Here is a 72,089-nt window from a genome sequence, read left to right as displayed (position 1 = left end):
GTATCTACCCTCTGATCAGGGAGGCCTTGCCGCGCCTTGTTTTGAACACCACTATTTAGCTGCAAAACTGCAGTGGATAGCCCGCTGGCTCACAGCCAGAGGTCACGAAGACACTGCGACCACACTACCCCACCATTCTCTGGATCATATCACAAAACTTTTTCACCCAGCTACTAAAACTGCTACACCGGCACCGCTCCTCTTGGCGGTGGCATATAAGTGCTACCGTCGCTGCCTGTATCTCACCAGAACGCTAGTCCCCTATGCACCGGCCATACTACTGGAGGGTTCCCCTAGTGGACCTGGGGTGCTTACGCCTCTTGAACTTACGGAATGGCGCGAAGCTGATATACAGACTCTGGGAGTTCTGTATTGGGAAGGCACACTCATACCATATGAATCCCTGGTCGAGGAGGTGGGACTACCACCGGGGCAATTCCTGAGGCACCGTTCGCTGATCAGGACGCTAACCTCTAGATGGGGGGACATGAACGTGGAAACGAGTCAACACCTCACCATACAGTACCTTCACGTCATGGGGCGTGGCAGACACTTGATTCGCTGGTTTGCCGCGTCCCTCCGTACACATACGGTGATAAATCTGGATCCACTCTGCCATAAATGGGAAACAGACCTAGAGCGACAACTGGAGGACAGGGAATGGGACAAGATAATAGAGAGACCAGTACGTATACCTAGAAACATGAGGTTCAGACAAATACAACTGTTCGTCATTCACAGATCATACCTTACACCTGAAACGATTAATAGGTACTTCCACCGCACAGATGCGGTGTGTCCTCGCTGCACCGAAATAGGCGCTGAATTGGTACACATGTTGTGGGGCTGCTGCAAATTACATACATATTAGCGGGCGGTTGGTGGGCTACTACGCACATGTACAGGCCGCGACATACCCTTTGAATGGCCTGTTTACTTGTTACACCAATTCCGCAGAACCCCAGCCATGAAAGTTTAATCTCGGTTTCTTGATCTGGGAATGGTTAGCTTCTAACTAAGAGGTGGAAGGTGCAGGACCCGCCGCATATACAGGTATGGAGGTACTCGCTCCTAGCATGGGCCGAAGCAGAGGGAATTGCCATCCTGTGGGAGGAAATGTTGGGGCTGCGGAAGGAACCCATAGCGTCTCAATGGGAAGGAGTACTCCGGGCCTTAAAGCAAATAGAGGGAGGTGGCCCTGAGGGACAACCCGAGATTGAGGGAGACGCGCCTGCAACACGCAATGAGTAACCCACTAGTAGAGATTTGGTATGCCGTACACATACACATACAAATTCTGCCTCCTGGTGTGGACGTCGCTACAGCTAGTGAGTGGTGTTGGCTGCCTAGATGCTGTTGGGGGGTGGGCGATGGGAATGGGGGAAAGGGAGGCTAAGGTGTGGGATGATTACACAAACGTCGGTTTATGCTGCTGTTACCGGTCTTTGATAACTGCTGGTTCTTGCTTATAGCATCTATTCAATTGCCCAAGTCAAATGTTCTGAAAGGACTCTGTACAACATACTAATGGGACCGCATCACTATTGTACGGTGACTTTTACCTTTGACGGAATGGACTACTGTTGTGACTCAACTTACTTCTGAGCTAAAAATACCATTGCCATGCATGTTATGTTTAATATATGTTCAGTTGAAATGTCCTCCTGATATTGATGGATGGTTCGGTAATATGGTCAGTCTGATGCAATGTAATTTGTCTTTCATAAAGATGTAAAATGAAAATTAATAACAAACAATGTGTGTGGTGCTTCAGAATTTCTCTAGGTTGAAGAGTATGCTTACAGTACAAACCCCACCTCTGCACCATGGGTCACAGGTTGTGAGTGGCACTAAGCAGTCTCTTGGTGTGGCAGGGCAGGCAATGGCAGCAGCAAGACTTTTTTAATTATATATGACTCTATGCTGTTTTCTTCTCCTTGCGCAATGCAGGGAAGCACATTTGGTTTCTCTACTGCAGTAGTTCTTTTGTTGGATGTGGACCCCATGTAATCATTGCTGGATGATGGGGACCCAACTGAATCATTATTGGAATCTGGGGACCCCCACTTAGTCATTACTGACAGCCAAGGTCCCCGTGTTAAATGGTAGCGGCAGTTTCAGTCGATAACCTTTCAAGTATTTGCCCGGCGGTAATCGCCTCTCATACCACTCGATGATTTTACCAATAAAAGAGGCAGGCGCCGGAGACTGGAAGGCAGGAAACAAAGTTTTATTCCGTCGGAGCAGAACACATCAGATCAGACAGCAAGGTATCGTCACGAGGTGCTCTAACTGCATCTCTGAGACCTGGTCTCTTATACACTGGTTTATTGCTTTATTATACATAGTACATTCTTGAGATTCCCTTGATGTGCGGGGAAATATCCCCTGAAGCCCCGGCTCAGATCCGATCCCACACATGGTTACAGTAGAGGTTCCCACCCTACCCGCAGTGGGAGATGGCTATCGCGCAGCAGGGAATTCCGCTAATTCCCGGGGGTGTGTGCAACCGGCCGGGTCTCAGGGGGTAGGGGCTTTGATTCTACTGTAATCCCTTTGATGTGGGGTGTTTCCCTTACAGTAGGGGCAATAAACTGCATCCGCAGGGCTAGGTGATGGCCTGGGACCAGTTCAGACAATGGGGCGCAGAGGAAGGGGGTTATCAAAGGAGAGGCATGACCATGTATGGGTTGTCGGTCGGAAGTGGTTCCGTAGCAGGGTCGCGCAGAAGGAGAGGGTTTATGGCCTGTATGAGAGAGCGGGGGTGGCCGGCGCGCGGGGGATGCTCGCAGCGCCGGGGGAAAGCGCTGGCGATCGAGAGTGAGCGGGGAGAGAGAGTGGGGTGCCTAAAATGGCGGCCGTGCATTTGCTATGCGTGGCGCTGGGGAGAGGCAAGATGGCGCAGATAATGTTCAGTTTGCACGCTAAATTTCCACAGTCCTCCCTTTTAACATGTCTCGCCAGCTTGCCTAGTTTGGATCTATCCCCATAATACTCCGTACCTCCACCTCATTCAGAGCTTTCATCCGCTCAGTTTCAAAGTCCAAAGTCTTAGGGCAGATGCAGTTCATAAAAAGCGAACATAAAGGTGGCAGACACTGAATCCCCAAGCAACATCCACATAGTATCATGATTGGTATGAGGATAAATGAAAACAGCCTCCATCCCCAACCTTTAATAGCGTCCCAAAACCAACTCCCCAGTGACCATTCTTCTTGTTCTTGATGGACCTCTGTGGACAGTCTGTGGAGGTGTTCAATTGCTTTGTAGACTGAGGGTGAGTTATCCGGTACGTAGGTACAACAGCTGGACCCAATGATGCGGCATGCTCCTCCGCGGTCAGCCAGAACCACATCTAGAACAAGGCGGTTCTGGAGAGCCACCAGGCGGACGGCCTGAAGCTCAGCGGTGTTGTTGGCGAGGGCGCCAGCTGTAATGTTCATTGCTGTTTCGACTGCCTGGGTTAAGTGGCGGATGGCACGGCTGTTTGCCATCGGACCCCAGAGCGGAACAAGACCCTTTACTGCGTCCATGAACTGTGCTCTGGTGGAGTCGGTTTGTACAATGTCTTTGGCACGTTTCTGTCGGTGATGGTTTGCTGGAGCCACATACGTCGGAGGAAGCACAAAGGCGATGTAGCAGGTGCCTCCCCAACCTTTCGGGAGCCAGGTGTAGGCCTTAGTACCACAGACGAAGTACATATTCGGGGAGGCAACAAAGGAAGGTGGGTCAACTGAGTCCAATGTTCGGGTGATGAGGCAGGAGCTGTGGCCCACCAGCTGTGCCCCCAGGCCTTCGAGGCATACAGATCCAGTGATGTTGATGACGGACAGGGCCACTGTTAGGGTGGCGGCTGTCCGTTTTCGGAGGTAAGAGAAGGTGGGTCTGGCTGGATTGTTGAACACTTGCATTTCAATTCGTTCTTTGGCGGGGATGTCCATGTGAAAGGAAGTGTTCGATCTCAGAGGGCAGAAGAGGGCGGAGGTTCTACCAGTTTTGTTCAGCCAGAACCCATGGTAGAAGTGTGACATGGTTCTGCCGGAAGTGGCATTGTCCTTGTAGCTCTCCTGCAGGAGGATCAGCCAGGCGAGGCAGGAACCATGGACGGAAAAAGGTGAAGGGATGAAGGGGATTGAGTGCCCAGTGGCATGGGGCAGCAATCCACAGATCCAGCAGTTAGTGGCGTTGGTGGCAAGATTGTGTTGGTGGAGTAACTGCACAAAAGAGTTATTCCAGAACTCCTTACGCCTTTCTCGGAGTTGGGGTGAAAGTGAGATCAGATGGTGTTCTTTCGTGGTGGTAGGTTGAACGGTAGTCAGCAATGTCTTATGAGCGGGTGTGCTCTCCTCCATGATCCAGAAGGTGACCACGAGGAGAAAGCAAAAGAGAAGGGAAATGAAAAGTGCTATTGTCTTAAAGCTGTGCATTCGGTCAGTCTTTGGGTTTTTGAAGTGGATCTTCGGACGTCCGGTTGCTTCCATCATCTTCATGTCGGGCGCTTCCATCACCTTCAAGAGACTCGGTAGCGGGCAGAACCACAGACTTTGTTTTAGTTTCTCTCCTGGTGGCCTTTGAGGTGACTAGGCTACCGTTCTGAGATTTCCACTTAGCCTGTGGTCTGCTTAGCCGAAGTTCTCTCCTTTCGTCGCAAGTTATACCCTTCTTTGGATGGCACAGTGGGATCGGGATATTCAATCAACTCAAGTGTCTCTGTATCCGGGCAGCGGCTCAGGGATGGTCGGTCTTTGTCCAGAAGTTCCTCTTGGGCGGTGATGTTGTCCGTGGTTGTCAGGGTCGGTGATACCTTCTTGCAGTGGTGTGCATGCAGCCAATTGCGTTTCCCCTCCACTCGAAGAGCTGTTCGGGTGGTGATCAGGACTTGCAGGGGGCCCGTCCACCGGGGCTCCAGACTCTTGGTGCGCTGGAAGTTACGCACTAAGACGAAGTCACCGGGTTGGATGTCGTGTCCCGGGCCCCTGGAAACATCGGGAATGGCGTGCAGCACCTGCTGATGGATAACAGACAACGTCTTAGTTAGGTTATACAAATAGTCAGACATGAGGACGTCCGGGACGTCGTGGATGGATGATGGTTTTGGTGCAGTCCAAAGGTTCATGGGCCGCCCAAAGACGACCTCGTAGGGGGTTAAGTGGTGTTTGGTGGGGGTGGAACGCATTGATAGCAATGCTAGTGGGAGAGCGTCTGGCCATCTTAGTCCTGTGGTGGCGACTATTTTTGCTATCTTAAGCTTCAATGTGGCATTGTGTCGCTCAACCAGGCCTGCAGATTGGGGATGGAAGACCGCATGGAACTTCTGTTTTACACCCAACCCTTTTAAGATGAGTTGGATAACTTCGGCTACGAAGTGGGGGCCATTGTCGCTCCACAAAATTCGACAAAGGCCGTATCGGGGGAAGAATTCCGTCAGCAGTACTTTTGCAGTAGTCATAGCGGTGTTGTCATGGGTCGGGTAGGCTTCCACCCACTTGCTGAAGGCACACACAACGACAAGCACATACTTTAAACCTTGGCACCTTTCTAGCTGGACATAGTCCATTTGTAGGACTTCAAAGGGGTGATTGGGGACCCCAAACCCTCCCCGGGGTACAGCAGTTCCTTTCCCAGGGTTGTGTTGGAGGCATACTAGGCATTGTTGGACCAGACGTTTGGCTGAGTCTGGTATTCTGTCGTTGTGCCAGACTTTGGAGATGAGTTCGATCATGGGGGCAGACCCTATGTGTGCGGGGGAGTGTGCCATGGTCAGCATGGGGATCAAGTATGAGTCGGGTAGCAACCATTTGTTCGAGTCTTTAGTTCGCCAACAACCGTCATCGTCCTTCAATCCCACCCGGGCCCATTCAGTTAATTCGTGTGGTGTGCTGGCTAGTTGGATATCCCTAATCGTTTCCCTAGCATCCTTCCATTTCTCAGTTTGTGACCTGGTCACGTACATGCGGGTCATGGACCTATTCTCGGCTGTGGTTCGGGCAGTAATGTCAGCTAGTGCATTTCCCTGACCTATAATGTCTGTCACCTTCTTGTGTGCCTGGCATTTGATCACAGCTATCCGTGTGGGGAGGAGGACTGCTTCGGTCAGGGCAGAGACTAGATCTCCATGCAGGATGGGTGTGCCATGAGAAGTCAAGAATCCCCTCTCTTTCCATAAGAGCCCGAAGTGGTGAACTACCCCAAAGGCATACTGACTGTCTGTGTAAATGTTTGCGGTTGTCCCTGCTGCCAGGATGCAGGCTCATGTGAGGGCAATTAGTTCAGCCGCCTGTGCGGATCGCTGTGTGATGCGGGCTGTCTCAACAACTGTTCGAGCTGTGGTGACTGCATAGGCAGCTGAGGTGGTGCCATCAGGGAGCTTGATGCATGAGCCATCCACCCACAGTTCTCCGTCAGGGTCCGGGAAGGCAGTATCCCGGAGGTCAACCCTACTCTTGGTTTGTTCGTCGGTGAGGGTCACGCAATCATGTATAGGGGATGCATTGGGGTCAGCGTCAGGGAGAGGTAGTAGAGTAGCTGGATTCAGAGTGGTGCATCGTTTCAATGTGATATGGGGTGCAAGCAGAGTCAGTTCATACCCAGTCAGTCGTGCGCTAGTCAGGTGTTGAGTCTTGGTTTGGTTCAGGAGGGTATCAACAGCATGGGGTACCAATACTGTGAGGGGGTTCGAGAGCACGATCCCCTCACTTTGCCGGATAGAGACAGCAGCGGCGGCTACTGCTCGAAGGCAGGCGGGCAAAGCTCTGGCTACGGGGTCAAGAGTGGCAGAGAAGTAGGCACAAGGGCGTTGCTTAGGGCCTATGGACTGGGTTAGGACAGACAACGCACATCCCTCCCTTTCGTGGGTGTAGAGGGAGAAAGGTTTAGTGTAGTCTGGGGTTCCTAGGACTGGGGCCGAGCAGAGGGCGTCTCGTAATTCTTTGAAGGAGGATTGGCATTCGGGTGTCCAGGGGAGGGGGAAGGGGGTATCTTTAGCCAGCAGGGAAAGCAGAGGTTTTACGATAAGACTGAAATTTGGCAACCACTGTCGACAAAAGGAGGTGAGGCCCACTAGGGACCGCACTTGCTTCTGAGTTTTGGGAACAGGGGTTTCTAGAATGGTTTGAATTCGGTCAGGGGTAAGTTTCCTCCCGTCTTTGGATACTAGGTGGCCTAGATACGTTACTTGGGGCAGGCAGAATTGCAATTTCTTTCTGGAGACCTTGTGACCGTTCTCCGCAAGGAAGCGGAGGAGGTGAATGGTGGCTGTGACGGCAAGAGGAGTGGTGTCGGCCGCCAAAAGAATGTCATCAACGTACTGTATCAACACCACTCCATCGGGTAGTTGGACTGCATCCAGTTGCCTCTTGAGGGCTTGGCTGTAAATACTGGGACTCTCAGTGTAGCCTTGGGGTGCCCTGCAGAATCTGTACGAACGGGCTTTTAAAGTGAAGCCGAACAGGTAGCGGATGTCTGGGTGGATGGGAATGGAAAAGAATGCGTTCTTGAGGTCAATAACAGTAAAGATGGTGGCAGTGGATGGAATCAGGGTAAGGATGGTGGTGATGTCTGAGACTACGGGGTACTGGGGTATGACTACTTTGTTAACCTCTCGCAAGTCAACAATGAAACGGTAGGCTTTCTCATCCCCCTCGCCTTGCTTCTTTACAATGGGTAGGATAGGGCTGTTGCAAACATTACTGACTACTTCTTCTACCACTCCTGCCTCGACCAGGGACTCGATGATTTCCACCAATGCCTTCTCGCCTTCGGGTGATATCCGATACTGCGGAAGCTTTGGGAGCACTGCGTCCGGTCGGACGGTTATGTGTACCGGGTCGATCACCATGCGCCCTACATCTGAGTCGGTTTTAGCCCATAGATGTGAAGGTAATGTGTCGAGTAGGGACATATCAGCATCGGTTATAGAGAGCATACACCGTGTGTGACAGGGTCTGGACAGATCTGGGTTATCGTGTAGGATGACTCGAACTCCGTCTGGGGAGCATCTGATGGTAGCTCGAAAATGTTTTAGCAAATCAAGTCCCATAATAGCATCGGGGGTGTTGGAGGAGAGCAGAAAGGTCGTGTCAGTGGTGTTATCTTCTAAGTCAAAGGAGATTGGTGCTGATAAGGGGTTAGTGGAGGGCGTTCCATCGAAGCCTATTGAGGTTACATGTGAGCCAGACAAGGGTGCCCTAGGGATCAGTCGTTTGGATAACGCACTACGTGTCGCCCCAGTGTCTACCAGGAATGGGGATTTTGTGCCCAAGACCTTAGCAGTGACGTAAGGGCCTTGCTGGTCAACACGGAGTTCGACTGGATCCCTCCCTTGCCCCTGGCGGTCCTATGCGAAGTCATGGGTGCTTTCATAGTCGGACTGCTGACACTGGTTTTGTCGGGGGCGATCAAAGGTGTTTGGTCTGCCTGGCCTGTCGTTGATGGTGTTGTTCGTGTGCCCTCGTCCCTGTCCTCTATTTCTGGGGTCATATGCTGTGTCTCTGGGGTCCCTATTCTTGTTCATTTCCAGAAGGACCGGGCACTGGGATTTCTAGTGTCCGAACCCTCTACAGAACGCGCATTGATTCCCATCCAAGTCTCTCCGTCCGTTGTAGGGTGCAGGTGTATGGTCTCTAGGGGGTAGCTTTCTAGGGGCGGTTGGTTGGTAATTCTCTTTCGGGGGTTCCCTTCCTATGGTCACCCCTTGCAACTGTGCTATCATTACTCTCTCCTTCAGTTCCTTTTTCTTCTTCTCTGATGCCCTATCGTTCTCGTTTTTCTGATTTTCGTAGTATTGGGCCATCTGGAGAATCGCTGCGGGTTTGGAGGCTGCCCAACTACTCTTGCTGGTCTGTAGCTTCTGGGAAACTTCCTGTGACAGACCCTTTACATAATTCTGGACAAAGAGGTGGTGTCCGGTTGCGGTGGTCATGTCTTGGCCACTGTAATCGGAAAACACAGTCTCGAATCGGGAGAAGTATTCAGACACATCTTCCTGGGGTTTCTGACGGCAAGCCGTCACTATCGACCAGTCTACCTTTCTTTCTGGGATTAGAGTCTTCAGCTTTTGTACAATCTTGTCTGGGAGCTCTAAGATGGCTTTCGGGGGTTTCTGTCCTGGCTCTCGCTGTTTATCTATGGTATCGAGTTGTACCCAGGTATATCCGAACGGCTCAGCGTGGTCAACTTTCCGGATTTGTTTCCACACATCAGCCGGCAGACATAGCCCAAAGAACAAGTCGATATCTGCTAACGTCATTATCGTTGAGCCTAAGGCTGTACCCAATTCCGTGTAGAAGGCAGTCGGGTTCTTTCTTAAGTCGGGTAGAGTCTTTCTAAAAGTCAAAATATCTTGCCGGTCCCACGGCTGATAGACCCAGTTATATACAACCCTTCCCTTCGCATCTGGGTTGTTGATGTCGTCGTGTGTTCCCTGACCCCGTGGGGGGACCCAGTAGGGGGCAGCTTCTTTAATGGGCATCATGGCATCGGCCCTTCCTCCCTGGGGATTAGTTGCTATGGGGGTTTCTGTTTTGGTGGTCTGTCCATGTTCTTTAAGGTGTCGGTAGACCTCGAGTGTACGAGTGAAGAGGTTCGTTACATCGCCCTCTCTTTCTTCCCCAATGTCTACCTTCCTATATAGGGCCGCTAAGCCTTCGGGACCTTTATCGTGGTACCTATCCTCATATGCATTCAGGGCGTGATAACAGAGCCGTACGACGAAGTGTCGTCTGCGGCTGTCGGCATACGAGTTATACACGTCTGTTATATACTCCTCACTTTCTTTTCGTTCCACCAGCGTCCCTACTATCTTGTCAATTCCTGCTCGTTCATCCTTAGTTAGTCGATTCATTCTGGTGGACTCTTTCTTTCCTATCTCATGGTCGACTGGCGTTGTGGTTGACGTTGGGTTCGGCACAAGAGGCTCAGCCGGCGCGGAGGCCGTGAGGGCCGAGGCCCTTGTACTGCTTTCGCTCGTGTTCGGGGGTTGTGGGTGTTGCACTATTGATTGGGAGGGTGCATATGGAGGGGGCATGTAAATGATCGGAGGACCTAACAGTAACTCGTCATTCGTTCGCTGCTTGGAGGACAACTCAGGGTAGAGCAAAGAAGGGGTCCTAACAGCGTACTGGCCTGAGGTTTCGGGTTCCTGTCTTAGTTTAGTTTCCCTTCTCTCCTTTATGTCCTCTTCTAACTTTCTAGCGGCAAGGTGAGCTGCCTTTCGTAATTCCTTTTCTGCTTTTACTTCTTCCCTCTTTTTACGTTGCGTTGCTTCTTTGCGCCACATGCCGATACTGTCAAGCATAGTAGGCGTCGTCTTATTGCTACGCAGAGCTATTTCTAGCGCTTCTATCTTATGGTCGTCGAAGGATCCCATCAGTGGCCACTGACTCTCGGGGTCCTTCTTTGTATATTTATGCCATAGCTTGGTATAAGCTACGGCGACTAGTCCATATTTAGTGAACATGTCCTTATTAGGGGTGCCCTCCAGTGGAGCCGGATGGTTCACCTCTAATAAGCGGTCCGGGCAGAACCAACTACCAATCAGTGGGGAGAAGATAGGCATGACGGGTTTCAACGGGGACAAAAGTCAGCACTACCTATCTTTTCACTGCTTGCAAAGACTAGACAGAATATCTCTATTCTTCGTTATTTGCAAGCAGAGAATACCTCCAAAGAACCAATATCGAACAACTAGTGTTCGGACAATCAATCAATCAATCAATCAATGGGAGATAAAGATAGGCATGACGGGTTTCAACGGGGACAAAAGTCAGCATTACCTACCCTTCACTATTTGCAAAGACTAGACAGAATATTCCTATTCTACGTTATTTGCAAACAGAGAATATCTCAAAAAGCACTATTCTCCAAAACAATCAATGTTCGGACAATCAATCAATGGGGAGATAAAGATAGGCACGACGGGTTTCAACGGGGACAAAAGTCTGCGTTACCTACCCTTCACTATCTGCAAAGGGAGAGAGAGAGTATTTCTACTCCTCCCCGTTTGTAGACAGCGAATATCTCAAAGAGAACAATCAATGAGCACAATCAATGAGCAATACTAGTATTTCCAAAGCGTCAAACAATCAATCAATTATTTCTCAATTTGTCGTGTATCACGACCTTACCCGGACCGCGTGGACAGTTTCTCGTCTTCCGCCTCCAGCGCCCGATCGTCCTCTACTCTCCGTATTTGCCGCGGCACTCCTGATGGTTCCCAGTCAGGACCGTAGATCACTCGAGAGAGGTCTGCTCGGAACCAGTGAAGTTCGGATGATCGGCTGCCAGACGAGGGTCTATTGGGCAGGAGCTCTCCCGATCGTTGCAGTCGTTCACTCTGTCGTCGGGACCTCTCCCACTGGATCCACGTGTCACTGATGGGCCCCACGTTTGGGACGCCAATTGTTAAATGGTAGCGGCAGTTTCAGTCGATAACCTTTCAAGTATTTGCCCGGCGGTAATCGCCTCTCATACCACTCGATGATTTTACCAATAAAAGAGGCAGGCGCCGGAGACTGGAAGGCAGGAAACAAAGTTTTATTCCGTCGGAGCAGAACACATCAGATCAGACAGCAAGGTATCGTCACGAGGTGCTCTAACTGCATCTCTGAGACCTGGTCTCTTATACACTGGTTTATTGCTTTATTATACATAGTACATTCTTGAGATTCCCTTGATGTGCGGGGAAATATCCCCTGAAGCCCCAGCTCAGATCCGATCCCACACATGGTTACAGTAGAGGTTCCCACCCTACCCGCAGTGGGAGATGGCTATCGCGCAGCCGGGAATTCCGCTAATTCCCGGGGGTGTGTGCAACCGGCCGGGTCTCAGGGGGTAGGGGCTTTGATTCTACTGTAATCCCTTTGATGTGGGGTGTTTCCCTTACAGTAGGGGCAATAAACTGCATCCGCAGGGCTAGGTGATGGCCTGGGACCAGTTCAGACAATGGGGCGCAGAGGAAGGGGGTTATCAAAGGAGAGGCATGACCATGTATGGGTTGTCGGTCGGAAGTGGTTCCGTAGCAGGGTCGCGCAGAAGGAGAGGGTTTATGGCCTGTATGAGAGAGCGGGGGTGGCCGGCGCGCGGGGGATGCTCGCAGCGCCGGGGGAAAGCGCTGGCGATCGAGAGTGAGCGGGGAGAGAGAGTGGGGTGCCTAAAATGGCGGCCGTGCATTTGCTATGCGTGGCGCTGGGGAGAGGCAAGATGGCGCAGATAATGTTCAGTTTGCACGCTAAATTTCCACACCCGACCTAAGCATTTTTGATTATTTGAACCTAAAAACAACACACAAGAAATATAAAAATGCGTATTCATCAAACAAATACACAATTGATTAAATATTTTATTTACTTCATAAACAAATACAAAAATCTAAATCATACTACATTCTGTTTAATGCACTTGCACAGCAACCAGACATCAATACGAGGACACTTAATTTTTATCCTCTACTTTCAAATTCCGTCACATTTACAGAATGTTCTAATATTTTCAACTTTACATATCGCTTCTTTATTTATATACAATTGATCAATCTGTTAATGTGATTTAATTTTTGAAGGAGTCGAGGACCCCTGATTAGGTTTTATAGAACCCCAGGGTCCCCGTACCACAGGTTAAGAATCACTGCTCTACTGCATTGTGCCAAAAATTCATATACCTGCCCCATATTATCTATTGTTACCAGGTGCATTTGTTTATTTTTACTTCCTGCAGACAATTGCGTAGCTACGCTTATTTCAATGTAGACTGGCCACTAACACTGCTTTAACCCTTTTGACATCAAAACCTCTTATTTCCTCCTGAAATAACTACACCTTACATTTCAGATGGATGTTACAGACTTTAGGGGCCATACTTATTGGATGCTGCTCCAATCACTCCATCTAGACAGCATCAACTAATCGCACCCATCACACTCAGTTGTTCATTATATCAGGAAAATCCTCAACACACTGCCTGCCAAAACCCAACTCAAATCTGTGAAAAAAGACAGTATCCAGGTTGAATAAGGAAGCATTGTAACAAATCTGATTCCACAATTAAACATGCCACCTTGAGATCGGAGAGGAAAGCGTACAGGAATCTCCTCTATAGGACTGAAAGGAGATTTTTTAGATAAAAAATCCAGAATGCCTAGAACAAACATAACAATCTTTTCATGATCATCCACAAACAAAACCAAATTATTATTTTACTCAAAAATTCTAGAAATAAAGTGATGAGATCAATTGACTTCTCCCCTCTTCTAACTTCAAACCATTACTTTCACTAGAAAATCCTCCAATGCGTTATGGGTTTGCTTGAGACCTATCTGAGAAGTCACTTTTAAACTTGCCATAGCAAGCATTAAACCTTCATCCGTTTCCTGCAACAACACCCCTCCTTTTCTTGCTAAATAACATGTGAATGCACTCTAATTGCACCAACACTGCTAGCATCACCAGCAGCAACCCAATCGCCAGTGGCAAGACCCAGGAGGCATGCTGTTGCCACTCTACAGGAGATGGACTCGTCCTTGGTGAACACCAGGGGTGGCGAAATCTTGACTGTGCCAGAGGATGGCAGTAATGCAGGGTCGCAGTCCACCTCAGGGAGATCGCACACAGGTGCCAGACGCCGCAGTCCCAGGGAACAAATTCCACCTTTGCAGGGTGAGGACAACGGTGTATTTGCATGGCTGGAGGCAAACATGATCAAGGTTCAGCGCCTGCAAGGGAAGGCAATACAGTCTGTACAGCGGCAAATGCGACATCTTAATTGTAGCATGCATGACATCGAGAGGGGCATCAGCAGTATGAACTCCACGCTGTCTGAGGGCATGAAGGAGATGGCGGATGGCATGAAAGGCATGGCTGAGGGCATGAGGGACATGTCCCAGGCTGTGATGCTACTGTGCAGCAAACTTGATGAGGACATGGTGGCACGTCGCAGGGAGAGGCAGAACCAGGAAAACCATACAAAGACGGTGAACTGCCTCGCTACTGCCACATCTCTACTCTGCAGGCGCTCCGTGGCCATGCAAGAAGGGATGCAACAGTGCAGCCATGATGTCTCTAGGGGGCTGGTCAAGGTCACAACTGCACTAGAAGTGCTACTAACAACTCAGGCTGCCAATACTGGTGCATGTGATGTGGGGGACGCCGAGGAGACTACCAGTCGCAGCAGCATAACGCCCCTTGCAACTGAGACCAGGAGGAGCAGCAAGCGACATGGGGCTGGCACCGGGAGCATTGCAAGTGAAGACAGTATGCTGAGTGAACCCAGCAGTGTTTTGCTTGGCCGCAGGCGTTGATGCAGCCCACACTTTGTGTACTCTGTTGGGTGACTTAACCCATGACAAGCTCTTAGCGTTGTCACAAATCGGACTGGCAAGTTTAGCCCTTTGTGTAGTAGCATAGTGCCCAGAAATAAACCTACGTCATTCAAATGCAACAACTGGCTGTGTCTCCTTACTTACTCAGAAGTAGTTGCGTGTGATCTCTGCCCGTCTTTGTCTCCCATCTGCTGATGGCGCCACTCCTGCTGCGTCGGCCTCTGGCTCCGCAATTTCATCATCGTCCTCTGAGTCCGTTAATTCAACCTCTGTGCCTTTCTTAGTGGCAAGGTTGTGCAGCATAGCACAAGTTGCAATGATTTTGCAGCAGATGATGGGTGTGTACTGACGGGCGCCTCCGCTTTTGTGGAGGCAGCGGAACCTGCTTTTCAATAGTCCAAACGTACGCTCCACTACGTTGCGTGTTGTCTTGTGTGCCACATTGTATCGTCTCTCACTCGGTGTTGATGGGTTTTGGTGGGGAGTAAGGATGAATGACCGCACAGCATATGCGCTATCACCTAGGTGAGAAAGAGAGTGCCATTAATCCCAAACACCGACACAATAATCTGCTGTATCCATCAGGGTGTGTCACAATGATTTACCTAGCAGGTATCCTTCTCCAAATTCTCCTGCAGCCAGGCGTGTGTAGATCCCACTGTTCTGGAACATGTAGGAGTCGTGGGTGCTCCCTGGAAATTTGGCCACAATGTCGGTTATAATGTTGGCTGCATTGCAGATTACCTGCACATTTATGGAGTGGGTGGATTTTCGGTTTCTGTTGCTATACTCAGTGGCTGCAGGGGGGCAGATTGGAATGTGTGTCCCAACAATGCACCCTATGACATGCGGGAACTGTGCTATTGGTAGAAGTCTGTCTTGGTTTTCAGCAGTTCCGCCTGTGTGTTTGGGAAGCTTATGTAGTGATGCATTCTCTGCATCATGGCGTCCAAGAACTTCTTGAAGAAATGGGACAGGCAACTCTTTGACACCCCACCTACCGCAGCTATCACCCCCTGGTAACTGCCAGATGCAAGTAGGTGTAGGCTACAGAGCACCTGCACATGTGGTGGTATGGCGTGCGCCCTTGTTGCTGGATGGTCCAGGAGTGGGTGCAAGTCCCTTATCAGGTCCATGATGGTTTGGAGGTGTAGCCTGTACCTTTCATGGATCTCAGCCTCAGTCAGTTGGAAGAGTGTGATGCGCTGTCTGTAAACGCGCTCCTCCCGTCTCCAGATCCTCACTCCTGCTGCCTGTAGACGTAGCCGCCTTGCAATTACATAGAAGGCTGCCATAGTGATCACACTGTTACATTTTGGGATTGCTTATATACTCTTCACCTGATTACCACCTGCTTTCATTCAGTGTTAATTACCGACTCCTAAATAGCGAATTTCATGGAATTTCGTAATACCGACTTTTCCTACATCTATTTTATCGTTTTTACCGTTTCTTATTTACCGATTCGGTAAATTGGGAATCGGTAATTCCGATTCAGTAAATTCAGACTCGGTAATAAGGAATCGTTATTTACCGATCCCTTATTACCGATTCCTTCCCTACATCTCGCACGCCTATATACCGGCCGGTAACGGTGAAATTGACCGATTTTCACCGTTATCGACCGGTATTTGGCCACCTACATCTGGCCCTTACTCCCCCCGTGCCTAACAAAAAATTACTGTGTCCCCATGTAATGGAACTGGTGATATGTAAAGCGATCTGATACCCGATTGGGTCAAGTACTCTGTAAAACAAACCAAAAAACATGGATCTGTTTCCTATACTGTACATTTGTATTTGTCTTCTTGTACTGGAACTGTAGTTATTTTTATATACAGACTGCAGATTAATTGCTTTACTTTATATAGTTAGCATCATATTGGTTGTTTATTTTGAATTTTAAGCTATTGGAAACTCTCACCTCACATCTATCTCCTTTATAAACCTTCAAAATAAATAAATTAATGTTACATGTACTGTAAGAAGGAGAATCGTATGTATGGGTATCATCAGAACAAGTTTAAAGAAACCAGCCTTGTCTAACAGTCTTACTTTAGGGGAGAAGTTTCAGGGTGGAGGTGAAAAGTCTGAGCACAAATACCAGAACTCCCCTAGCAGATACCTGCAACACCAGTATTATCTTGTTCTAGTTAAGATGGTTGTGGTCCTCATCTCCAGGTCCTACCAGCAGGAGAGGTTGATCAAGAATAATTAATTGGTTAAAAAAACCCACAACAGATGGACTGCTAAATGAATTCCATCACATCAACATAACAGTATTAGCAGACCTGATTTGTGGACATAACTGATAAGAGGGGCTGCAGAAGGATTTCAAAGATTAGATGAGAAAGGTGATAAATCTGCTGTAATATCCAAATTCATTGGATCACAGCATGATAATGCAGCTAAAACTTACCTTCCAGTCAAACTAAAGGAAAATCTATTTCTGATCATGCCCTGTTTTGGTCAGATTTTGATCATCTTCCTACTAGGTCCAGTACCAGTAGATGTGGTAAAACGATGTTCATTGGTAAATGATATTAAATGTACAGAAAAATTCAAACATTTTTCTTAAGTGTTTTTAATGTGCAGTAACTTCCTTTCAAAATAGTTGAGAAGCCTTTAAAACTGCATCAAGGAACTTGGGTACAGGATCCAGAGCATCACCAGTGGTGGCGGAGGGTGCGCCGGGCAGTGTATCTCTGCACTATGGTCCAGTGCACCGCTAACTAACTGATGCACCGGTTGACCAATATCCTGGACTGTGAGCAGGACCTCCTGGACCAGGGTCAAAGCTGATTTGCATATGGCTGGGTGCAAACTGAGGTGGCATGGTGAGCTGAAGAATGATGGGATGGAATTCTACCCCAGCCAATCGCCAGTGGTTAGACAAAATTGCAGGCACTCCTCCCAACACCTTTTGTGTTTTCCACCATTCTTATTCTGGTAAGCACGCACTATGAAAATAATTATTGTGTCTGTTATATTGTATACATTACCGATTCTACTTTGTAATATTCCCAAACTTTCTTCTAATCTAGATATTCTATTTGAATTAAATTTCAAGTGACTTTGAAAAAATCTAGATTTTTCTTGCAAATGTTGATATCTACTAAAGAAGATAGAAGGTTACATATCCTAATCTTCTTGTTATAGCACTATGGGCTTAATTATAATGTCGGTCGGATGAGAGTCCGATACACATCGTAGTGGAAACAGACCCTTTGATGAGGAGTCGGTGGTTCCGCTTCCGCAGTTTGGATGCTACTGCCTTCACGGCGGTCGCAAAATATATATTTTCTATTGAGGCGTGTGCTACAGGTTGCAGCACCAGCCTTAATAGAAAATAAACCCTTTTCCCTCCGAACACCGGTATTGTAATACGGCGGTCGGAAGGAAACCATCGATGTCGGGCAGAAAGCCTCCGACGAGCTGTTGAATGGCTTTCTGACCAACATCGAAATCGGCCCTATGTTGTTTCCTTTAACCCTGGTAGTTTTTGGTAGGCACAAGAAATGGGAGAGTATTGCACTTTTGGGTAGTTTTGAAAAACAGATTTATTTATCCTTTCTGATGTAAAGAAATATTGTCAAAGACGAAGAAACCTGACTCTAAGCTTTCTCCTATCATTAAAAATACTTCTAAAATTATGCATACCATTTTATTTAATAATTAGAGAAAGAAAAAAGATTAATATCTTCTATGAAATATAATCAGTATGAAAGGATGAACGGACAATTGGTCTATTGGCAATCTTGGAATGATAAAGCTATCTGTTGAATATACTAGATATTCCAGGGGAGATATCTTACTCTCGTAAGATCACTTACAAGAACAATATCTTCTTCCTAAGATCCTACCAAGAATGTATTACATCTACGATTGCCCTAGGCAATTCATCTGAATGTAAAACCCCCGAATATGACAGCTCCAATGGTTTATTTAATTATGGTAAGATTGCAGAATAACCTGCCTAACAAATATGTATTGGGCAGGTCGATTTTTTTGACCCCCTGTAATTTTCTGAAAATACAGGGATGATGGTCTGCAAGGACAGCAGACCACAATCCCAGTTTTTGAAATCCTAGATGGGAAGTTTTTTTCCCTTAAAGGAACCAGTGTTACTTTTAAAATAAATGTTTCCCATGTAGGAAAGCTACACAGGGGGAGGCAGTGATTCCCTGGCGATGTCAGTAGCCAATCAATGATTTGCTTGCAAACTATTGATACCTAAATTAACAAATCGCAATTTTGAGTGGGAGGTCCTTTCATGCCCCTTTCTAACTAATTGGTATGGGTTGCTAAATGCATGTTGTGATTCAGAAAGGCTTTAGCAATTTGTAAAATGGTCTCATATATAACTATGAGCCATTTTGCGGTCTCAAACCTTGTGCTTTTGCGATTCACAGGGCTTGTTATTGCAAAAATGGCTGTGAACATCTGGCCCAATATTGCATATAATACTTCAAAGCTTATTGCATCCGTAATGTATAATTGTCTAATTTTCAGTTCAGAAGTTAAATCTAAATTTAGAGTTGAGCTGCAATGGGAATCTGATATGAGTATTTCTCAGTCAGATGAAATTTGAGGACAAATTTGGAAGAAATGTCTAGATGTGTCTTCTTTTGCTAATACAGCAAAGACCTTGTGCTTCTTCCAAAACATATTATGACGCCCTACACATTACATAAGTATGAGAACTGATTAGCAGTGTTTTTATATATTTAGTGTATATTTAATTTAAATGTTGCCTTCCAATAGAAGTCCTATGAAGGAAGGGTGTCACCTTCCAGCAAAGGGTACATGTATACACAGTGTCAGTGCTACCGCCATTCAGCAGACTGCTTTGAATGGGTAGGACAATGTTAGTTCATCTTTCATAGCATTGTGGAATTCAGCTTGATTTAATCATACATTAGACACTATTAATTGAATGTGTCTTGTCGCCATTTGTAAATTATTTATATAAGGATGAATCAATTATTTATGATCAAGATGTTTCTAAACCACCTTAAACGTAATCAATTATTAACAGTATAATTTATTACATGTAGTAACCTGTATTATACTGGGAGTGACATAATTTGAATGAAACCTCTTTCAATTTCCTTCTTTCCTTTCACCCCATTCCTATTTTCATTAGTTTCTCTTTTGGTACTTATTCATGACTGTGATATACAGTTGCTTTACTATATGTTCGCAGTCACCATAATTCTAAATAATTGCATATTATTTATAATAATGTTTTAATAAAGATGTAGTAGTTAATGGATGATATTGTTGGTATAGGTTTCTAAAATAAACCATTTCTTGACTCAAAAAAACAAGAAAACCAGGAACCTTTCTATCAGCCGTTGGTCCGGAGAAAAAAAATAAATATTTTTACCCCTGCTAGCCTATCACGGAGTCTCCTTAAGGCTTTCTAATAAACAGTCCTTTTAATGACCCCCAAAAACAGCTTGCAGGTACTCTCTTTGTGCTTTCACCTCGAAACTACCACTAACTATCTGTTAATGTAATGACAACAAGAAAAACAAACATAAGATGCAAATGTGACCAGAATAACTGGATGTGCTCCCAGATCGTGACCAATAAAAGTTGGACACTTTGGAGCCATATGCTAAAAAAGAATCTCATGTTCTAATGCAAAGTGTATGAAAAATACAAAATGGGCATTCCATCATTTCTATAAGGTCACAATGTATGCGTCACATGCACGAGTCCCAAGAGAAGGCATGCACATTGGGGCAGAGAGTGTGTGGAGCACATATCTGAGTGCATTCCTGGTCTGCTGAGGCATGTTCTGCCCGGGCACTCTTGCTAGTCCACCATGTCCTTACTTATTGACTGCCAAGGAACTAGACAGAAGGGAATGCAGGAGGTGGACAGGAGACCAACTCACATAAATTGGATTGTGGCCTGGAAAGTTTGCGTTTGTTCTGGGCAATCATGCAGCAATGTCTTGAAATTGTAAGGTACGATTTCTTCCAATGGGAATTTTGAAAACATATTTTGCACCAACTGACAGTACAAGTGAGCATTGGCAAAGCTGATAGGTTAGACTGTAATGAGAAAACAAGTATTATTTACATGTGTTGTCTGGACAATTGCCATCTATCACATTGAAGTCTGTGATATTGGATTGCCACTGCTCGGGGGAAATGTAGACAAGCATTGGCATTGCCAATAGGTCTCGCCTTTGGGACCTTATAAGTGTTTAGCCATGCAACAGTTGCATAACTAAATACTTATAAGGTCCCAAAACCGAGACCTATTGGCTATGCCAAGCGGCCGTTCGGCCGCAAAAGTGATCGCGATCAAACATCAAAGCGGCCGTGAAAGTGAAAGTAATCGTGGTCAAGCGCGGCGCACACGCCCGCGCACATGCACTGTAGCTCTGGGCTGGCCTGGTAGCACTTTTTGGAGCCCTCTCAAAAAGTCTCGCCAGACCAGCGCATGCGCTGGGTCAGGCGAGACCTAAAAAATCGGTTGCTTTGCGTAGCAAATGCCATATGGAAGATAATGAATTGAATGTAACAAAAAGTGTGCCAATTGAGTGTGCGTTTCAGATGTAATATAGTCCCTCATGCTTTCCAGTGTGAGCACGTCCTGGAATGTGCAATGATGCACACAGTAGCCAATAGTATATGGTGCGAAAGTAATTATTCTTGGTAGAGTCAAAACCCACGCTATGTATATTTTAAAGAAATTGTAGCAATATAGCTGCGCTGTCTAAAACACAAAACAACAAAGGTCTGCTTTTTGTTGACTACAATGCATGCATGAGATAAAGAATTTAATGCATGTAACACTCTCTAGAAGGCAGAAGAAATCATCAAACAGCGGAATGCATGGTGTGAAAGTATTATACTCCTCTAAGTGAAAGTATAAGTCCACTCTTTCTACATCTTAAAGATTTTGTGTGAAGGGAGACTCTATGAGCACACGTTTTTGTAAAAGATTTGGTAACAACACGTCTGGGGACAGCTGTGCTAAAAAGTCGGACCTAAAAAACATTTTGTGCCATACATTCAGAAACATTCCCGTTAACATGCCCTGCCCTAGGACCCAATGAATGCTGATTCCCCAAAATAGAAGAGGAGGAAGCAACATCATGCCCGCTCCATAACTTCACTAGGGGATCCCTCAGTCCGCCCTTCGCCCCTCAGTAGCCTCACATTCGTTTCTGAGGAGATACGGCAAGGGCAAAGAGTAACAATTATAGGAAGGAAATATGGCTTCTATAGTCCTATTTAATTTCTGTTCCTGACACTGTGTTCATGACAAGTGGGAACAAGGACAATGCCAGGGGAACCAAAGGGCAACCAAGGGTATCAGATGCTTCGAAAGGCTGGTCCTAATGAATGATCATGACTGATCCACATGTGTTATGGGAGCCCATGCGAGCCATTGGGTGAACTCGTCACACCTATACAAGGTACATTAAGCACAACGATACAGGCACGGTGCATGGCAAGCTGTGATCTTGGGAAATACAGGCTCCTGGAGAGGAACCCAAACAGAGGGTACAGTATATTAGCATATATTTTCATGTGCAAGTGTGTTTGTGGACCATGCACCTGAGACTGAAGTGTGCTGTTAAGGACATCTATTTTTTCTCAGCGATCCCTGAGTGAAAGTAGCAGACGTTTGAATTCAGCCCCCCTTTCCCTTTCACAGTGCCTCCCATAGTGTGCACAACCGTGCTCTGCCGAGTCATGGTTGGCCTAGACAACAACTAACTAATGGGTCAGGGTCAGGTCACAGCCTCTGGTACCCTGGACCTTGCATCCCTGAGATGGGATGGGATGGTAGAGTGTCTGTCTCTTAACAATCCACTGATGACTTACATCCCCAACCCTGGCTAAATCTTCTCTCACAGCCCAAATTCTTTAGAGAAATGAGTGACCAGGTCTCCTTTATCTCTCTCTGTACCTCTGGATGCCACAGTAAAATGTATTGATGAATTCCAGTAAGCCTACTAGTACCTCCAGGTATGTATTAGTGAAAGGACGCACGCTGTCTGTCCGTGCCGCTCTCCTACGTAGAATACTGAGACCTCACCATCACTGGAACAAGGAATAAACTATCACCGGCCTATCACTAGATCCAAAATGGCCAAATGCCCATTACCAACGAAAGCCATCCGTGGCTCAGTTACTTTATCTCTCGCTTCATACAGACAGCGTACATAGTGACCTCTTACCTGACACACAGAGCTACACACCATTTGCTACAACTAGCAGCGCTATGTCTTTCTCAGCAGATTTTTCCCTGGTCAGAAGTGTTCTGGTCTAATTATTTTTCTGCTGGTCTGCCTGTCATTCTTTCTGTCTTTCAGTCTGTCTACATCCATTCACTTCCCCCATAGCTCACAAACGTGAGTGTCAACATTACACTGCCCTAGCTTAGCTGACACAGTTCAGGCGGGTGGCCATACGACATGGACTCGCTGTCGAGCGGCCAGGAGTGATGCTCCGTTATGTGAATCAGATGTGTTCGGTTAGAAGTTCACAATATCTATTCCTGCCTAAAGAAGGAAGAAATCTCAGCTTAAGCCATAATACCACTCAAAACTACTGGGGCCAGGAGGAAGATCAAATGCCTCCCAGTCTTTGTTTGGGTAAACCCAGGATCACACGTACACATCTGCTATTGAGAAAGATCATCAGTGTGGTAGGAAACCCTAATAGTTAATTTGTGCTGGTGTTTCGATTGCCTGGCACTGGCACTTATTTATGATAGTCATACACATGGTGTCAGTGTCTGTCTATTTTTGAGCAGAGCTTCTGCCAGTCGGTCGTAATGACACTTCCCTCTTTGGAACACAACATCAGTGAAAACCCAATATCCAACGCAACACCACTCCGACTAAACGGCCATGGTCTGTCTATTGACAGCCCCTACAGATGTCTAGAGCCACAATCACAGACACACACGACTACAAAGTAAAATGGCAAGTAAATGGAGGAGGCTGGCAAGTGTTTTTTAAAAATGTGTAGCATAACACAACACTTACCCCTCTCATTGAATGCCTTTTCTGATTATGTAAGGGAGCAGTGCTTATTGTGTGAGGGCAGTCTTGTATGCCTTTCTTCTGCAAAGGTCTGAAAATTCCCCTGTTTGTCTAAGCCACGAGCTAGGGCAGTCTGGTCACTTGTCCACACCTCATCTGCATCTTTTCAATAAGCACAGTACAAATATGCAATCAATTCAATTTGGGGAAGGTCCGCTCATCAGGAGGCTGAAAACAGTAACTGACAATCATTATCTTAATTATGTAAATCACTAGAAATGTAGGGACCAATCGAGGAATGTTCTACTGCAGGCATTTAAGTGTCAATTATGTTATAGGTGCCTGGGGGTGGGTCGGGGATAAGGGAATTTTAAGAAGCATGTTTCACTGGTTTCTTTAAAGTTAGCTAGTGTCAGTGGTGGCTGCTACTGAACATAAGTGGTGCGACAGCAGTGGGGTATGGGGGAGAAAAATAAATGATTACTTACCTGCTATCCTCTTCAGTTCCTGTCTCCCGGCAGCACACAGGTTCTCAGACCTCCCTAAGCCAATCACGGCGCTGCTAGTTTTACCAGCATGACAGCAGCATTGTGATTGGTTGGAGCAGCCTGGTTCGACACTCAGACAGTGCTATGCGCGCATGTCTGTTTGGTCGTCCTAAGACAGCTGGCTAGACCATCATGCGCACTTATGGTGCCCACCACTCCTCCTCCCTGCGTGACGACAACCCAGCCTCACCCCTTCCTAGAATGGCTCCGACTCGGCACTGAAAAATAAAATGATAATAACATTGTGTTCTTATCATTTTATTTTTCCTTTTTACACTGCTCAGAGAGCACTGGTGTGACACTCCTCTGCCTGAAAGGAGAGCCTCCGCTGGCCAGTGTCCCTCTGCTTTACTCTAAAGCTGAGTACAATGAATCTAAACCAGTACTGAACAGAGTTACTTACTTCATTTTGCCAAACGAACACTATAAACTGTTATGATTATAGCACAATGGCAAAATATTTTCTTCCAGTAAGATGGAGCATCCTCCAGAAAAGATGGAGCATCCTCCAGCTAATAAGTGTGAAAATGAATGACTGAGAGGCCTTCATGCTCTTCCTATTACTGGCTCTTTTGCTGAGACAGCTGCCTTGTGCGAATTGGAATTGGTAGTTTGGGCTCTACAGTCTGGGCCACATCATAAGTCAGCTGGTACTAGCAGGAGTTGCTGGCTGAATTGGGATTCCGAGTTACTGGCTGAATAGTGTTTCCAGGTGAAAATCCCATTGATAACACAGGTAAGTAATGTTTTGAGCAGGTGTTAGATTCTGACGATAATCGCGCTCAGCGCGACATTTTTTATCACACAGCCTGCGTTGCTAATAGGCGATAGCTGTGTTAGCAACTGCTTTCAGTCGCTAACCGTTTGGGTACGCCCACTTTGCATGTCATTAGCGATAAATATCGCTGACATGCAAAGCGGGCCTCAAACCGGTCGCTATCGCCTGAAAGCTGTCGTTAACTACTGTTAGCCACAGCTTGCTAATAGGGCGATAAAAAAATCGCCGCTTTAGCGGCAAAAAGTGCTGCTAAAGCGGCGATGAAGCCCTTGCTAATATGCCCCTCAGTTACTGTCAACTAGGGCCAGGTGAAACTAGACTCCTGAAAGGGAAATGCTCACAGTCGCTGTGTGTGACTGCGTCAAAGACCTACGGCGTCCAGGATGCTCAAGGGGTGGGGGCATTCTGAGAAAACACAGCATCTTCATCTGGCTTTACCTATGAATTACAGTTTTGCATAAATATGATATGTCATATTGTACTATGATAATGTGCATAATTATATCACTTTCTACTATTAGTTCCAGAAATGTAGTGCTTTCTGAGATTACCCACACTTTAGACATATTTCCTGTTTGGCAGTGGTTGGTTGAGCCTGGTTAGTGAAGTGCAGCTGAGTTTTTAAAAGTGGTTTGGGTCAATGGGACAGTAAATAGGGCTTGATCTAGGTAAGGATCTTTGAAGTGTCTTTTGGGCATGGAGCACTTCTCCTTTTCGTCTTTGAAGTCCAGTGCTTCGTTACTTTGCGCAGCCTCTGTAGATGGTGAGGTGTATTGATGTCTCCAAATATTTCTCAACATGTTGCAAAGCATCTCCTTAGCCATAAATGGAACAGGCTTCAGAAAGGTATATCATCAATACGCGATGTGTTCTAACTAGGCCAGTTGTGCTATTAGAAAATGGCAGGGGTTGGAGCCGTCCTGCTTTGAAAGTAAAAAGTAATCTGCAAAGACTTTGACTTAACACCTGGATGGCGCAGTCGAACTAAATTAATGGTATTAAAAGAATTACTGCAGAAGGCACTTTGCAAGCTGACTCGTGGGGCGGGCCTGCAAGCGCAGTCACAGCGTGCCCCGAGGGGGTCCTTTCCCAGTTTGTATGCGCCATGGACGTGGCCCTTGGGAGCCCTATTGAAAGCGAGCTAGACCCATTCATCACTGCCCCGGCTGCTGCCTTTTAAGCCAGAGTGTCTCCTCTTTGAGAGGTTCGGATTCGTCCGCGACTCCATAATTGCACTCCCTTCATTGTGTGTCAGAAGAAAGAAAAAAGGACTTAGCCGGGTCGACCTGAATGTTTAGTTTCGCAAATACAATGGCATTTCTGAACAGATCTGGTCGTAACAGTTTTAAAAAGCGCGCACACGAAGCTGCTGTCTGGGGTGAGGGGTTGGGTATCATGCACAGGCAGTGCTTTTCAAAATGGCCTCCACAGAGCGTGACGCAGTTGTGTCTGAACGTGGCAGAACGTCGCCTTGGGGTTCGGCGGCCTGCGCTGGTATTTGCAAATTTGGGATTAAAGTGTGCCCGATGGTGTTTTCAGTAGTCTGTGCTGGGCCGTGCATGGTGCGGACCCTCAAACGATGCATAGTTTTCGTGCGTGTTTTGCTCTCGGAGGTGACCCGTGAAATGGGCCTTACAGACAACCGCAAGGAGCTGCGTTCGACTGTTCTTTAATTATACCGCGTATCTTGCGCCCTCATCGCTTCACAATGCTTCAAACATCGCGAAAGGAAACAAGAGCTATTTGAACTTGGTCCGTGCTGAGCGGTTCAAAGACCTCCGAAAATGGGGGTCTCTGAGATCAATGGCTGCACAGTGCGGAGAGCATGTCGTCAATGAAATACTAAAAGTTGTTCCAGACTTGGAAAGGAAGTTGTTATGGGAATTGGACAAGCAATTGCCCCCGTATTGGAGCCATTCAGCTTTATTATACTTGCATTCTTTTGGGGGTGGGGGGTGGCAGATCTGGTATTTGAAGGATTCCCATGCTTAGTTACCACCCTTCCCAGACTTATCTCTATATATCTAGTTCTACTTTGCCTGCATACCTCCCTACTGTACAGAACTGCTACGCAACACTCTACAACTTTGTGCTATTCTTTAACACCCCCTGTACACATTCCGCAGACATAGATGACATAGCTCGCAGTGGTCTCAACTCATTCAATCTTGTAAGTTTACTCCTACCCTTGTATTACCAGGGGCATACCGTAGGCCCTTACAGCCTTTCTGGGGGTCGTGCGAGGCAATCCTTCTGGATACCCCATTCAGCCCAAGGCCAATGATTATCTGTGAGATAAGAAAGACTGAAGGGCCCTTCATAACATTCCGCAGGGGGGCCCCATCATTGTGCGTTATGCTACAGTTCTTGTAGGTGAAACAACGGTGAGTTAATGGTGCCACGCGCTATGTACTACTTCTGAGGGAAAACTCTGCATGTGCGTAGGTGTGGAAAAGAAGGGAACTCCACAGAATGTAGGAAAGGCAAAATTCTGAAATGAGTGGAAGAATATCGCTGTAATAAAAACTTCACGCACCCCTATAAAGGAATGTACACCCAAAACTGCCCAGGCTGGTACTGCGATTTACAAATCTTTGCTATTGCAATTTTATAATCCGTGCCTGCTCTGGTACACCCTCTCCCCATCCATACGAGTAGGTATATTTGCAAATAATATTACACCATGCTGGAGTAACAATTTGTCTGAGTAAATCGCTTTACGAGTGTAAATTAACGTTTTGTGAATAGTGAATGGTGTGGTTTACATACCTAAACCACACCATTAGTAGACAAGTTGCTTTCTGAATAGGGCTTTCTTTCATCGCTACCTTTATCAATATTCTGGATGTGTAAATGCAGAGGAGTGAGGTCAAGCGAATGAGGGTGTAAAGAGCAGGCGGTAAATGAATCTGATGGCTTGGACTCTGCTTATTGATTGACAGCTGGTGGCACATAGAGCACAAACCTGAGCTCTCAAGGTAGGAAGTGTGAGATGGCCAGCATGGCGCTTCACTGGTCACAGCGTCAGGGTAATGTAGCCCTCTTACACCATTGTGAAGTTGGTGCAAATTATGTAGGCAGTGAGGGGAGCCTATAGTAGCTACACATCTCTTTATGAAACATCTGAAATGTCATTTGATAGATCACTCCACCAACTTGCTCCTTACTATGCTATTGTTCTCATAGTAGTTATGGGCATTTGTAATTGTATATAGAATTTATTAAATTCATTCGGTTTCCACATTTTAGAACTTTTACTTACTTTTTATTGAGTCCTCTACCCTAAGCTTCTATTTATTTCTACACCACTACCTCTGGCAAGCTTCGTGTTTTCTTAGCCCTTTTGCAGAAACATCTCTTCACACTGTTCTCTCGGTCTCTTTTCTCTCACTTTCTTTCACCTACAATCTCTCACCATTTCTCCATCTCCTACTTACTCTTGCTTTAAGCAATTAGCAAGTTGATTCCCTAAAAACACATAGGCAAAGCCAATAGGCCTTGGTTTAGATGCAGAAGGGAGCCAGCAGGAGTATACACAGAGGGCTATAGTCGCAAAGTAGTCCCTCACGCAGTTTAGTGCAAGCGCTCAAGTAGATGGAAAAGTAATAACCAATAACATAAGCTGGGAGATAAATACTCCACTGTGCTTAGAAGAGACATGATTGACATATTCTTAAGCCAATTGCTGAAAGAGGCGGGTCAAACAAAGCCAATGGTTAAAAGGGCGGATCCAAGGCCAATTCTTTGTATATTGCTAGAAGTAGATATGTTTGGCATCAGGAACTCTGAACATAGTGACCCAAAACTGCTAAATCGCTCTGCTTTCTAGAATCGATTCATTCCAAAGGGAAGGTGCAACCACAGAGTGTTCTTCCTTTTGTATGTGCTTTTTGGGCTACCTTCAGTCTCTTGATAGCAGACGTAAGAAAGCACAATGCTGTTTTGTTATGTTACAATACTTATATAGCGCATGGCTGCCCCAGCATCGAGGCATCCCAGCGCTGAAGCAGAACACTGAGTGAGGAGGCAAGACGGAAAATTAGCATTAGGAAAAAAGCCAGGCCTTTACCAGCCTTCTGAAGGTCAAGTGATCCGGGTTGCTGCGGATATGTAGAGGGAGGGAATTCCATAAAACGGGAGCAAGCCGCTTAAAAGATCGACCACTCGATCTGGCCCTTTGTATTTGTGGAAATCTGTCAAGGAGCAAGTCCGTTGAGAGTAGCGCTCGTGTGGGTACGTAGTAGGAGCATAGATCACTCATGCTTCCTGGGCCGGTGCCTGTAAGAATCTTATGCATGATACATAGTGAATCTTATGCGTGATACATAGTGTTTTAAAACAAACTCTTTGTTCAAGGGGTAGCCAGTGTAGGCGATGAAGGAGGTTGGAAACATGACAGTATTTGGGGAGGGCAAAGATAGCGTGGGCTGCCTCATTCTGGAACGGCTGCAGTCTATTGATCACGGATTTATTAGAACCCAATAGTAACACGTTACAATTGTGCAATCTGGCCTGGATAGAAGCTTGTATGATCAGCTGACGCATTTGAGAGTCAAACAGACCAAGTATAGGTTTTAGGCCTCGCAATAGACCAAAGCATTTCCCAGCTACCAATTTGGCATGCACCTCCAGATTAAGTTCTTTATCCATTATGATGCCCCAAATTCTTCACCACCGGTTTGGGAGCAGGGGGTACTCCGAGAACAGGAGGCCGCCATTTGTTGTCCCAGAGGTGGGAGTCTTTGCCTACCAGAAGGATCTCTGATTTGGCTGAATTTAACTGCAAATAATTAGCCGTCATCCACTCCGAGGTGGCCATTAAGTCTACTTTGAATTTCGCCGCGTCCTGACTGGGATTATTCGAGAAGGTAATCACCAGTTGGGTGTCATCTACATATGACAACAGGGAGAGGCCCCGGGCTTTGGCCATCAGCGCCAGTGATCTCACGTAGATATTGAATAACGTGGTGCTCAAAGCTGACCCCTGAGGAACACCGTGGTGAAGTGGGTGAACACTTGAAGAAAAAGCGAGAGCGTTTACTTGGAATGTCCGATCAGCCAGGAAGGATGAAAACCAAAAAGGGCTTTATTGTTGACCCCGATCTCCTCCAAGCGAGGAAGCAAGATTTCGTGGGAGACCGTGTCGAAGGCCGCACTGAGATCCAGCAGAACTAGCGCTGTAGTACTGCCTGCGTCCGAGGTAGTCCGCAGCTGTTCTACGACCATCAGCAAAGCAGACTCAGTACTATGCCAGGGTCGGAACCCATTCTGGGATATATCTAATGTTGAATTATCTTCCAGGTAATGAGTTAAAATCGAGTTAACATGAGATTCCACGACATTGGATAGGAACGGAAGTCGTGAGATGGGTCAGAAATTTTCCAGCTTGCATACGTCTAAAGTTGGTTTCTTTAGTAAGGGAACCACTTTGGCATGCTTCCAATATCTCGGAACTGCCACCGAGGATAAGGATAGATTGACCAACTCCAAGCACTCAGGCAGAAGACACTGTTGACATTTTTGAAAGGTGTCAGGTCTGGAGATTTTATTTTGACAAAAAGTGCTTCCTTATCTTTAGGAGAGATAAGAAGGAGTGAAGCGAGAGAGTGGATCTTAGGGCTTGTGGACATGTTCCTCACCGTGACACTGGAGGTTTCCCCTTGGTGAAGATTACAATAGATACATTCCACCTTCTCCAAAAAGAAGTGCGCCAGCTTCACATTGTGAGCAGGAGGATATGATACTGCCTGAGGCAGAGGGAGATGTGACCAAGACCTTCAAAAGAGAGAATATGGTTTTACTGGGATTATTACTTGTGGTAATCAGACTTGAGTAATATGCTGCCCTAGTTTTGCGGAACAGTTTATGATATGTCTTGATAGCATTTCTATACAGTGTTTTGGCTTGAGGATCATAGGATCGCCTCCAGGCTCGCTCCAAGACCTTACAGTTCTTCCTGGCTATGGTCAAAGGCTCACTAAACCAGACGTTAGCCCGTGCACTTTTTGAGTGTGTAAGCTTGAGCGGGATACAAGTGTCCAAGGCTCGGGTAACCCACCCTTGAAAGAGCACATCGGCCTCTTCCATATTCGAGGATTTTCCTGGAGGTTGAGTGCTCAAGGCCGCAAGGAAAGCTGCCTGGTCAAGTTTATGCCAGGGGCTTTTAAGTGAGGGATTGTGAATTTACCGGAGTTTAGGACCGGATAACGTTAGTCGCATTGAAATGAGAAAATGATCTGTCCAAGTCATAGGAAGGGGGGCTTGAAGCTCCAGTGACTGGAGATTAGTGAAAATCGGGTTGAGGAGGTGCCCTGCACTATGGGTTGGTCCGGGACCAATTGAGCTAGTTGGCAAGCTGCCATATCCCCAAGAAAACTAAGAATGTCAGGGGACTCCTGCAACTCTAGATGTAGGTTCAAGTCACCTAAAACATTAAAGTTAGCTTAAAAAGTTAACATTACATAACACAATCCTGTTTTGTGTTAAAATGTGTACGTAACAAGGGAAGATTACGTTTTCTAAGTGCATTTGGAAATCATACACAGGACAAGTTTTAGAGTTGAAGGGTGGATTTTCCATATGTCTTTGCAATATATTTGCCTTCTCTTTTAGAGCGCAGTGGAAAATCCCCGTTTTTTGTTTTATCAACCACTCCCTCCCCCCCCTCCTCAGTGTTGCTGACTTTGGTAGTGGAAGAATCATTTGGAGGAGAAACACTCTAGTGGGAAATCTGTCAATATTTCTCTCTTTCCCAGTAGAATTTTGCCAGGAATTGTGGCAGAGGTATATATGCAGCAAAAATGGGGTATTCATTATCAGTAAACACGTGTTCTAGTCTTCCAACCTGTTGGGCTGTAATACCCAGCATGTTAGTCACTCCACTTACTTTTCATGGCAGTCTTTTATGGCAGTAACTCTGCAGAGGAGGTGACAACTCTGCCAATCATGCCCACTGTAGACTTGTCAATTGTTTGCCGCCATTTTGGGTACTGTTTTTTCTACACTTTATGTATCTCAACTCACTTTTGAACATGACTTGCAGGGTTTAAGCTCTGTACTCTAACAGCAGATGGTCTTAAAAAAGAGGATTTTCTAATAAAGCTTTAACAGCTTCCGATATGTACAAGTTCTAATTCTTCCCTGCTCTTTTCAGGCGAGGGCATTATTTTATTAATTATACTACTCAGTGCATTAAAGCCCTAAAGATATTGGATTATGTGTGTCCATTTATTGATAACTTAAGTATATGTGGAAATATACTAGATGCAATTTCATTTTTTCACCAATACAATGACTACAAAAAAATTGAGAAAGACAGATAGAAATGTAAAAAGAAATCTACCATCATAGCGGGAGCCCTAAGTATGATATGTTGGGTGAAAAACTGGGGAGGTGGTGGCATTCCACCTGTTATGGGCTCTAGTCCCCAAACGACATGCCTGTGTAGCTTCTACACTAAGGATAGCCTTCAGGAAGTAGTTGACATATTGATGGAGGAACTGTCAGGTGCCTACTGTGGTGAGTGGGTTGCTATACTCTGCCTGCTGTGAGTATGTCATTGCTCTTAAAAGCATTCTTATCAGCACCACACTCTTTACTGATTGTCCAACTGTATGCCAATTGCAAAACACCCAGAGAGTCACGCGTGCTTGTATCTGCAAAGCCTTTAGTTCTCTCAGAGCTCCTTTCCCAGTTTTTGTGCTCTGAATACTTAGACCTGACTTAAGATCTAGCCCTTGTTTTGATCCTGTGATTCATATGTTGGTCTTGCAGTCAGATAGCTTTAAATGTCTGTTGTTGTTGAAGACCTATTATCTACAATAGATTGTAGGAGTAAGTGTGTCTGCAGACCCCTTTGCTCATGATTGAATAGCTTTTGTGTCTGTCTCAATTCACTACTACTTACTCGATGGCTTTCCTTCCTGTTCTTGTGTGTGTTGCTCACCTGCAGTATAGCTGCGTTACTTTGCTTCTAAAGGGATGAATTGTACCCTTTCACTGATGACTTATGGGGATTCTTTTATAAAATTGTCTTTCAGCAATCCTTAGGACTGTATGTCCGTCCTTCCTCTATTCCCATCTGCGTGCTCCCCCTCGCACTCAGTGTTTCTACTTCCACATACGCTCGTCTTGCTTTCTTTTTTTAAATTATTTCTTTTTTTAGCAAATGTATTTCTTTTTTCCCATGGCCTTATCCTCTCTCCATTTTCTTACAGCTCCCCTGCCTCTGCTTGTCCCACTCTATATTTTTTATTTTCCCAATATAGATATATATATATATTGAGGGCCCAGCAGCTGCCAAGTACTAAATGTGTTTATTTTTAAGTTGCCATGCTTAAATAGCTGTCAGTCATGTAAGAATAGTAAATTAAAAATGCCAAAATCTCGCTCTTGCGTGCGAATGCATCAGTCGCTATATTGAAATGGTTTACTCATGAAGAAAAATAAATATTCTTGCCAACCAGGCATGCTCAGTGTACTATTTCAACTTGGCTGACGGTCAGTTTGGAAATATAAATTAAAAATACAAAATATGGTGTGCAGAAGCATCCATGCCAACACAACCAAGCTGTGACAAAGCCCATAGGGCGATACACACGCTTTAAGGGCGAGAACTATTGGCTTTGACAGTACTTGTTTTACACTTACCAGTAAGACCTGCATAATCTATTTCACGCATCAATGTGAAACAAAATAATCAGATTTTTATTTTTATATTAGGACAGTGGTTTCTGGGTCACTTGGTTCATATCACAGGCCCTAGGTTCAACCACCAATAAGATGTACAGTAAATCTGTAATTGATGTTTTATTAATTCATTTTTTACTTTCAGATTTAGCATGGGGTGAGATACACCATTTTAGGCGACGAGTTGTTTTTCCTGGCAGCATTATTTTTCGTGTACTTCAATTGACCCAAATAGCAAAGATGGTTTCATTTTAACATTCTAGTTCACGTGACCTAATTGGAGGGCAGGTGGGCTATGACATAAAATAGTTTTGTGCTTTAATGCAGATAAACTTTATTGACAATTAACTCTGTCATCCTTCTATAGTGGAGAATGTATGTATCATAATTGTGGTGTAGTGGTTATTCAGGTGATTGAATAGTTGCGCTGGTTATAGCTAGGAAAGGCTGAGGTTTGAACTTTACTCATGAAATGGGGATTTGGTCTCCTTCGCGAAGGTGGGCAAAGGTCCTTGGCTTTGTTCCAGGTGAAATCTAAACAGCCCATTCCTGCCAGTGGAGTTGATTGACAGCTAAGATGTGGCACTCATGAAGGATGGGGGATCGTCCACCTGGACAGGAATGCCAGGGGTCGGAGACACTGCTGGGGGAACTAGGCTGGGGCATGGAGGCCTTTACTCTGGGGTACTGAGCTATTAGGCTTTGCTGGGAAGTGGATGGGGTTCTTAGCATGGGATGGTTATAGGGGCTTGGCTTCTGCTCTATGCTGCTGACCAGCCTGAAGTCTAGCATCCGAACTGGGAAAGCTGCTGAGCTGCGGCAGTCCACCAGCTGCCCGAGAGATCCTTGATGGCAGGCCAGGCAGAGCCACCGTGGAAATTAACTATCAGCCCTGGCAGAAATGTTTAAACCAGCTCTACTCTACTGGAGGCCCTGCCTAGATTGGGTCCTTTGGAGCAGAGGTAGGTCATGGCAGCCCTTCCTGCTCTGAAAGTAGACCACTGGCCTGCAGCCTACAGGAAACATTTGACAGAGGCAGTATGGCCAGTCCATCCCTGGTAGAAGAAAGGAATGGTTTCCCTTGAATCCTGAACAGCAAGCTCAGCATGTGTTGAATCTTGTGACTGTTACAAAAAGAGCTATGCAAAGTGCACATTAGCCAACTCTGAACACGTCCAGTTGAAGTGTGTTACTTCCTAAACACTCAAGGCTGGCTACTCCGAGGCAGACCATGCACCTCCTCGGCCAGATACAAGTGTTTCGGAGAAAGAAGTAAATATGCACATTACATGATAAGAGTGGATGCTGTCAAGGGCTCTAGCATTAACTACAACTCAAAGTACATATTGAGGTGCACAATTCCATTCCATTACCTAAAAGTCAAAGGGAACGGAATCCCAAAAGCAGTTATGTGGTCAGTAGCACATGAACTGAGCATTCTTGGCTACAGCATCAGTGCGCTCTTCAGGCAGGTCACTGCTAAAGTTCACTGGTCCCCATAAAAGATGCACAATTTAAAGTCTCCTGGGCCATCTCCATCACTAGGTGCTAATCACGCCCTTGCTTCTGTTTGAAGGAAGATACTCATGGAAGGTAGCATGGGTTCCATTGGTAACCATCCCCTTTTAACATGCTTCGACTTTATGGAGCATCATGTGGGCTGTAATGTAAGGAGTAAATCCATAGCAACAGGAAACAGCAAATTCTATATATAAATAAAACTCCGTTCTTCATCCACCAGTAACGAATAGAGGGTATCCAACTACTTTTGGACTTGGGTGCATGAAATTGAAATGACACATGCTTCCAAGATTGAAGTCCATATTTGGGGTCAGTGACGGTAGACTTACCTGGCTGTCTACAGATTGGATTCAATGGCCTTTCGCTATTAAAGCCACACACATTTCCCAAGTCATGAGATGTTTCTAAGTGGGCATTATATACTTTGCAATGCTAAAAAAGTGCGGTGAAAGCCAATGTCGGTTAAGTCGGAACTCAACTTTGACCACTATTGAGGCTCAGCCATGAATCTAACCTGTAAACAGGCAGCTAAGACTACCATCACTGTGCCCAAAATGGACGTCCTTCTTGGATTTAACATTGATAATGATTTAGGGACAGTCTTTAAGATGTTTTGATTTTGAAATAATATGCGCCTGTTATCTTTTATTGTCATAATATCCCACAAATAGCACACTCTGATGAGAATTTGTTGAAAAGTGCAAATTCATTTTTTAACTGATTTGATATACAATGGAAATTGACATACATTTAGTGACTGAAAAATGTTTTATTCATCATTAAACTTTTGGAAACTGAAGATGAATTGACAACAGATATCCGCATGCTACCATGTTATGCTTTTCGGAGTGAAGGTGCCATCGGAATGCTTGTGGGCGCAAAGTGTCACAGACATTATGTAGTCATGAAAAAAATGTATCAGAAAACATTTCACAATCAAACATGCACGAAGATATCTGCTTTGTCCAATCTTGAGGATGGAAAATTCTTATTGGGAAATAAGAAATTGTCTTTAACTATAACACCTCAACACAGCACCCTTCTCTACAGTGATGACATCATGCATGACATCATGAAAGACATCACTAACGACATGACTTCACTCCAGAAATATTGTCAGAGGGTCTGCTGCGGCAACAGCAGGAGTCATATTGTGAAACTGCGGTGAAGTGCGTAGTACGTTAGTTATGCCACACGTACAAAGATTGCCCTCAAGAATACTCCTACATTGATGGGGTACATTTATATGAGTCTTTTCTGTGTTAAGGACAAAGGGACATGTCATACATGACACCATTGATTACAGAACAATGCCGGGTCACGGTTGTGCGGCACATCACTGGTTCTTTACACTTCTGTGGGTAAAATCTAATCTCACATTTGCACAATACAGGGCATATTAGCAAGAAGTTGTGAAATTTATCACAAAACGCGCTTAGCGAGTTCATTTTTATCGCTGCCTATCGCCGGATATTTTAACAGAGAAAACATGCTGTTAGCAACGTTTATCTCCACTGTGCTAAAATATCCAGCAATAGCGGCGAAATGCCTGGAAATCCAGCGATATTCACGCATTAAGGCCATGGTGGACTTAGCCTGATAATCCACCTCCCATTGGGGAATACAGGTAAGTAAGGTTTCAAGCAGGTGTTAATTACTAGCGATAATCGTGCTTAGCGCAACTTTTTTTATCACTTCGCCTGCACTGCTGATAGGCGATAGCTGTGTTAGCAACTGCTTTCAGTCGCTAACAGTTTGGGTACGCCCACTTTGCATGTCATTAGCGCTAAATATCGCTGACATGCAAAGCAGGCCCCAAACCGGTCGCTATCACCTGAAAGCTGTCGCTAACTGCTATTAGCGACAGCTTGCTGATAGGGCGATAGAAATATCGCCGCTTTAGCGGCAAAAAGTGCAGCTAAAGCGGCGATCAAGCCCTTGCTTATATATCCCTATGTCTCCCAACATAAATATATCTTTTAGCGATGAACACACTTCAGAGATACTATGGGGCATATTAGCAAGACCGGCGACAAAATTATCGCCGTTTTAGCGGCAGGAAAAATTGGGTCCAGTTCCAAACATTTTTCTGCGTAGTTTTCATACTCACTAATTATGAGATTATCATGACAAATGTTCACATTGAAGAAAGTGTAGTGACCTTGCTATATTTTTAGAGAAGAGAGGTAGTGAAGTAGTGCAGTAGGAACTGCTTCTTATTTTGAGAAATAAATACATGAAAAACTGAGAGGAACAAATTGCTCGAAGGCAAATTTCCATTGGAGCAAAAGTTTAAAAAGCAAGGGTTAGAAGAAGGGAGTTTGTTTGAGAATCCCCAAACACAGGAGACCCAATGGGGTATGGGAGAAGCCAGAATGGATGAACATTTATAATATATTTGTACATCTTTTTGGGGTATTTAGAGATAGACATAAAACATCTCCATATTTCACTGTAGCGCAAGATACCTCTTGCCCACATAAAAGACCCTCCAGCTAGAATGTTCTGTAGCTCATCTGAATCATTTCATAAAGGCTTTTTTCATGGTAAAAACCCTTTCCATCAACTGACCTTCTGGATACAGAAACAATCCTGGTATTCGGACAATAGCTTATAGAATATAATTGAAATTCTTGAACACCTTCAAATTAACGTCTTCCTTTATATAAATACCTAAACTCAAGGGTGTGCAAGATTGGGCTGCAATGTTTAGATCCATGCCGCCTTTTCAGGATTACCACTGACCATGTAACCAATTTCCATTGAAATTCATCGCATGCAAATTTGCCTCCTGCAGACATCATGACAATCTGGTGAAGATCACATTATTGATGACCAGCATTATACACGCTTTCCCTAAATGTCCCGAGACACCCAGTAAACTGTCTCAATACTGTATATGCAGCATACATCAATGCCGTGGCGACACAGCAACAGGTTGCATTGTTCTATAAAATACCTGCCTACATCTAGGATCCGCACATGCTACCTTTGTTCTCGGTCTGAGAGTCCTTCAATTATTTCAAGAATCCTCTTTGTTTCCAAATGTTTGTTTTTTAAAAGGTTAATAGGTGTGCTATTTTTATTTGCCAGAGAGCTAGGTTAACCAAAAGGCATGCACTCTGGGGTTATTCTGAAGCTATTCACGCGGTGGGCTGTGTGTTGGTGTAAACCATGGGACAGCGCCCTGATTCTTCGAAATGTAGCATGGCCGCAGATCCCCCAAGAGTGCAGCAGAGTTGTATCAATCTATGGAGAACACATTTTATAAAAATGATTGTCAGTGGTAGCACCTCTTGGGTGTTTCTTTTTTTATTGGTACTATTAAATGGGTGTTTGTTTGCACATCAATATTCACTTTGGTGATCAAAGGATAGCGAAAATGCCACGTTTCTGGTCAATTCCTCAATTATATATAAATGTATATTTCTATCGGGCGCAACTTCAGTCATACAGAAATGGACTGTACATTAATAATTACTTTCTCCAAAACTCTGCGTGGAATTTAAAATCTATTTGAATAAATTGAGCATAATATTCTTCCTATTTTTTTTACAGTGGCTTCTTTAAATAACACATCAAGACAATATGCAATGTCTTCGAGTTTTAATTTACAAATCCTAATAATTTGTATAACTGGTCGAACATCTTACTTCAACTAATCCTTTTCATGTCAGTCTATTGTAATTTCCTGAGAAATCAGGACTGATACAGTGGCTGAAGTTATCGCGAGAACAGTACAAAAAATAAATACGTATTAGATAAAAAGTGGTCTGCTCCTGGGGATACCCCACTTAGTTCTAGCTTCATTTAGTCACTTTTTGATGCCTTTGCGTCCATATACATTTCCAACGTAGCTCCTGCTGTAGACACCAGCGTAAAGAGTAGCTCAAGCGTAGTCTCTGGTTTACGCTGTCTGTAATGCTGTCTTTTCCCTGCTGTGGATCAGGGCAGTGGATTGAGAAAGTGCTATACTCCCCTGTATTGCTTCACAAGCCCTGTAGACATCCACCTCCACCATGGACTACTCCAGAGTCACAGAGACCCAAAGATGTGAAGACATGGATGACATGGTGGCAAGGATTACTCTGGAGTTCCTTCTCCTTCTTCCATGCTATAAGACTTTTAGACACCATTTTTCTAAAATATCTAAAGCTAAATAGTGTTCAAAGCATGGCCATCGTCACACCATAAAGCCGATGTTGATGTCATGATGTACAATTGCAAAGTTGTCCACGCAGGCATCCTCGTCAGAGCTAAGTTCCTTCCTCGAATCTTCTTCAGTGCCCTCTCTTTTTCCGCTCATTCCTATTGGACGGCTTTACGATACTTTCTCTGTATCGAGCGTTTGTGTGGAATTGTCGTACTGTGTCGTGGTCCTTATTGTCCAACACTCTGGGCAGGAATAGGGAAGATTTCTGTGTCCTGCGGGTTTTGAATCCTCGTCGGGGCCGCCCTTTGCCATTGATGGAAACATACCAGAGCCTTTCTGCACTGGCTTTACGCTTAGTCCCGGCTCCGGTAGGAACTGTCCGGTAGATCCGGGAAGCATACGTGTTGTATCCCAGTTCATGAATTCTCTCCACGAACTCACATTCTGCATTGTAGGTCTCCTGAAAGGGAGAAGAGAAAGGGGGAGACATAAGTGTGTATTGTTGTGAGGGCACAGATTAACAGAAAGAGTGCACACCTTTCTTCTTGCTCTAGGAGACTGTACCCATCCTGCCTAGGATGATCTGTGCCATATATAGACTGCATATGCAATTATCCGTCTGGGAAAGGAAACAGGCCATGAACACCAGCTCTGCTATTTGTAAAGCTCTGTGTCAGAATTACACACAAACAAGGTGAGCTAAAGCTGTGGATGCGATCCTAAGACAGCAAAGTACGAGCAAGTCACCAGACATAACAAGATGCCTCCTAGGATACACATAATTAGCAGGGCCCTTGTCCCATGTCTGACCACTTGTCCTTGTCGTCTATACTAGAGGCATGCACTTAGACTGAATGTGAACCAGACCATATCGTTCCAAGGGGCATATTTACAAGACGGCGATAGTAAATTATTGCCGCTTTTGCGGCCGTTTTCGGCCGAAAAGTGGCAATAATTTGATTGCCTAATTACCAAGGTCACGCTAATTCGTGAAACCTTGCATTAGCGCACCTATTCTTAACGCCCAGCTTTGCATCTCTAATGAGATGCAAAGTGGGCGTTCCTGACATGACATGACAGGAGAAATGTCGCTAAAATATCATCAAGCCCCACGCTACGAAGCATAGCGGCAGGAAAAGTAGTGATAACCCCTGTTATCGCTACTTTCCTTACACCTGCTTCAGGACTGACTTAGCCATGATATCCTATGGAAGGTGGATATCATGGCTAAGTTTGTGAGTCCCCATCAGCAAGCTAACGCCACATTTCGTCAGCGATAATCTAGCGATAAACTCATGTTAGGCAGTTAGCGCTAGGATTTTAATCGCTTTTGAGATAAGCGTTGCTAAAATCACGCTATCTCAGCGATATAAATCCACACTAGCCGGCGATAATTATCCTAGCGCTAAGTGCGCTTAGCGATAATTATCGTCGGTTGTTGCTGATATGCCCCCACGCTCCTTGCAAGCAAGGATTAGGAACTGTTTTAAATTCATTTTTAAAGTGTTGGCTTACTAGTCACCACATTAAAAGAGACCAAAATGTAGGTGACATCTAATGGACAATTTAAACAGGTCACCTTATTTTTGCTACACAAAGAGGCAAATGTATACATATAATCGCATAATAAGATAATTCTTGTAGGTTTCGTGATCTTTGTTAAATGATGGACAGAAAGATCTTGGAAGAGGGTTGCATAGCGGATATTGAGTCCTGTCGTATTGGTGGCAATTGTCAATTATGGGGGCAAGGGCTGTATATTTCTGATCAATACTTGTCAATCAGTTGTGGTCCTCTTTGTTCCTGTAAATGCATATCACTCTACTGTAGCTGAGTCTGTAAAATATCTGTTGATATGACATATCAATCAATAAAAAACAAATGAAATATACTGTTCACCTGTGGACTGCTACTGATTTGACAGATTATCTCACTATCAACGACCTTCCTGCATATGTTGCAACTGCATGCGCGAGGAGCGCAATGAAATATGACACTATCCATGCGCAATGACAGAGCCGTGCTCTTGAATTGTAGCTGAGGAGCCCTCAGGTCACATTTGCAGTTCGAACTCAGTACTTCCCAGATGTACCGCAGAACGTGAAGCAGACTCAGGCATGCTCTCCTGGAGCCTGTAATGGGTTCCTTAGGCCAGCTTTACAAAAATGGTTTGCATGCTTCAGCCTACCAGTCGATGCATTCATGTATTTTGCTTTAAAAAATGAATGCATTAATTACGTTGGTGATGGATTCTTGGGTAGATCATGTGTGCAGGGGTGGGGTCTCTGGTTAACGGATGCACTTGTGAGCCACATAGGGATGCACATAATTCTGTGCTCACCTTAGAACTCTCCTCCTCAGTAGCACGTGGGCCTCCCATAGTGGAAGATGCTATTCCCGCAGGAGGCAAAGCAGATGTTCTACAGTCCACCAGCATAACATGAATGCCTGGCTGTGTGGTTTCATTTCTACCGCTATAGAAGGGGTTGGAATTAAATCAGTTACACATCCTTAAAGGACCCCTCCAGACCCATTAAGGGAAGTCTGCTTCCTCTGCCCATTAGTAGTGGTTGGGGGTCGGGTATGTGGTACATGACAATCTACATGTAAGAAAGTAAAGGACAAGCAAACAATCTACACTTTGAATTTAACATAATTATAAAGATAGTGGGCCACATGGACCAAAAAGGCATTTTACGATTTAAAAATAGCGATTTTTACCGAATCGCTATTTGCTAATCTCAAAATGCAATATATGTAAGGAATCGCCAAAGATTTAGAGATTCCTTAATAATACAAAATAGCGATTCGATAAATATGTAGTCACTATTAGGTAATACTACTCCATTTGTTCCTATGGATCTCAAAGGACCATAGGTGCAAATGGTTTTGCATTACTTAATTTGTGATTATCTAATTGCAAATTTGCAAATTAGGTAATGCAAAGCCAAGGGTGCTCAGGGGCCTATGCCCCCCCTTGAAGCAGCTAAAAAAAGAAATTGTACATGTAAAGTACCCACTTGCTAGAGCATGTGTGCACCACATGGCACTTTGTGTACACTACATAGCACTTTGAAAAATGCATTTTTGTTAAGTTTTTCAAAATTTGCACCTGGTTACCATTAACTTGAAGTCGATGGTATTAGCATCTTCCTAAATGCACAATTTGCATTTAGAAAATGCTTGGTACAAGTGCTAAGGGAATCGCAAATTGCGATTCCCTATTTGTAGTTGCAATTTTAGGTAATCACTATTCTTGCTTAATTGAAATTGCATCTGCAAAGCCTTTCATACATATTGAAAGGCTATTTCGCATTTGCAAAAGGGCAAAATTACCAATTTGCACCATTTGCGAATGCAAAATAATTTGATACATGTGGGCCAGTGTGCATTCTAAGTAAATAAACTCATTCTGGCTCCAAATCTCATTTAGAGATGCATGTGCCTCTAATGTCCCTTGCTAACATTACTAACTAATTCTCAGCTTCCTTATAGACAATTGGATTCCCGGTCACTCACTTGTAGCAAAAAAACGTCAATGGAGAGCAAGTTGCTTTTTTTGTAACTGAGATTATTAAAGAACAACAGGGATTGCCACTTCTGTGGCTTATCAATGGTTAGTGTGAAGCTTCTTGGGGTGCCATTGTTAGTGCACACAGAATGCAGGTGTCGTTTTAGGAGAGCAAGGCTTACCGAAGCGTAGAGTCTCCCCTTCTTGTTCATCGCCAGGTACCGGCCGGAGAACAAGCCTTTGATGGCCACAATGCCAACGTCCACTGCTGTTATCTCCAGTATGCCTGCAAATATGACAGAAAAATGGCTGAATATAGGCCCACCATTAAAAGAGCAGCACCTAGCTGGACAAGAAGGTTAGTCTGCACAACACAGCACTGAGGTACACAGGTTTTAGTCTGCAACATAAATATTTTGTAAGATCGTGTGTGAAATCTGTATTTTGATTTTATTCTCTGATCACATGTGCCACACAAGTAGGTCTGTCATTGGTGATCTTTCCATTTCATTGTTGAGTGAATCGGGTTGTATGTTGGCAAAATCTCTTTTGGATAAAAACATTTCACCAGGGTTATGACATAAAGGAGACTTTTATCAGGGTGTAAATAGAAAGATCCCAGCAAAAAGCAATAACTGGGTGAATAGATCACAGGACCGCAAACTAAAATGAATAACTACAAATGGCATAATCCTCACTGAAAACCTAATAACTATATCATAGCACTCAAAATCATGATGCCAAACCGAGTGTCCCATCCAAAAGGACTTAACCAGGATTCCAACCCAACTACCTTAACCACAGGACCTCAGCTCCTCAAGCCAAACTGGATGTCTTAACCACAACACTTCCAAAAACCTTACCCCTGACTCCCAAACTACCATCACCACAAGATGTGAGCTGTTCAACCCAGAGTGCTCTAACCACAAGACCTATTCCAGTTCAGCCACCTTAACCCCATGATCTCAGCTGTGATGGCAAACTGGGGACTCGTTTTCAGACAGAGCAGGGGAGGCCGCCATGTGCCACTGCTGCAAAGGCCGTTTCCAGCATCAATGGGCAGGAGAGGACTGGGCGACATGGCACTCCCAGCAGGGTTTGCCATAGCACCTCCATATTGCAGAATGGCCTTCAGTGAGACGGGCCATGGATGGCACTCACCCTTCCCAAGAAATGATGAGAGAATGTATGCCAGAGTCACACTGAGCGCACATATGGACGTCAGTTAGGGGTCGCCAGGGGCGCAGCCGCGACCGCAGGCTTGCCCTCTGCTACCCCTGGCACTGCCTTTGCAACCCCTAAGCTCAGAGGTGCCACAATCAGGGCCTGGAACACAGGAGCAGCTCACCCAGATGGACACGTTTGGGGCTCCATTTCAATGGGTTTCTTTCACATTTTTATTACACAAATAGTGAAAATATGATTCACTATTAGTGTAGTAACAATGGAGTATAATTAGCTGGAATATGACTCTATATGACAGCTTGGGTAAGACAAAAATGCGTTTAAGTGTTTGTTGTATGCACGCTTGTATGTGAGTGTGTTTAACTGAGTGTGTGCACATGTGTGCGTATGTTTAAGCATGTGTGTGTGTGACTCAAAGTAAAGGTCCAATGGTGTGTGATGTCACTTCCACTACCCTTGGCATTTTGGTGAATTAACGCCCATGAACGCACAGCAGATAAGCACATCTGTGCCCCAGGGCATCAGTGTCTATCTGCTACAGGGATCTCCACAGAAAAAAGGGAAATAGAACATTCTGCGCCGAGGGAAACACTACTATGTATGTGCTGTGTCAGAGCCAATAGTAATTCATTATGTAACATTATGTATCTGCTAAAATATTACATGGGCTGCTCTTAAAAATGTGTCGCTACCAACCCGTCGTGGGTGATGCTCATTTAACCAAAAGTGCTGAGTCTGTTTTGGCGGTGCCCAAATAGCCCAAAACTGCTGAATGGGCGCAGTGTCTGCTCTGGGTGCCAAGGTGTTCCTCGCAGTGGGATGGGTGCAGGTCACTGCTAATACTGGGGTTTTTGATCTTATAGGTTCAGATGTCAAACAGCAGAGCTATCCATCTTGACTGTGTTGCACCGTAGCAGTTTATTTTCTTTGTTTTTTAATGCGTTTCATTTGATATCGAACAATGTGGCGGACACTTAGAACAAGCGATAGTAGGGCAGAGAAGCATGCAGGTTTTAGTAGTTTGTCCCTGCCCCCTCCTGCATTGTGTACACTGTCCCAAAATATTACTTAGGCACAGAAACAATATCTTGTTACTAACTTTAAAAGGTAATTTCTAATCAATGTCAGGCCTTCTCTTTGCTACAAACACAATCTATGAATTATCGAAAGTGAGATTTCAAACCCTGTTGTCCAGTTGCTGAAGAAAGCCTCAGTACTTTTGGGATCCTACTCTCTGGTCATGAACGTAGGAATAATCTTATTTTTAGATCTCCTCCATTTGTCTGATATTATACAAAGTATTTACATGGCACAGTGGATATGGCCACATTTCATAAAATTCGGCATACTCTGTCTATATCTTTCTCTATATGTATAGCTGTATATATAGCTTTCTTCGATAAAGGAGTGGTCTCCTGCTCTCATTCTCTCAGACTTACTGTCTGATCGTGATAAAACATCTGTTTTGAGTTTAAAAAGTCTAATCTTAAATCGGATTCTTTCCAAATGAAAGTCAAATTAACTCTTTAAGAACTCATAGGGTAAATATTGTTCAGTTCTTGGAATGAAATCCAATTCAGTGCAATAGGGGTGAAAGAATACGTAGATAAGGTATGAAAATCATTTTTTTTTCTGTTCCGGTTGTCGCACAAGTTCATAGGTTCTAAAAATCAATATGTCATTTTTGGGTTTTGGTTTTCACAGAAGTGGGTCGCTGTTTACAGGAACTATTTCTTGTAAATAGTAAGCTTGATTGCCTCCGGGCACCTCCGAGCTGATGAAAGGTCAGAAGATCTCTTTCTAGGCCACCTGTATGAAACATTTTGCATTCACACATGGTGCAAAGACTTTGCGGTCACAATTTTAGGTAATCATAATTTTTTGTGATTACCTAAAATTGTGAATGCAAATAGGGGATCACAATTTGCGATTCAGTTAGCACATGTATGAAGCATCATCCAAATTCAAACAGTACATTTAGGAAAATGCAATTGCCATGGACTTCAAATCAAGGGTAACCATTTTGCATACTTCGGAAAATGTACAAAACTGCATTTTTCAAAGTGCCATATAGTGCCCACATGGGCATGTGTATGCATTCACATGTGCACATTATTTTTTTTGGGGTGCTTCAGGGGGGCCTCAGGCCCCCGGGCACCCTTGGCATTGCATTCGCTAATTTGCGATTACCGATTTAGAAATTGCAAAATAGCTTATGTGTAATATTACCTAATAGAGACTCGCTATTTACCGAATCGCTTTTAGGTAAGATTAAGGAATCGCAAAATCTTTGGCAACTCCTTACATACATTGCAGTTTGTGATGACCAAATATCGATTCGGTAAAAATCCCTATTTTACAAACACAAAATGCAACTTTGAGACATGCGGCCCTCCGTGCTTGGCTTAACACCCGGTGTCATAATATATAAATAGGTCTGCTAGTGTCATTTTCTTTTGTCCAGGCTCATTTGAACAGAGGTTCTACTGGTCACCATGATGTACATTTATAAAGTATTCTATTTTTCCATAGTTCTTTAGTCAACAATAAAGTTTTGTTGCAGCAGAAATCAAAGAGGAACATGAGAAAATTATTAGATAGAGTGCAAAGCTTAGTGGAGAGTAAATAAGACAGTATGTAAATGTAAACAATTATTTGTGCTCTTGCGAGACAGCTGCCATTGCCACAAAAAATAAATGGAGAAAAATAGCACAAGTTACAACTATGTGACATGGTATTAGCTATTACAGGTGCATGATACAACTTCGCCTGTGAAGTGAGGTAAAACTGGCAATTTTTTATTTCTATGACGACAGACAAAGTTTCCCGATTTCACTCAAGTCTTTCTTCACTGGCACATCTTCCTGCCTTTGGATGTCCCGCCCAAGAGGGTCCGAACATTAGGCTACAGGCTAGTGTCACAATGGCAGCCGCTGGGATAGGTGGACCTGCAGCCACTCAGGCGAAGCACAACTTGTGCCCCTCAGAGAGGCAGTGGCAGCAGGGCTTTATGTGGGCCGGTACTATCAGGATCCCTTACCTGCCCCTCTTTAATTTGGAAGGGAGAGTAACGGCATTTCTCAGCATTGCTCCAATGTGTTCAATGCAGCGCTTTACAGGGGCAGGCACTGTCCAGTGCTGAGTACCTGTGTACCAGCATTTCTCAGCTCTGCTGCAGTACACTTAATGGGAGAGTAGAACACTTCTCAGGAGCAAACAGGCACTCTAAATACTGAGTACCAGCACTTCTGTATTTCCATTTAAAGCACTGTTTGAATGGAATACTACTGGGACTTCTCAGCAGCAGGCAGGTGCTCTGGAGCATGGAGGACCTGTGCTTCTATATTTCTATTTCAAGCACTGCCAGGGGGGCAACAGTAGTGCACGACTGCCAGCCACTGAACGACTCGCAGCTGTAAATGACAGTCAGAACTGTTGTGCTGTTGCACAGAACCCTTTACTGTCTTTTTATGATTCTTTGCATTTTGCAAAATTTGTGAAGTTTTAAACAAAAAAATGCAAAGTTGTGAGACCCAGGTCTTCCCACCCTGCTCACCCCTGGTAAATAGTACCTGGTGCACAGACCGAAGATACGCACTAGTCGGGCTGTCGATGCCGGTTGGGCCCTGGAGCTATTCCTGGAAGTGAAAATGGAAGTAAATCTTGTTGTGTGGTCAAAGTCGCAATATTCTTTGGAGCTGAAGCGTAGTCTGCAGGTGTGGAGGTGGGGTTGATTTCGATTGGTGGTGAACATAGCGAGATATTTTATTTTGAGGTCATTGGGCATTTATCGAGGCGGCATCTGTGGCGGAATCAGAACACGACTCAGACATTAACAGGAAGCCAACGGAGTGTGTTGCTGGTGCCAGGGAACTGGTCTTAGTCTCCTCCTAGGTACAGTCTGACTGCAGCACACTGATGACGTCATGGAGAGGGAAGTGTACTCCAATCAAAACCAAGATGGCTGAAGTTGTCAGAGCAGACTCCATAATATCAGTTTTGTGCACAATTGTGGAGATGATCTACATTACTCAACACGGCTTTAAAACTGCAAATGGTTTAATCATGTGGGACAAAATCTTGAGCGCAGAAACAAACTGGTAGAAGAGCGTTCATAACAGTTCAGTTTCCGCTTGTTCATAAAGTATCTGTCGGTCTGTTTGTCTGTGTCCTGTCTATCTATCTATCTATCTATCTATCTATCTATCTATCTATCTATCTATCTATCTATCTGTCTATCTATCTATCTATCTATCTGTCTGTCTATCTGTCTGTCTATCTGTCTGTCTGTCTGTCTGTCTATGGGTCTATCTAGATGAATGCCTGCCCACCCCCCTCTGTCGCTCTATCTTCACTTTGTATCTATCTATCTATCTATCTATCTATCTATCTATCTATCTATCTATCTGTCTATCAGTCTATCAGTCTATCAATCTACAAATGTAAATGCTGAGACAGCAAACATTGTTAAAACAATCATTAACATGAAGTGATCATTTTTACATATAAAGGTGTTGTTTACGGTGCCGACACTTACATGGCATTGGTCAGCTGGCATACGGGCCCTCCCTTCATCCACCACACAGATGCACCACCAGCAGTGGCTGCACACATGCTCCTTGTGGGGGATTTAACATTGGCTAGTGTTGCGAGGCTCTATGGCCCTAGCGCCGCCCTTTCTCAGTATAATCAGCAGCATACCTATTTGCCAGTCTCCATGGATAAGCCCATACTGGGCCTGATCAAAGTTTTATTTCAGCTTCACAGCTGGGCAACGTTTGCAAAATGTACGGCTTTACCTTTGGAAAGTTATTAAGTGCTGCTAGATCATTTTACTGCACTTCGAGAAATTGTGGCTCTAACTGAGCCGAGTAAAGATGGGATACACATACATAAATTCTGTATTTTAAGGTTTCCTGTTGCAAGACTAGTCTACACCTAATGTCAAATGTTGTCAGACTTGTTTTCCACAAGTTTACGTTTTGTGTGGCTCGTGTATGCACAGTGGAGGAGAAGCCAGCTATTTTATGAGAAGCGTGTCCTGTGCAGAACCATCCTGTTAATGTGAGATAAGGGTATGCGTGCATAAAGTGTCACAAAAGTCACAATTGTTACACTGGAATATCCAAGAGTCAAACTTTGCAAAGTTGCAGATTTTTCCACAGACCTTTGCAAATGTTTCAATTCTGTACACGAATCTACAGATGAAAAACATCTATGTCCACAGGTATGTACACACACACATACCAAGGCCTGTTTTTCTACTAAACGTTTGGCGACATGAATGGGGTTTAAGCATAAGAGGTAGAACAACAATTGTGCCAGCCGCACAATTTAGGGGCATATTACAGCCCCTTAACAAGTTTTAAAACATCCTCAAACAAATGCCGGCCTTGCTGGCGATTGAACAGTTTCTGAATGAAAGAAAATACCATTGAAATAGAAGTTCGTTTAATCCCATGAAAAAGAAAGGTCTAAATCCCTGCTAATGCCTTTCAGCGGGAGGTTGTAGAGCGACACGGAGCTTTAAGGGGGGAAAGGAAAAAAGCAGAAACAATGCCGGCTGTTTCTGTCTCGGGACAAAGCTGCTGCCGGGGTCTGCAGGAGCTAAACTGCCGTGCAGGGCGGCCGGAGTCAAGCGCGTAATCCGGCCGGGTTGTCATCCAGGGGCCGCCGGCAGCTGCCTCGCAGGGCTGGACGCGAGCAGTAGCGGCCCGCTGTCAGCATGTGAGGGTGGAAATGCACCTTTACCTTCACACTCACACGCCCGCAATTCCCATGAACCGAGCCAGCTGTGAGAGCCTCATACAGTGCACTATGGTACATGTAGTCCCTACTGCCTGAACCAGGATGCCAAAAAGGGTACTTTGTGAGCTGTCATCCATGTGATGGCATAATTTGGCATACATGATAATATTGAGTTTTTATGCAATGCACGACATACAATAAATGGTATTATTTGCAGTGTCCGACTAAATGCCACTGCTTTTGGGCGCCCTCAAATGATGAAAGGCTTCTAAATTCTGACATTTATGTTTCACACATATCTTGGCAGCAGCCACCCAACCCAGTGAGCTAGGTTACTAGCCTTAGGGCTCAGGGGTGTTGTCTTAGTCCTTGCCATCAATCCCCCAGCCCACCCAGCTTTTAGAAGAGTGCGTCGGTATTCCCAAGCAGGACCACAGCTGAACATTGATGCCAGGAAAAATCACACCTTGAGAAAGTCGATCCATATGTGTGTCTGGCATTGTATTAACAGTGCATCTCTTGTGTGATGATTTATTTTGTGTGCTTTTTCTGTAAGATTGTGAGTACACGTGTCACGCATCGCACTGGCATCTTTGTTGGAAAGAACATCTGCTTTGGTTACTATGTAGGCTACAACACATTTTATCATTCTAATGAAGGTACTTTTTTCTAAAGGTAGTCATGATACTGAAAAATGCAGATCAAAGGTGAAGCTGTAGTCTAAATGCAGTGCATGTGTGGCACTGGCAGACGGCTGGTTGGGTGGTTTCCATCCGCATTATTGCGACATAATTCTGCACAGGGTTGTGTTTTTGCAAACTTTCTAATCACACTGTTCTTTGGTACTATTTCACCAGCTCTAAATAAAAATACACCACAGAAACCTGCTACCAGAGCAGAGGCTGTTTGTACAGGTTTCATTTACTGTTTAGTTTCTCAATCATACCCTGAATACTTAACAAAACACGTTTTTCAGCTGGAGGCACACACAACTTTACCTTGTGTAACACAAACTATGAACAATAAAATACAGCTGAGAGGAGGCAGCGTTATAAGAGTCCTTTTCTTAGATTGGTATATGTTGTTATTTTATGTACAAAAAGTTTTTTCATTAGAAGGTTCTCTTACGCCAGATACAAGAATCTAACAAGCACTCACCCAGAGCAAAAATCTAGGAACTCGACATGAGCTAAGGCCACGGTTCTGGCATAACACATTCCGCTGTCTCAGAATTCTGTCACGTGTCTCTGAGAAACGTGTTTTCAGCAGCCTTGACATTCATCCACTCAGGGTTCAACTGAGAGCTGCAGGCGGGGGCTGTCCTGGAGTGAGTGCCATGCATGCAGCTCATAGGTAATCCTTGGAATACACATGATATATGCCACATACAAGATAGAAGGTGCATGACAAGCAGCGCTTAATTTGAGCCAGTGTTTTTCCGGTCCTTGGCACCGGAACTTAATTGTCAACACCTGCAGTGATGACAGCCAGCCACATGGTGATGCTGTTCATCTAACATTGTGATGAGCTCAACAACAGTTCTTTAGTAAGTCAGTCTTTATTTAAAAATACTAAAACCTGCCACCCAAAGCTATAAGAACAGCTTGGGTGGCAGGTATTAGTGATGCTTAATGTATACTAAAAGTCTGACTTGTCATACTTGTAGAAGTGTGATGGTTAGTGTTATGTTATGTTATATATACTTCTATAGCGCTCGAATCACCCGGGGGCATCTAGTAGTTGTGTTGGTACTGCCACTGGCAGCACTGGCAGGGGCAATGGGTGGGGCAAGCTGCAATGGCCTCCTGACAAGGGCTCTGGAACTTATTCTTTTTACAAATTATGCACTGGTGCTGCGCACTCACATCATTGTGATTATTAACAGAGTTCCGGCTAGGGCAGGGTATGCCATATTGAAACTATAAATAATTACAACTGGCCAGGCCCAAGGTACCACTTTTATCAACAAGGGTGACCGGCGAAGTCAATTCAGCTGGGTATTAACATTAAGCATGGGAATTGACCACTGCATAGACTGCATAAAAAGCTAAGCCATCTTGCTGTAAACAAGATTTAGGTTTAGAAAAGGAGATATATCCTAAAATATAAAATCGCAAAAATGTCTAGAAAAAGGACTACGAGCAGGGAGGGTGGAGTAAAAGAAGACAAATCACAAAAGATGGATACTGCTGTAAGGGAAACAGTTGAACGCTAAATTGTCTATCTATCTATCTATCTATCTATCTATCTATCTATCTATCTATCTATATGGAGAGAGAGAGAGAGAGAGAGAGAGAGATGGGGGAGCAAACAATAAAGATGGAGGGGAGAAGTATATATTCAAGCCACTCCAAAGTTGCCCCCATCATAGAAGTAGAAAAAAGACATGGAAACATCCGTTTTGTAATTAATTTGATATTAAGATGCAATGTATGCCTATATAAGTTTTTGTTTTCTGGTCCTTGTGATTTGTTCTTGCAAACTTAAATGTTCATGACAATGGTTATTTCTGGTTTATATTCTTTTTTCTACTTTGACGATGGAGTTCCCATAAATCACTATGGAAACGCAACCACGATCATATGATCAAGACCCTTCCTAGTTGAAAGGTGTCACGTCCACAGTGAAGCACTGACTGACCTTAAATGGTATTTTTTAGCGACTTTGGAGTGGCTTGACTACGTTGCTGTTAAGTTTGGTGAAATATATCGCATAGATTTAACAGGTGACCATGATCCCTGTAGTCCAGTCAAATTCATTGTGGTTGAGCCCATGTTCCTGGACATAAAAGGTTGAAGAAAAAAAAAAAAAATATATATATATATATATATATATATATATCCAAGAAAGAAGTGACTCAAACAGATAGATTCACCAAAGAACAAAAATATATTTCCACTACAACGTTTCAGCTTCCGCCTTCCTCAGGTAGTACAAGATGGTTTGCTCTGTGGCTGCACAGATGACAGCTGAATTTTCAAAAAGCATCATGAGTGAAGATTCCATTTGGAATGTGGAATCAATGCAGTCCAGAGAGCTCTTGAGATATGCAGTAATCAGGTTGTGTTGTCAGTAATGTTCAGTCCATCTGGATGCAGTGATTTTAAACGGTACATCCAGAAGTTTTCCCTGGAGTCCAGTAGTTCTTCCTTTGAAACATGTTCCACGGGGAAAATCTTCAAATCTGATAGTGAATGATCCACAAGGTTAAAATGATTGGCTACAGGCTGGTCAATTTTCTTATTAATTATTGCAGATTTGTGGTTCCTGAATCGTGTACGGAGGTCATTCACTGTTTGGCCTACATATTGCTTTTTACAGCTTTGTCGTTGGCACTGAATCACATAAATAATGCATGTTGAGCGACATGTAAGATGCTGCCTTATTGCATAGGTCCTTCTCGTAACAGAACTAGTTGCAGATGATGTTTGTAAAAGATATTCACACGTGATGCACCTTTTAGAGTCACAGCAATGAACCCCTGCATTTGTTACAGCTTGCTTGAGTTCAGCTCTCACAATAAGAGATCGTAAATTTGGAGCTCTGCGGTAAGCAATGACTGGTGGTTTTGGAAAAACCTTTTGCAATTTTTCACAAGTGGACAGTAAGGGAAATGTTTTTTGCATTATATTTCTGTAGTTAGGAGCTGATGGATGATAGTCCACTACAAATGGAGTTCTGTCACTTTTGTTTCTGCCGTTGGTATTCGAAATAAGTGCTTCTCTGGGTATCTGCAAAGACTGTCCACTTGTGAAAAATTGCAAAAGGTTTTTCCAAAACCACCAGTCATTGCTTACCGCAGAGCTCCAAATTTACGATCTCTTATTGTGAGAGCTGAACTCAAGCAAGCTGTAACAAATGCAGGGGTTCATTGCTGTGACTCTAAAAGGTGCATCACGTGTGAATATCTTTTACAAACATCATCTGCAACTAGTTCTGTTACGAGAAGGACCTATGCAATAAGGCAGCATCTTACATGTCGCTCAACATGCATTATTTATGTGATTCAGTGCCAACGACAAAGCTGTAAAAAGCAATATGTAGGCCAAACAGTGAATGACCTCCGTACACGATTCAGGAACCACAAATCTGCAATAATTAATAAGAAAATTGACCAGCCTGTAGCCAATCATTTTAACCTTGTGGATCATTCACTATCAGATTTGAAGATTTTCCCCGTGGAACATGTTTCAAAGGAAGAACTACTGGACTCCAGGGAAAACTTCAGGATGTACCGTTTAAAATCACTGCATCCAGATGGACTGAACATTACTGACAACACAACCTGATTACTGCATATCTCAAGAGCTCTCTGGACTGCATTGATTCCACATTCCAAATGGAATCTTCACTCATGATGCTTTTTGAAAATTCAGCTGTCATCTGTGCAGCCACAGAGCAAACCATCTTGTACTACCTGAGGAAGGCGGAAGCTGAAACGTTGTAGTGGAAATATATTTTTGTTCTTTGGTGAATCTATCTGTTTGAGTCACTTCTTTCTTGGATATTTTATTTCTTTGTGACTCATTGTATCCTTTGGGATCCAGATTTTTGCCCTGGCTGGCTGTTGTTTTCTTGTGATCCTTCATCTTCAAGTATATATATATATATATATACATACATATATATATATATAATATGGCACAATATTTGTGTTATTATTATTAACACGTTTACAATTATTTTGGTAATGTTAGCAATATTACCTGTACTACTAAGTATATTTTATTAGTATAAATACTTCTATTAGCAATGGTTATTCCAGTATCACTATTTAACCACTACTTAAACTACTAATCCTAGAAATATTGCACTGCTGTTTTTCTTACTACTTCTAATGTCATTAGTGGTAGTAGTTGTGTAATTACTCCTGCTGGTATTTGCACTTTTTGTATAAACTTACACAAATGCACGAATGCACTTTTAGCCTAAATTTGCACAATTGCACACATGTATTTATGTTATAGCAGGCTGCTAGGGGCCATAAGCTTCGTGGTCTTCAAGCCCATAACGTCAAGTATTTTTATTACTCCTCCTTTCCTGGGGCTAACTATCAGTGCCTTCTGCATAATTTGCACACAGCATAGGCTTTGCCAATTTTTTAACCTTTGCATATTTGCACGTTATGCAAAAATTTCCACTGTATGTGCAGTAAATGTAGTATTAATGGCTACTCCCCATTCATGAGAATGAATGTTTGCTCATGATTGACAACCATTTTTTAGATTTTCTATGTATATATTATTTTGTGTAGGTCCTCTTGTCGAGGTATGTGGTTTTAATTCACTAATAAATAAATTATTCATCATGATCATTCTGCTGGTAGAACTTTATTATTATGATTCCTATCACATTAGTACCTTTGCTAACAATAATAAAATATGTATTTTTTGGTTTGTCTTGAAAGTACTGGGGTTGGTAGAATTTAAAGTACTATCGTTATAGTTATTATAATAATAGTTATTATTGTTCTTATTATTATTCATCTCTGTAAATTCCCATAGATTATTTTCTTGGTTCATGCCTGCTCTGGTGTCAGATCTCAGCTACGATATGAAAAGTGGATCTCCAGGCCCTTGTAATATTGTATTACAAGTGAGTAGTGACGTCACGACGCTCCCGACCTGTGCTACGCTGCAGGAAGCGACCTGCTTACTGCTCGTGAACCCGAGAGGGGGTGGGTTGCGTGTTTCGTCTGAAGCTGACGTCATGAAGCCTCCCCGCAGCCCAGAGTAGAGGGGGGTCCCTCCGAGAGCCGTGTGAACCTCCCCGCGAGGACAGCGGCCTCAGTGAATGGTAACCGCGGCGATGCTCTAATCCCAGGGCCTGGGGCAGAGCTGCGGCTTCCTGGCCTGTCGGGGACCATCCGAGCCCCGCAAGACGCTCCCCCGTCTGCCTCGGCCGCCACTTCCAAGCGGCGCCGGACAATTAGCCAAACGAGGGTCAGCTGGTTCGAATGATGCCCCCTCCCAGATCGGCGCGGCCTGGGAGGGGCCCGTCGGGGCCTTTGATAAGCGGCGCTTCCCTCGAGGAGGAAATCGCGGGCTTCCGCAATCGACATCAATAACCTCCGATGTTTGCAAATCTCTCGCTGCCATCAAAGCAAGCCACGGCCTCGGCGTTTCCGAAGTACTTGTGGCCGGAGGGGCCGAGGTTTGGCAAAGTGTCTGGGCTAGAGCAGCCTCACCGTCTGGGTCAAGAGCCCCTGTCCTGCAGTCTGTGGAGGGTGTGAGGTGCCCCCAGGCGGGCAGGCCCGCATGGCACTGGGAGCAGTACTGGAGTGGCAGGCTGTATCTGCGTGATGTGGGACTAGCTGTCTGCACCCCAACCTGTCTTTCAGAGGCGCTGGTCCAACCCACAGGTCTTTGTCTTTCCCGAACATATTCAGCCTTTCAGAGACACAACCCTGGTCTGTGACTGGCTCCATCAACCTTCAACAATTCTGCACTTTACCAAGACACCAGCCTGGGGCTGAAAATGCCATTCTGTGTATCTAATGTAGAGCTGACATAGGTTGTGGGGCTCTTGTTCCCAACATGTCCAGTATTCATAATTTGGGAACAGAGACCTTAGGACATCAATGTGAGTCCTAGATCACACGCTACATCTCGTAGGTATGCATGCAGATATAAAATTAGCAAATTGCAACTCAAAATTGTTACAGAATTGCATAGCGTGCAAAGAATTAAAAAAAATAGATGGCCATTTCAGCACTTTATACGGAGCGGAACCCCTTGATGCTGTAGCGAGGGACCATGAGAAGCTGCCGGAGAGTTGGTGCTGCTTGGCTCTCAAACTTTCCCCTGCATGTCTCCTGCCATGCCCACACTTCCTCACTTTTAGACTCCCAACCACCTAGCAAGGTTCCTTTTCCAAGGACGTCCACTAGCTATGCAATATTCCCATGACTTCAGACTCCATCAACCACTCAGCCATCGTTCCAATTGTAGATATGTAAGTGACACAGGATGTCCCGCCCTTCGTGGGTGGGACTTTCTGCAGAGGCAAAACTATTTGTCCAGGTCACACTGTGGGGAACGTTTCCATTGGTGAAATTGTAAGGAGTCAGAGAACTCTTTCCAGCTTCCCTAAGAGGAACTTTCCACATTTCCAGTGTTTGAGGGTAAAGGTTTTACCTTCGCCTGTCTCTAATATCACAGACACAGGGTGCTAAAATCACAATTTTGGTCTCCTCCTCTATTTAATAGTAGTGCAGTATTTCAGAGGCTATAGAGACAGCAGATTTATTTGTGACCAAAAGATGCAGTTCTCTGTAAATCACACCATGTGCCTCTGCTCGTTTTCCTTGTCCACCCAGGATAAAAGTGCTAAGAACCCCGTCTTAAGCACTACCATATATATTTTTAGAAAGCTGCTCACCTCTGGTTGCTAGCCGCAATAAGTACTTTGCCTTTCCATGTTCCATATAGATGCTTGTCCTCCATGTTGATAATAAGCACTGTGTGTTGGGTCATAACAACTATTTCAGTCTGTCCTCTGTTGAAAATACTAGAGTTACTGTAACGATGCTATCGCTATACAGCCTTCTACGCACCTAGGCCACCAAGTCCCAGAAGCAATTCAGGGCTTAGGAACTAAGAACTAATATGATCATTATCCTTATTGAAAGTAATCATTTGTAAATTTGTATTTGGTAACCTCAAAGTAAGTAACTTGGAATCCAGACCGGGTTTCAATATGCCCTGGAGCCCAGCTCTAGAATGCCGCAGGTGCGAGGCTAACGGTGGGTCTTCTTGGGATCCATCCTGTCACTTGCACAGTGAGATCTCCAAGAGACAGGAAGCCCAGGAGAGCTCTCAGTCATCTGTGTGTGTTTACTTCAGAAGAGATGTATCAATCTCTGTTGATGGCTGTGAGACAAGATTATGTGTCCTAACTGTATGTAGGCAAGAGCTTCTTGGCGCCTCAATACAGGCATGGGAGTCTGCAATGGCACACATGAAGCTGGCGGGTTTTTCCATGCTAGCAGGACACACTGTCACAAGTTCTTCACTTTCTTTTACAAATCATTGTTTTTAAGGGAATTAATACAGTTGGTTCCGACAAGGCAAACTTTGGCTAGAACCCCCAAAAGCCCTGAATTATGAAATGGAATGCCAAGACTGGAAAGGTTGTGTCCCGCTCACACGTTGTGATCTGCCATGGAGTAGGAACGTTGGAGTAGGAAGGCAGGATTAAAAAAAAGGTGCTCGTCTTATAATACGGGTTGATACCTAAGGGTGGTTACCCATGGTAGGCTCGCTGTTATCTGGATGGAACAAATGTTTTAGGGATTTTATTTATTCATTAAATTCAATAGTGAATCCTCACCAAAAATACTGAAACACTACTGAACCAACATATAAAAATTCATCAACAAGAGATACCAATAATGATCTCACAATTTTTAAGAGTGGAAATACACCTTGCATGAACAATTTCAATAAAACCATAAGTGTCCTTCATTTACAATTTATAAAATGACCTGAAAACCTCTTCAGCCTTTAGCTAACATTCACTGAGGGAGGATTAATCCTAAGGATGAATGCTTCCGCCCACATTACTTATGCATGCTTTGCCAAAATTGGATTTAGATATATATATATATATATATCTTTGGGGCTGTTCCCAAGCCTAGGACAAGAAGCAGCACGTGCATTGCATCTTGTACCATGGAATTACAAAACTGACACCTCGGGTACCTTATAAAATGCTTTAGGGCACAGAACCCCACATATCAAGGATGGAACTCCCTCGTCCCATTCCACACCCCCATATAAGCACTTTAATGAACTTACTGTAAAGGAGCATTTTTGCCCTGGAAAGAGCAGGTAATGTATCTCTGGACGATCACTAAAATAGCAAAATGAAAATGCTACCCAGCTGGAAGGGAGAGCTGCAACATTCTCCTGAAACCCATGTTAGAGAGACATTTAAGAGAAAAACGTTTCAAGGATTAAAGTAAAACTGGCTCGGAGAAACGAACCTATGTTATGTCATGTTATCTTGGATCATTTTAGGCTATGTTGTGTTACGTTGTCATGTTATGGGAGCCATGTTTTCGTCCCTGTACAGCACCTATCCCTATAGGATGCCTGAACGCTGGTGCTCAAATTACCCAAGGTGCTCAGAATTAATGATTTGGTGCAAGAGAACCTCCCTCTTTCCTGGTTTATGATGCTTTTCCTTGAGTCAAAGGGTTCTTTTAAGTCCTTTCATTGATCAGTTATCATGGGTGAGGCATGGATTGTCCCCCCCTAGAGCAGGTGGTTAGATATGTGCATAGATCTTTAGCAGAGTTCTATAAAACCCATATCTGTTCCCAAACTTGAGGAGGACAGGAGGTGAGTGGTACCGATACTCAAGCGGTCCCCTCTAGTCCATGACTCCAGGCCATGCAAGGTCAGTGGAGAAGTCTTTGCCACGCATTAGAGGACGTTCATTGGTTCAGACTGATGCCGGCATGGGGCGCATTCAGGCTGCGGCGGAGGCCTGCCTGGAATATTGGAAGGTAGTCCAGGACAGCCTAGTGCAGATCCAGGCAGCCAGCCTATGCCTCATTCACACAAGCACATGGCGCTGGTCCTGAGACAGCCCAGCGCACTCGGGGAAGCCAAGGATAAAACCTACATCTATACATACATACAACAAATGGGGTGCCATGTCCCGATTCCCTACTAACAGTGGCCTCTGCTGTGTACCAGCCCATCACTTGCCCTCAGCTTCCTCTCCGCTGACCCAACAACGCCCCTTCAAGAGGCTCAAACACCAGAGAACATCCTCAGTAGTTGAAGGCCTAAGGCTAGGGGCCACCATCGCCTTTGGATCCAAGCTGAAGGCGGTCCCCTCCAACTCAGGAGGCTGTTGGGGGCAGAAGTGTTCAGCTTGGACCATGGGTACCAGGGTAGGGATTGAAGGGGGCTAGTTTAGGGATTCTCATCTTTCCTTTAGTTTATATTTGCTTGTGGTCTGGGTGACGTGCCAGCACTTTCCAAAACTTTGTATGAGTAAATGTTGATGCTTCATTCCCTAGAGTTGCCCAGTCCAAAGGGTGACATTCTGAGCAGTCTTCGGACACTTCCTGTTCTTTCTCCTGCTCTTTGATTATTCATCAGCCTTTTGTCTGTCATTTGGATTGTTTTCATCAACTGCTCCTGATTTTTTTAGCCTCTTTTCATTTCATGTGTTTTAGTAAACAGTTTATTTTGATACGCAGTACACTACCATACAGATGTTGCACCTAATGTTAAGAACACCGCACATTTCCTCTTCACAATGACATTGTTTCATTTCATGGTATGCTGCTGATAAATGTTTGATAAAAAACGGAAGTGATCATTGCATTTATTAATTGATCCATTTGAATGAATTCCTGAATTTGAAGAAATTCAACAAGGTCTTAAGAACCTTACTGCTCAGGCTGGACTGCATCTCCGCCTCAAGCGCCCACTATCTCTGTCCCATGGTGGACAATCACCCCTCTCTGGCAAAGTGCTCTGCAGCAGCCACTGGGCTGCTTGAACGCTAAATTACAACATCGAATAACTTAAAGAAAGAGCGTGCCCGATTCTACGTCATAACACGTGGCGTGCACTGGACTTGGATATCTGCAGGCGTAACACGGCGCCAGGCTGGGCACAATTACATCCCTTCCCCACTAGATGAACTTATGGTGCCCGTCGGGTAGCTTTCTATAAATCCATGACTCTACTCATGGATTGGTGCACAGACTACACATCTATGGATGGATGGATGGACGGACGGACGGACGGACGAACGAATGGATGGATGGGTTGAGTGGGTGGTTGGATCAATCAATCAATCAGAGTACTTGTAAAGCGTGCTACTTACCCGTGAGGATCTCAAGGCGCTGAGGGGGGTGGGGGGTGCCGCCACTGCTCGAAGAGCCAGGTCTTGAGGAGTCTTCTGAAGGCGAGTAGGTCTTGGGTCTGCCATAGGTGGGTAGGGAGGGTGTTCCAGGTCTTGGCGGCGAGGTAGGAGAAGGATCTGCCGCCGGAGGTCGTTCGTTGGATGCGGGGGACGGCGGTGAGGGCGAGGCTGGCGGAGCGGAGCTGGCGGGTGGGGGTGTGGAAGCTGAGTCTGCTGTTCAGGTAGGCTGGTCTGGCGTTGTGGAGTGCTTGTGTGTGTGGGTGAGGAGCTTGAAGGTGATCCTCTTGTCGACGGGGAGCCAGTGTAGGTCTCTCAGGTGGGGGGTGATGTGGCTGCGGTGGGGGACGTTGACGATCAGTCGGGCGGAAGCATTTTGGATGCGTTGTAATCATCGTAGGTGTTTGGCTGGGATTCCTGCGTAGACTGCGTTTCCGTAGTCCAGTCTGCTGCTGACGAGGGCCTGTTTCACCGTTCTTCTTGTTTCGTCGGGATCCACTTGTAGATCCTGCAGGAGGAGGGTGTTGTAGCAGGAGGAGGAGACGGCGTTGACCTGTTTAGACATGGATCGGTGGATCTGCAATATACCCCTAGACCGGAAAAATTAATTCTGCTGCCCTATTGATATCTCGTGGTCCAAACTCTAAAATGACTAACACTCGAAACTCAGCCTCCTTATTAGACAGTGTGTCTCACAGACAAGGCCTTACACTTACAACTCTCCCCCCCCCCCCAGTTTTACCGTGCACCAGAACTGAAATTGAGTGGTAAACACAGAGGCTTAAGACGCAGAGTTGAATTGCTTCTCACACATGCTTTAAAAAATGTGTCCACCTTCAAGCACCTTTTCTAGGAAACGCCCCTTGAATTTGGAAGCTCTGGACGCACATCCCCCACGCCTTCACCTCGTATGTTCACAATTGTAGATCTGCGCATTACGGCTGTAGTCTCACTCCGAGCTTGCAGCCAGACACACCTAAAGGAGAACCATATCCTCACCTCTTTGCATCACAAGCTTTCAGATGTATGGTTTCAAAACGTTCATGGATGGATGAATGAATGATTAATGGATGGATGGGTTGATTGATTAACGATGGATAGATGTGTGGGTGGATGGGTGGTTTATGGATGGATAGATGGATGGGTGGATAAATGGATGGACGGATTAAGGATGAATAGATGGATGGATGGATAGGTGGGTGGATGGTTGGATGGATGGATTAAGGATAGATGGATAGGTTGATGAATGGGTGGTTGGTGGATTGATTAAGGATTAATAGATGGATGGTTGGTTGGATAGATGGATTAAGGGTGGATAGATGGTTCGTTGGATGGATGGATGGATGGATGGATGGATAGATGGTTGGTTGGATGGATAGATAGATGGATGGATCGATCGATCGTTGGATGGATTGATTAAGGTTTAATAGATGGATGGTTGGTTGGATAGATGGATTAAGGGTGGATGGATGGATGGATAGGTGGTGGGTAGGTTGGATGGACAGGCGGATCCCACACACACTAGGCACGTCTGGTCCGATATGTTACGTCAGACTATGATGCTCTTCTGATGGCCCCTTTCCATACACTTCAAAGAGTCCACCTGGCCCAGCCCCTTCTCGCGCTATCCCTAGTAACTCCTTACCCAGGGCCACGCCACGACAAGCATTCAGAATGCGTGCACCCTCATCCTTTCAACTTTAAAAACGTTACTCAGCAGGTGCAAGTCTCTCGGCTGAGTGTCGGGAGCTGGGAGTCGTGTATTTATCCAACGCGTGCTCACGGTATCAGCCTCAGAGACTGGGACGTGGCCACGAGCCGGGTTCACAGACGCATGCATGTGCGTGCAGACGCAGTCCCATCGCAGTCACGAGAACACTGTCTGACATATCCATATCTAACGCCATGTGCCTTCCTCAGACACCCGTGCAATCACAATGCGGGTTAATGCACGTGCGGCTCACATCTTGCTGCTAATTGAAAGTCGCAGGTTCAAATCCTTCTCAGAGTTTTTTATACACTTTTGACATTGACAAAGCCAGGGCCATCCAGTTGTTTATTGTAAATGGGATTATGCGCGTGTCTATCGGCTCGGTGAAGCGAAATGTAGGGTACAAAGAGCCCCGGGTTAGGGTTCAGGCAGGCGCGTGACTCAGATAAGTAGCAGACAAACCTTTGTTTGAGCGCCTCTAGGCGCCTTCCTTGCTGCTGAGCAATGGGGTCCTCTGTGCGCTCTATGGTAAACTGGCGATAACCCAACTGCCTACACCGGAACCTCTGGGCAGGCAAAGGCGCCGTCACGCGAGGAGTTTTCCCCCGCTCCTCTTCACTCAGCAAGCTAGCGCCTCATGCGTGATACCCTAGAAACTCGCGCTCTTCCAAAAGAGCACAGCCTGAAGAGTCGCCTGCGCGCCATCCACCAAAATCCTCTTGGGCGCCTCCTAAGAGGTAGGAGGCGCTATACGATGTAACCATAACACATAATAGCATTAAACATGATCTCTGTGCCTTCCTACTCACCCGGGCAGGCTGAGCTGTGTAACTCGGTGATTCCTTGTGGATAAGCGCTTCAGTGCCTGAAATAGGGTTAGGAAGCGCTGTACAAGTAATACACTACAATACAATGCAATATCTAAACTGGTCTCCGCAGGCCTGTACTCAGGGCGTCTTGTAGTTATAACGCTACAGGTGTACTACAAATGACAAAGGACAGCAGCTAAAGTGTGGGTATGTGCCTGATACGGATATATGCACCACATTGCTGAGAATCCAAGGCCCCAATCAATGATGGATTGTGGGTAATCAAGGAATAAAGAAGCGCATCTCGATGATAGACAGGCACTCTGAGGCAGGTACATGGGTCTGAGACATTTTGTAACGCTCCAGTGCCCTTCGGATAAAATTAAAATAAAGTATTGCTTGCCTCGAACGACCGTAGACAACGTGGGAGGCAGCAGATTGTCATATATATCACACGCACGTCACTGCTCGTTTAGAACTTTCAACACTGTGACTCAGCAGCGCAATGACGTTCATTAATTAAGCGGCATGCTCCACTGTGGTTCTGGAATATGAATGTGACGCTACTCTGCCTTCTAGTACTATGTTTGTATGTGTGGATATATAAATACGTGTATATACACATATATGTTTATGCACACATACACACACGCACGCACACACACACACACACACATATATATATCATATAAAATAGCTGTTGCACAGTGCGCCCTCTGCAGGTATTCCTCTGTGACCCGTAGGTCAGAGCCTAGGTAGAAATGGCGGGGCTGACGGAGCCTTTAATCTCTTCGGGGTCCTATGTAATGTATTCCTGTGTAACTTTTTTCAGGTCGTTGGTAGAAATGTATTGAGACTCAGCCTTTTATCCTTTTAGGAATCATTAAATGTGTTACATCAACTAACTGTATGAAGTGCTATGTAGCGTCCTAGGAAATAGCAACATATGGCTTCCCAAGTGCCGTATAAACCCAAACATTAAATATGTGTGTGTGCATATGTGACTGTGTACGGCGCACGTCATATACATGTGTGTGTTTCACCCCTTACAGGAAGCATCTGAACCAATAGGCCATGTGACATATATGTATATAATACATACATGTGCATACTCTGTTCAAACCATAAATACACGACGCATTTAACCATTAGCCCAGACTACATTCTGAAAGACAGCTTGTTGTGCTAAACGCCCGCTGCTGTGATCTCTGTGCAAGTTGCAAGTCACTTGTTTTGATTACTGCAGGGACAACTCCGTCTTTCAACCTTCCTGGATTAGAAAACGTGAGTGCTATTTAGCTGGGTGTTGAGAACACGAGAACACCCGTTCAACCGCCGTACAAAAGAGCATGTATGAGGAGAGTTCCTAAACCCACAGATCTGCTTGGGTGGGGCTGAGGGTGATACATGTGGTAGCCGACTGTCTACTGATGCATGTATTGTTCATGACAGGGTGATGCAGTTAATAGCGGGTAGTAGTGAGCAGTTTATTACAATATTCAGCGTGACATCACCCTTTTGAAGTTTACAGGTTTCCCCAGCAGCAGGGCATGAATGTACACACACCGAACACCAATATATAAAATGTGTTTAAAATGTTGCCCAAAACACAGAGAGAGACGTGTCGTGCCCATGCCCCCTCCCCCCCCCCCCCCCCCCAACAACGGGTGGAGGACGAGATGGCTGAGATGAGTGACCTTTGATGGGAAGTGACGCGTGTGAGCATAAACCCTGCGACCGTAACCTGGATTGTTAACAAAAGTGACAGTTTGCTGAAGGTGGGGGCTTCTTCCACCAAACCCCCCTCCCCCTCCTCCCTCCTTACCTTCCCCAAGCATCCTTTCAGCGGCCGGAGCAGGGGATGCTAGTAGTGGGTCCAAGGCAGGGCTTGCTGGGGGGAGCTGAGGGGGGGGGGGGGGGTATGAGGATGCACCCTCCACTACTCCCCCCCCCCCCCCCCCCCGCACCTCAGCCCTCGAGTGCTTTATCTCGCAGCTCCATGGCCACACGAGGCTCCCTAGGCGGGGCGCCCCATTCATCCTCTGAACTTCCTGAAACCAGAGACAACTTGAAAAGCCGCGGTCGCCATCCTTTGTAGCTGATGGAAAATGCGCTTCTTTTGTCCCGGCGCTCACCGCCGCAGACAACTCTGCTGTTTGTTCTGAGGCACGCACGTGAATGGGAAGAGGGGGTTTCACGTGCGCCCCCGGACGGCAGAGACTGACGCTAGTATGGGGTGGAGTCCTAGGGGGAATTGGTGGTGCTAGAGGGGTTTCTTTCCATGCACCCCTGGCGGATTGGGGGGGGGGGGGGGGGGGGGACTCGAGGGGTGTCTTTACCTGCACCACCTGAGCGGCAGAGGCTGACGCTGGTGAGGGGGGGAGGATAGAGGGGTCTTTTCATGCACCTCTAGCCGAGGGGGCTATAGGTGGTCTTTACCTGCACCCTTGAGTGGCAGTCAGAGGGTGCCGCTGGTGGACGGGTGGGTAGGGGTTGCTATACTATAAGGGTGTCTTTCGGTGCGGATAGTATGGATAAACTATAATGTCAATCTGTCCTCCAGGTGCACCCACATCGCGGCCGCCGCTGACACAAGAGCACGTCGTGCTGTTTTCAACTTTAGCGCCTGGCGGGCTGGCTTTCAAGCGCCTCCCGCACATGCTGAGCAAGGGTGCTGGTAACTCGAGCCCAGAAAACTGCTCTGCATAAAATACAAAACCGTGAAACATTATGTAGTGTGTCAAAAGGGGGGTCGGGGAAGGGCGCGGGGTATCTGCATGTGATCTGAGCCAAAGTATTTGAAATGTATCCGGGGAAATAAACAAAAAGTGGCAGGTCATAAATATATGTAAAAGCGCACACTTTATTGCTTGCTCCTTTCTCCATTTCTCTTTTTCTCAATGCTGAGTATTCTCTTAGGGGCGTTCTCGCGTCTTTTGGTGGCCAATACATGTATTATTTAAACCCAACAGAAACTAAACCAAGCACTCTCTTCAGATCCTTTCAAATGTCCGCCCTCCCGGTCTGATCGGCGCCTTGCTCTTTTGGGGGGCGTCTCAGACTGCCTTTCTCCTCAATGAACCTGTTCCATAAGCACCTGTTTTATTTCACGTTGGTTTAAAAGTTAATGATTGAGTTTATTGCGGTCGACGGGTTTCATTTTATCATGGGCTGTGTGTGTTTGTTTGTTTGGAGGGAGGGTGATGAGCACCCATCTCCCAATCCAAAATATCCCCATTAGGTGCCCGTCCTGCATGGTCTGTGGTACGTGCGTGCACGTCTTTGCAGTTACTGTGCAGTGCTGACGTCTTCTCCACACACCTGTACTAGCGCCATGGAATATGTGCCCATCATGACCAGACAGGCAGACACACTTCCGTACAGTGCTGCACAATCTACATCTTCAAAGGGTGCTTCTAGGCGCTACGACACCCTCCAAGTAATACGAAGGTGCAAGGACGCCGCCCAGGTGCACTAGTCTGGGCTGCAGTGCTGTCTCTACGGATACCATGGAGGGACAAGCAGTAGGAAAGCAGTGGCGATTGGTATCGGTGTCATGATTTCATCCACACCGGAAGGGTGACAGTCTTAACGGACTCCAGGATCTAAACTCCGCGGTGGGCGCTTAACCCCCCAAGCGATCGTGCGAAGTGAAAAGGTGATTGGAAGAGAGCTTGACACACTGTTCTGGGCTCAGAACCTGTGCTTCGTAGGTGGCTCCCAGATCACGGATGCAAACGCTTAACCCGCTGAGATATTTTAGAGATATAGGGGTGCCAAAAACGCAGGGAATGAGGGGAGGGGACGTGAATCCTATCAAACCTTTCTTGTGAGTTGAACAGAGATTTCAGCAGGCGCTTAACCAGCTGAGCTATCCTGCCGCTGTCAAGACAAGCAATTGTGAAAGCGTAGGTATAAATGAATAATGATCGAGAGTGTGCACTAGAGTTCAAGTCTGTGTTTGGAGGGTTGCAGTACGCGACAAACCCACTGCGCTAACCTGCTGACATAGAGGATGAGATTTAAAACAGGGAAGTGGTGGAGGGTGGATGGCGTGAACGTTGAGACAACTATTCTCGTGTGCGCACCTATGGCTCGCTGAGCTATATTACTGACATGGAGCGCAGAAAAGGTGGAGGGTTAAATGTTAGACAAACCATTCTCTGTTCTACGGTTCAGACCATGTACGGTCCGCAGCAGCGCGCGCACAACCCACCGAGCTATCGCTACACAGAGCGCATCATCGCAGGTGCTTCCCCCTGGTACTCACTGAAGACGCTGTTCTTCTCGAGGCTCCCGTTGACCTTCCCATTCAGGTGTATCTGCAGGTGGTACTTGGTGGCGCAGTAGAGCTTCCGGCGCCTGGGCGCGCCCCCCAGGTGCTCGTAGACTCCTCCGCGGCCACCGGCGTCCCTGCGCAGCCGGGGGTCGCAGGACTGGCCTCTGATGCAAGGCGCCCTGGACGAGGCTCCCCGCTGCCCCTTGCTCCTAGGCACGGAAGGGGCGACCCCCTGCCAGCTGGAACCCACCAGCCCCAGCAGCAGAATCCACACTATGAGCATTGTGGCATGGCCGCACCACGGGCTCCTCGGGGCGGGTCAGCGCGGGGGGCCAGGCGCGCAAGGGGTCCCATCAAAGACGCGTGGCCCGGCCGCAGGTCCCGCAGAAGGCACTGGGCGGCTTTTTCAGGCGGGGTCCGAGCTCCTGCTTATCTGATCCCCATCTCCAAAACCAACAGGCCCGCGCAGCGTCAGGGGGTGGGCTGCCGGCCGCTCGGGGTCCCCGTCCGGAAAAACACAGGTCACAGAGACAACAAAAACAGGAGCAGGCAGGGGAGGGGTGAAGCGCCACTGACTGCCACCCAGGACACCGGCCAGGCACTGGAGGTGGATAGAGAGCGCCCGCTGCAGAGGGAGCCTCCCCTCCTAAAACAATGCGCTGCTCCCGACCAATTGATAAAGGGAGTCAGGCAAGGTATCCGGCCCGTGTGAAGTTCCAGAGAGCATGGCTAGGATTACAGAGGCGTAATACAAAGAGGGCGCAGGGACCCTCCGAGGGGGCAGGGCCCGGCCTCCTCATAGGAGGGAGCCGCAGAGGGCAATTATGTGGCAATCACCAGACGGCCTCTGCTACTGCCCCCTCCCACCCAGCTGCAGAGTACCTGCCAGGCAGGGCAGAGCATGCCTCAAATGGAAATTCGGAGAAGAGCCTTCCACCTCATATGCACATATGAAAGGGGCCGGGAACGGATGGCTCGACCCTCTGGGGCTTACTGAAAACTCTAGTTGGCTCTGGAAAGTGATTTACTTACACCCCTGCAGCGGGCGCCTTTTGTTAAACAAACGCACAGTGAATGCGTATTTCAGGAGACGGGTCCTGTCACTGCAGTTCAGCCGCGGAGCTCGGACACGAAGCTGCGCAGAAGTGACGTTTCTGTCCTGCACTCCATGGCACTCAGGGGTCGTTGCAGCGTAGTCTACAATGATTGTCCTTTCGATACATTTGTCGTTTATTTGTTAAATGCCTTTAACAGATTCAGATAAACCATAACAATTCCCCTGCTTTCCTTACTGCAGGTGGGGATTCAAGCGGACAACTTCTTTTTCTTTTCCAAGTATCTTCCGCAGCTTTTCCGTCTTTTCTGACAACAAATACGATTTTCTGGTAGAAAACAGCCTAACAGCGCTGCTGATAGATTTTCATGGCTGTCACACAACAATGTAGCAGACAAATAGCGGGTGCTAATAGAATATGTGTTGCTCAAGGTTACAGTGTTCCAGACAGGCCAGGACTCCTTCTTTGATGTGTTCTAAATGCTAAATAGAAGAATAAGTAAGCAGGTGAAAAGTGTCAGTGCACAGAGGACAGAACCTCCTTCACCTCGACGGCCATTACTGAGACTTCCTCTTACTTCGAACATGGACATTGCCTCGGCCTCTCATGGCTTTGGCAGCCATTCTGCCACGACCGAAGTTAGAGCCGTAAATCTATGGAATGGGAGGTACAGATAATGGTCACGGCCTTTAATGTCCATGCTCGAACTGAATGTCAGTTTCAGCAGTTGTCAGTCGCCCTGCAGCCTGGTGGCAGATAAAAATGCTGCATTTCAGACCACGCCACTTTTTGTAGTGAAGTCTTGGACCGCACATATTACACGTCAAACATATGAAACTTGTACCTGAAGTGGTTCTGCTCTGGAACAGATCTATGCTTTGGACCATAGAACTTCAGCATGTAGGGAGTGAGTCACTATACCACATCAGTATTCATGAGCCTGACTAGCTACAGGGCCTCACTTGTCCTCCTAACCATACCAGAGAAACAAGTGAATTGCCCCCCCCCCCCCCCCCCAACACAACACTCTCGTCCCTCGAAGGGATCGCGGTAACAGGACACACCCTTTCTCTCTCTCACTTGTACTTGTCCACAATAGAATTACATAGAGGCACCAAAGAAGTTAAAAATATTTATGCAAACTATCCTGCTCTGAAAGGCAGTTTACGTGTCATAATTAGGAAACAAATACATAATAAAAATACTATTAATGTGGTCAAAAATCCATATACCAGGAAAAGTGTAGCCATTTTCTAAGACAGAGTAACCTAACATCTCTCCTCTGCAAACGAAGCTAAATGAATATATAAAAGACCTCGTACCTTAGCATTCACAGATGGGCGCTTTCCATCTCAGCAGATGCACTGCTATTGTCTCAGAACTCTTGTTCCATGTGTGTGTTTGCGGCTCATGTGCTCATCTATATACCAGGACTTGTGCAGATAAACAATAGCTGTGTTCTCGTGTCGTGTCTAGGTGCTAGTGCCTGGCCAGAAAGAATAACAAGGGACCTGGTTGTTTGGCGTTTTCAATGGTGCTCAGACTAAATCCCAGGAAAAGAACAGAACACAAAAACACATGCAGATTCCGTATGAAAGTACAATGTGGCACAAAAGCAGGCATGTTTATATGGTAACATGTGCAAACGAAAATGAGGCCTACAACTTGGACAGCTAGGGCAATACAGGGAAAACTATAATGGGCCATGCAGAAAACACACAACAAAATTAACAGCTCAACCCGGAGTAGCGTGCTACTCGCCATAAAGCTCTTCAATTCTTAGATAGGGTTAGTAAGCACTATATAAATGCGATTACATTGCAGTATGTCCAGAAACCCCCAAATTATCATTTATTAAATAAATGTTGACATCTCAAACGTTACAAAGAAATCCATATGCCAGATGAACTGTTCAACAAGAAAATTATATTATAAATTATAATGCAGCTGCAAATTGGTATCCAGTGCTGAGACTGGCATCAAACGCTTACTTAGGGGTAGTGCTTGGCAAGCATTAGTGCTAAATGCGCTATGCTAGATTTGTACGCCTCCCATGTGGACCGTAAGGGATGTCACTAAAATGTGCAAGGCATGCACCCCATACGTCCTGAAATGAGAAATAGACCCCCAGCCGACACCTGAGAATACGCTAGGTATTAATCATGTTCAATGATGAAATCACAATGCTTAATACCAAAGAACGCCCAATAGGCTGCTACCAATGTGTAAACAAACCTACTGACATCATTCGGCCAAAAGGAGGAAGCAAGACAGTTTTATATCCATGGCTTTAAGTGGGATTAAATAATGCGAGGTCAATGATAGGGGCGTGGCCGATGTAGTTAAGGGCATGGCTTAAAAACACGTACATTGAAAATCTGTGCTGAGCATAGTGTGCCATCTGACTGGTGCTTTGCTGCTTCTGTCATTGCATCCAGATATATAATAAAACAAGTAACTTTACACCTACAAGAAGCCAGGACTATTAGTTTTGTCAATAGTTATTAGTTGCATAAGATAAAAAAACAACAACTATGGCTTCATTGTCTATAATATTGTAAATGTTGCTGTTCTGAAATATTGAGACTGTGAAAGTACTATAAAGAGTCTCTTTGACGCTACATCAAAGGCAGCGAAGAGTGGTACTGCTACAGAGTTAAGATGTTTTTTCACCCTGATGTTGAGGGAAAAAATGGATAGCCTGAAAGGGACAGTCTCAGCACCTGCTTTTTAGAACTGCCGGTGCTGAGTACCAGCAGAACCCGGCCCACTTAAAGCCTTGATTATATTACAGGAAAGTGCCCTGCAAAAGGATAGAAGCTACACAGAGGCTAAGCAGAGTTGTGCTTGTCAGAGGCTAAGCAGAGTTGTGCTCTGAGACTGTAGTAATCTGCTCTTAGTGTTGAAACTGTGTTTGGAAAGTGTGTGTAGCACTCGTTTTTTTGGCTAGGAGAGTGGGTTGTTTTAAATGTGAGAAAAGCAGTATTGTTAGTGGCCTAGTTTATGTCCTTACCCGCAGAGCTCCAGAGTGTGGTTGAGCCTGTGTGTCTCCAAGGAGATTCTGAATTGAGGAGCAGTTCCCAAGCCCATGTCCCTTGCCCAGCAGCCTCTGCTTGTGGTCACACTCACCCTATATAAGCTACTATTGGACTTTACATTGGTTGCTGTACCTGGTGTTTTTATTGGGCTTAGGGTTAGTGTTCTGATTGGCGGATAGGTCAAACACTCTTGTCCATCCCCTCTCACAGAAAACAAACATTCTTTTCCAAAATACATCACCACCCACTTTACCTTGCAGTTTCCACTCGCCAATAATACTTTACATACAAATTATTCTCAGAAAACAAATACTACATCATCTCCTCTCACTGCTCCTCAGAAACAAAACATAACACACAGCAGCACAATAAAATCTCACACACATTCCTCATAATACTTTCCGTCACCAACTGCATACATACACCCACTCCCACCTTGCTGACTGCACAAACAATACACACCCTAAAACAACTCCACTGCCAAGCTTTTTCTCTTCCACCACACTTAACACATATACAGCAACGTTCTGTTAACCACCTCTCATCCATTGGACAAGTTAGAACCTTACAGCATGACCCACATGCTGTACCACCACTCCTAACTCATACACCTTCCACCCTAAACATACGAAAACAAAAAAAGCTACATGCCACTCCTCACAACTTCGCCTCTCCATATCTACCGCACAACAAGCCTAGTCTACAAAAATAACACAGCTCACCAACTCACTCTCAACCACTATCTCCACCACCTACACACGTAGACCCATCAAAATGACTTCTTATCCTGCTGGATGAGGAACCCGATAAAAAACACTACACTAGTGCTATCCTCATAAGCTAATATC

The 72,089-nt window shown here is 45.4% G+C and overlaps 1 protein-coding gene across 1 annotated transcript; it reads right to left on the bottom strand.

Moving 5' to 3' along the window:
- Positions 1-38,456: 38,456 nt before the first annotated feature.
- FGF3 (fibroblast growth factor 3) lies at positions 38,457-67,853 on the bottom strand. Its single transcript, XM_085643572.1, has 3 exons — positions 67,140-67,853; positions 42,712-42,815; positions 38,457-39,478 (listed from the first exon to the last, which is right to left on the bottom strand). The coding sequence occupies exons 1-3, from the start codon at positions 67,429-67,431 to the stop codon at positions 39,146-39,148; spliced, it is 729 nt and encodes a 242-aa protein (XP_085499698.1). The 5' UTR covers positions 67,432-67,853; the 3' UTR covers positions 38,457-39,145.
- Positions 67,854-72,089: the final 4,236 nt, after the last annotated feature.

This window comes from Triturus cristatus, chromosome 3_1, assembly GCF_964204655.1.
Source record: "Triturus cristatus chromosome 3_1, aTriCri1.1, whole genome shotgun sequence".
NCBI classification, from domain to species: Eukaryota; Metazoa; Chordata; class Amphibia; order Caudata; family Salamandridae; genus Triturus; species Triturus cristatus.
The sequence above is the reverse complement of the archived record's forward strand: the minus strand, read 5'-3'. Positions and strand labels throughout refer to the sequence as shown.

What these genes read in the sequence shown, in the direction of transcription:
- FGF3 (XM_085643572.1), bottom strand. Translation starts at nt 67,431, where the DNA reads ATGCTCATAGTGTGGATTCTGCTGCTGGGGCTGGTGGGTTCCAGCTGG. An exon ending in CGAGAAGAACAGCGTCTTCA is followed by an intron (nt 42,816 to 67,139) that starts GTGAGTACCAGG and finishes TCATATTTGCAG; the next exon opens with GCATACTGGAGATAACAGCA. An exon ending in AGGGGAGACTCTACGCTTCG is followed by an intron (nt 39,479 to 42,711) that starts GTAAGCCTTGCT and finishes TCTCCCTTTCAG; the next exon opens with GAGACCTACAATGCAGAATG.